Source organism: Mesoplodon bidens (genome assembly GCF_964165515.1).
Source record: "Mesoplodon bidens genome assembly, chromosome: 1".
NCBI lineage: Eukaryota > Metazoa > Chordata > Mammalia > Artiodactyla > Ziphiidae > Mesoplodon > Mesoplodon bidens.
In genome coordinates this window covers 194,100,572-194,172,660 of record NC_138176.1, presented here as the reverse complement: position 1 = coordinate 194,172,660, position 72,089 = coordinate 194,100,572, and positions in this window count along the sequence as shown.

Here is a 72,089-nt window from a genome sequence, read left to right as displayed (position 1 = left end):
TTGAACACTACTATTATGTGCCTGTTCTAGCTGTGGGGATACAATTATGAATGCAGTGGACTAAAGAAATCATTTCTGACTTCATGAGCTTAAGTTATGGTTGAAGGAGATGGACAATAAACCAGAAGAACAAGTAAAATGTGTTGTATATTAGATTGTGGAAATGGTCAAGGAGAATATTAAAGCAGGAAAATGGATTGGAGAGTGTGGTGGAGGGTTACGGTTTTGGATAGGGTGACAAGGGAAGGGCTCCCTGGAGTGTTATTGAACAAAGACTTCTTTTGATATGTCTTCATGAGCATGTGTTTCCCTTCTCTGCATGATTCTACGTTTGTCCCTTTCAAAGCCCTATACTTGATAAAAGTGGAAGCACTTCCTGGATAAGTTCTCTAGTCTTATCTTCCTGGATTATACCCTCTATTCAAGGCTCTGTGGGTGGCCCTAATTGCTTGATAGAACCTCCAAACAAGTTGCTAAGAATCACTTATAGGAGAAAGTAGGGTTGGCAAGTTTAAGTTAAAACATTCAATTCTGCTTAAGACCAGGTCTCAAACAGCTAAGACCAAGTTCTAGAGTTAATCACAGTGGTTTGGCTTTCCCAAAATACACGTATCACTAACATAAAAGAAAACAATTTAAAGCTTTTAAAGTTATCCTCTTCCATGAAACTGATTCTGCCCTTACTTAGAAATTATCTGACATTAATTTATAGAAGTAATTTCATGTTTTAGTTGTTTTCTAAAGGTTATTGTATGGCATTTCTTTGTTCATTTATTATTTGATCTTACACTGATTTCAACATGAATTATGCTTGTCTTTTTATGTTGGAAAATCTTTTGTTTCTAGTTTGATTTCTCCTGACCAATTTCCAACTCAGAGGGCATCTCTGATGTTATACAAGTTGTGTAATGTATTATCCATTGCTGAGAGATAGAGATATAGACAGAGATAGAGAAGAAATAGAGGAAGGAGGAGAGAGTGAGAGAAAAACAGAGCAAGAAGATAAAAAGCAAAATGGTTAAAAAAAGAACAACAACTTTTTTTTAGCCTGTCATTTCTATCTGTAGGAACATTATCTGGTTGTTGCTTGTTACCTTATACTCTAAGGCAGGATCGTTATGGGCAGGTTTAAATTTTAAAAATCATTTCCCATAGTGTTTATATACCAATATCTTTAACATGTTTGATACAAATGGCATTTATCTTTAGTTTCTAAGAGTTTTGTGATCTTTTATTTTTTTATAAATTTATTTATTTTCGGCTGTGTTAGGTCTTTGTTGCTATGCATGGGCTCTCTCTAGTTGCGGCGAGTGGGGGCTGCTCTTCGTTGCGGTGCACAGGCTTCTCATGGTGGTGGCTTCTCTTGTCGCGGAGCATGGGCTCTAGGTGCGTGGGCTTCAGTAGTTGTGGCACGTGGGCTCAGTAGTTGTGGCTCGCCCGCTCTAGTGTGCAGGCTCAGTAGTTGTGGCGCACGGGCTTAGTTGCTCTGCGGCATGTGGGATCTTCCTGGACCAGGGCTCGAACTCGTGTTCCCTGCATTGGCAGGTGGATTCTTAAACACTGCGCCACCAGGGAAGTCCTGTGATCTTTTAATTTGAATAGACTTCTATGCCTAGCATAGTCTAACACATACACCAAATTATTAATATTTGTTGACCAAATCAAAGCATATATCAGGGGTATCCCAGGCATTTTATGAGTTACCTTTCACTGCATCAAAGCTATTGAGATGACATTGGAAGTGCAGGGTTGATGTGTGGAGATGGGCATTGACAGTAAAGTCCTGTAGAGAATCTTAGCAGGTGAGTGCAAGTAGAAAATTAGGCTATCTTCCTTCCTCTTCCCTCCTACATCTTCCTGTTTAGTATTGATGATATCAGTCTTATCACCATATATGTGTATACATACATATATATATATATTTGAATGCCTATTATTCTAGGCACTGAGTGCACAAAATATCACATCCTTGTAAGATCATAGTCTGTTGAGGGACATAGTTCCCTTCACAGCATGTATCACATTTTGTAATTATATAATTCATTTGTATGTTTACTTTAAGCAGTTAAATAAATATGAGAACTATTCCTGTGGGGAGGGCTCCAGTATTTTCTGTGCACGTATTACCAGGATACTGAATGTAGTTTAGGTGTCAGAGAAAGTCTCCTTGAGTAAAGTTGGTTGGGTAGGAATTATCCAGACAAAGGAAGGATGTTGGTGGAATGGGAGAAAGTCTCAGGCTGAGGAAACAGCATCTGTGAGAGTCCAGAGGTGACCAAGATTTGAACAGCTGCACGTTGTGCAAGAGAGAGAAGAATAACAAATGAGGCTTAAGAAATATTCAGGGTCTGGATTCCATCATGAAGGGCCTTGCATGCCGTGTTCGTTATGATGTAGGAGGGTTGTAAGCAAAGGGTTGGAGGCATGATCAGATCTGAGTGTTAGAAGAAGGCTGCCTTTGCTGTATGGAAAATGTTTAGAGAGGGAGAGGGCCAATGGTAAAGAGACAAGGAGGCTGTTGTAGTGGTCCAGAGAGACATGGTAGTGGCCTGGACTTGCTGCTGCAGAGGTAGAAGAGAAGAGGCTGATCGTGTTCAAGGGATATTTAAAAGGGAGATAGAATCTGTAGAACTTGTTTGCATTTGGAAGATGAGGGAATGACAGAGTCAGACATGATTCCTTGTTCCTGGCTTGAATGGCTATGTTGGTGGTGGCTGCAGTTTTAGAGAAAGGGAGCAATGGAGGAGGAATAGGCTTGGGAGAAAGATGAATTCGGCTGTGGACATGTTGGATTTGAGATATCCAGTAGGCAGTTGCATATGTATGTTTAAAGTTTAGGAAATAGGTGTGGGTTGGAGATTACGTTTAGGCTTCATCAGCAAGTAGAAGGACCCTGTAGCTGGCAGAGGGGTAGGTGGGGGAGAGATAATCTAGGAACAAGCCCTGATAAACACTAACAAAGAAGGAGAAACCCAAGAAGTAGGAGGAAAATTATAATAAAAAAACAATAAAAGCTAAAATGTGTATGACAATGACAATTACTATGGCCAGGCACTATTTTATATGCTTTTACATATATTAAATCAATTTAATCATCTCAAAAGTTTGGTGGTACAGTTATCTCTGATTTTACAGATGAAAAATATGTGAGTCCAAAAGAGGTTAAATGACTTAAAGACTGTCACACAGCCTGTATATGTAGAGCTGATTTAAATGTGGGCGTTCTGGCTTCAGAGTTTGTGGGCTCTTTCTCTATGTTCTTCTGAAAGCCGTGAGGTTGTGCTATACAGAAACTCTGGAAAGAGAAGGAGTCTAGAGCCATGTCACTTCCTAGAGGCCAAGGAAGATCAGGGCAGAAAGTTGTCATTAGGTTTAATGACATTTACCAATAACAAGAATTTGTTTGCTCTTGTGGTGGCCCAAGAAGACAGATCACAGTAGGCTGAGAGGTGAGGAAATAAAGACATGTATGGATGGTATTGTCTAGCAGTTTGACAGAGAAGGTGAGGAGAGAGGAGCTGGGAAATTCTAGATGACAGACTGGGATACGAAAAATGTCATGGAAATGACTTGATGTGGGGGTAGAGCAGAGAGGGTTTTTTTTTTTTTTTTGGCTGCGTTGGGTCTTCGTTGCTGTGCAGGCTTTCTCTAGTTGCTGAGAGCAGGGGTTACTCTTTGTTGCAGTGCGTGGGCTTCTCATTGCAGTGGCTTCTCTTGTTGTGGAGCATGGGCTCTAGGCATGCAGGCTTCAGCACGTGGGTTGCGGCACGTGGGTTCTAGAGCTCGCGGGCTCTAGAGTGTAGGCTCTGTAGTTGTGGCGCACGGGCTTAGATGTTCTGAGGCATGTGGGATCTTCCTGGACCAGGGATCAAACGCGTGTCTCCTGCATTGGCAGACAGATTCTTAACCACTGCACCACCAGGGAAGTCCCAGAGAGGGGTTCCTTATGACAGGAATAAATCTGAGAAACATTGCTTTTTCTAGAAGAAGGCAGGTATGGCCTAAAATAATCATAAGACAATCCTTGTTTATAAATTAGAGTTGTTTTTAAAAAATCTTTACAACCATACAGTAATTAGTTGATTGCCGTTATCCATCAGTCAGCAGCATTAAATTTGGATGCAGAACCTATGGCCAGAAACCTACTGATTTGTGATTTCTCTCTTGAAAACCTTGGGAATAAATACATTATAAATTTTACCCAGACATAAATAGAGTGCTCTCACCTAGGACAAGTGACAATTATATTTTAGTGCATTTCACTCCATTTGCTCACTTCCTTCCATTTATTACAGATGGCAAGAATTGCCTTGGGGAAGTTTCCCTAAAAATTGCTTTTCCTTATACCTTCAAATCAGGTTTAATTTTGACCCTAGGCTTTTGTCTTAGAAGGTCAGTTGGACCGTCATCCCTGCTATAACCTCCAGATTATTAAGGACCTCTTGTGAAAGATTTTGTGAAAGTTACAGGATGAACTGGACTATTTCTCTGTGGGAAGGTAAGGCATGGAGAAATGTCACAAATGCCAAAATGGTACAATGCTGCATCAAACCACAATCAGTGCCTTCATAACAAAGGTGGACTGGAACATGTTCTTTAATATTCTGTGGAATTTGATAGGTGGCATTCTTTCCTTTTTCCATGATAGAGAACTAAATTACTAAGAATATATATATATATATATATATATATATATATATATATATATATATATATATATATATATATATATATATATTTTTTTTTACTGAATCTCTAAGATGTATTAATTCCACAAGTTTTTTTTTTCCCTATCTTAAATCCACAGCATGAGTTGGATGACTTTGTGAAACTTTAGAATAATTAAAAAAACCCAAAAACTTCCTGATGGGGGAGAATGATTTATAAAATGATGAACTTAAGTGTAAAGTTGTATTTAATATAAAGTTTTATTTAAAATAAAGTTTATTTAAAGTTTTATTAAATTTATTTAAATATAAAATGTATTTAAGCGTGCTTTTATTATTTTAACACCTTAATTTTGTTGTACTAGCTTGTGATTTTTTAAACATCCATAGTACATTTGCACATTATTTGAAGAAAAAAGTAGTGTGCCATAAAGAGCTTTGCTATATGGGCTTACTATACCTTTTTAGGAAAAAATGTAAGGTTATTGGTTAGTCATTTTCAAGTCCCCATTTGGGGCTAAAATGGGTCCCAAAGGAAAAGGAAAGTAAGATTAATGACAGAAAGACATAGTTAACCATTAAGTGAATTTCAGTTACAAACCCTGTAAAAGCATAGGCAAAACCAGTTAGAGAGTCATTTTTCTTTAGTAGTAGGGTTTTTTTTTTCTTCCAAACAGGCCTTGTAGATAATTATACTTGCTGAATCATTTGTCATATTGTGCATTTCCTCACATTAACTATAAAACATATTTCATGCAGTCCATTTCATGATTGATTTGTTGCTCTTAATAAAAAGTGCTTGAGCCTTCCCCTGTTAAAAGGCTTCAGTGACTATTTGCTTGAGGAAATTCTCAACATATAATCTTTGTTGAATGAAAAACAGGCAATGAAACCAACTGGGAACATTTTTCTTTTCAGTTCAGTGAGATCATGAGAGCGAAGGAACACCTGTGCTCTCAGGGTACGCCTCTTAGTGTCCTTTACTGAGAGTCAGAAACAGAGGTGGCTTTTTTTTTTTTCCTGTTTGGTTTGTTCTGATGAGACTCTACTCTTGAGTTTACAGGCTGATATAAGGGTGTGGAGGGGACTCTGTAATCACATTCAAACTTGAACATGGCTATACATCATGTTTGAGAAATTTCCTATATTCAGAGGAAGTCATGGAGTCTGCATTGTGTTCTGTGTCTTGCCTGTGTGCCATTAAGTGAGAGGATGGATGTTCCTTCCCTGCTTCTGTTGCTGTCTGCCTTGCATGGAATTATTTACACCTTTGGAAAGCCCATTTTTTGCAACTCGTGCTTTGGTGAGAGCTTGAGAAAGGCTATAGAATGTCTTTGATTGTAAGAACTTTCCTGGTGGATTAAGTCAACCTTGAGACAGGAAGGCATTGCTCCTACTGTCTTCACACCTCGCTTTTTAGCTTCCCTGTAAAGATTAGTCATTAGCTCAGGTGTTTAAATATATATAGTGACCTGCACTCTCTGAGTTTATAGATTTATTGTAGGTCATTCACAACATTGATAAACTGCTTGTCAATATTTATGTTTTCTCATTGGTAATTTTTTTCCAACTTTTTTTATTCAACAAACATTTATTGAGTATCTAGACATTATGTTATAATTCTAGGATGAAAATGAATATTATACAATTTCTACACATGATCTATTGGTACCCAGAAGGAACACTGACAAGTATATTTAACATATTTAATTAGCTTAATATTTTGACAAAAATTCAGAATCCTAACCCATCATTATGACTATGTCAAGTTAACATATAGAAATGGAAGCAACCCCCTTAGTAGTGATCCCTATAGCTTAGTCTCTACCAGAGCTTCCCTCAGGTGTGGAAGAGCAGATAGGGAAATGTAATGACAAAGATGAAGTTTATCTTGAAAGCCTGCTGCTTGCATCTGTTTTTGATTCACTCGTGGGTACTTACAAATCCCATTAGGTTGAGGAGTTAAGCTAGCAGGTACCTGAGGTTCTCATGAACTTCTATTTGAACACAAAGAAACTGAAAATAAGTGCCATATTATTATTGTATCAATTCCCATAGAAAGATACTTATTATTCTGAACAACACAAGACAATACACATTTATGTGAATTCTCATACATGTAGATACTCATTTTAAGGGATAAGGACACCTATGTACACATACTCACACACAGCAGGGTACACATATGTTCCTCTGTGTTCTCTCTGGTGACCCCTCATAACTGAACTTTCCTGAGTTAGGGATGTAAAATTCTACTAAATTAAAAGTCTAGAAAATAGTTGCATCTGTCAGTCCTAATCTAAGTAAGCTTTGTTTTACCCCTTCATTGCTTATGAGATTTATCACTTTGGGCATAGCTGCATTTGAAAACAATAGAAGGCATTCTTAAAATATGTTTTCCCCATAATGTTCATTCTTCCTCCCTCCCTTCCCCTTCCTTCCTTCCATCCTTCCTTCCTTCCTTCCTTCCTTCATTTTGGGAAGGTAGAAATGAGGTGACCTCTAGTAAAAACTAGAGAATAAAATTATTCAGCAAAACTAGGGGAAGAAAAGGCAAATCTGTGACTGAGGATCTTTGCATGGGGGTATGGCAGGAGGCGCAGTGGAGAACAAAGTGATAAGAAGAGACGTGGAGGGGAGGAGAAGTCACACTGTTGTGAGCCCCAAACAGGGATCTCTTTTTGCTGACCTTGTCCTTGACCATGGCAACAGGTTGTGGATAGTAAAATGCATCTTCCTCTTTATTACACAGTGCTGGTTTCTTACTTAAATAAAACTGTAATATAACAATGCAGTTTAGTGTCTAGATTAATTGTGTTCTTAAAATCTCTGTAATAGGAATAATGTGAAAAAAGGTAGAACTAAGAGATCAGTGAGTTATGTATAAATTATATACATATAAGTTATATGTAAAAACATATACATTTATCCAGCTGATTAAGATATGTTTAAATATGTTTATATTTGTGGAGAGTGTTTGATTACAAATAGAGTTTATAACATTTAATAAACTCTAAATAAATATTGAGGTTTTAGGAAAAATAGTATTTAAAAATAAATACAGTATTATGCTACTTAATGAAGCATTACGTAGGACGTTGAGATCATGTTGTCCTTCAAAGGACTGTATTCAATGCAGGAGTGAAACTTGTAAATGTTTAAACATTTGCAAAAGAAAGTAGTGCTATAAGTAATTCAGGGAAAAGTGTCAAACATTATAAGGTAGAATTCCTTAAGGTTTTATTGGTTAAAGAAGCATGTTGGCCCTGACTGAAGAAAAAAAATTCATGTTTTTTAAACCTCAGGGTGAGATAATTTTTTAAACCCTGGGGTAAGATAATCTGTGGTAGAAGCCAAAAACAAAAATCAAGGTATTGTGCATTTGGTAAACTTCTTTTGGAATACCCAAGGTTTCCAAGATTTGTAAAATTTAATAAAGTATTTGACTTTCAACTGGATGGATTACATACCATGTGAAATAGAAAGAGGATGAGTCCTTGTACATTACATCTACTCCCACTACACAGTTATGAAAAGGTTCTTAAAAGAGATTTAAGAATGCTGAAAGTAATATAACAAGGAACAAGGTGGTTGAATACTTACACGGTGTAGGTTTAAAATCAAGTAAGTGTGTATATTTCCTGTGCTACTAGGCGTATTTATATAATTGTTAGCATGAACAGTTTACTCCATATTTCATTAGCTATTTTATCTCCATACAGAATGTGGTCTACTTTTAGTTCTGTTATTTGTTATTACTTAATTTCTTTTCCAATGGTGAAAAGAGCTATAGACTTGTACTTGGTAGATTTTCAGCTATTTCATCTTAAAAGTCTAGTGTAAACTGACCCTAGATGACTCCAGAGGTGTACTACTCTAAAAGGAGTTTAGGCTGCTATCCAATGGGACTCCTTTTTCAACGTTTAGGGGGAGTTGCCAGAGGAAGGGAGTAGCTATGGCATGTCACCTCACCATTAAATCTCCTCTCAAGTGCTTCGGCCCAGCTCAGCCCTTACCACTTCTCGGCCAAACCACGGCAGTTACCTCCCTCAGCTCTCTCCACACTTGAATGCATCAGCCACAATGATGTCAGAATGAACTTTTGAAAATAGGCTGGACATGCCTCCTCCCTGCTGACATTTACCCACCGGTTCTCAAAGTCCAACTTTCTTACCGCAGTAACCAAGTCTCTTTACATTCTTGCCAGCCTCATTTCCAGGCCTCTGTGAATCTGAGACTCTGGTTATTCCCTGAACACGCCATGTCCTTTCATGCATTTCCTCTGACAGGAGTATTCTGTGCCTGCTAATTTCAGGCTCTGACTGGGTAAGTCACATTTATTTTGTAGTGTCTCTGACTCTGTGAAGGCCTTTCTGGGCATTTTCACACCCAGCAAAAATAATGCTCCCTTTTCTTGTTCCTCATACCTCTTTTGACTGAGACGTCCTCAAAGATAGGGTTATTTTCTTCTTACCAGTCCTCCGTCACACTGTATGAACATGCTAGGTGCTCAATTAATATTGGTTGACAGGGCTTCCCTGGTGGCGCAGTGGTTGAGAGTCCGCCTGCCGATGCAGGGGACGCGGGTTCATGCCCTGGTCCGGGAAGATCCCACATGCTGCGGAGCGGCTGGGCCCGTGAGCCATGGCTGCTGAGCCTGCGCGTCCGGAGCCTGTGCTCCACAACGGGAGAGGCCACAGCAGTGAGAGGCCCGCGTACCGCAAAGAAAAAAAAAAAAAAAAAATATATATATATGTTGACAAACGAATAAATTCTTCTTAGAGTTTTTGCTTTATAAGTTCTTCATGTATTCTTTTCTCCATGATAATTTACCCATTTGATACTGGTTAAGTATGTATTAGTAATCTAAATCAAATTATTGTTTAAACTAAGGAAACAAGGTGAAATGAATTAAGGTGTAGCATTCTACAATAAATTATTTTTTACTTAAAAGCTTCTTTACATGCAACTATAATAAAAATAACAATGTTCTAATTTGATTTTTTGCAACTTTCAAATAAGCATTACAATATTATTGACTGTAGTTATTATGCTATATGTTATATCCCCTTATCTATTCTATAACTGGAAGTTTGTATCTCTTGACGTCCTTCACCCATTGTGCGCCCTACCCCCATCTTGCACCCCTCTTCCTGCTAGCAACTACCATTCTGTTCTCTGTATCTGTGAGTTTTGTTTTCTACATTCCATACATAGGTGAGATCATATGGTATTTTTCTCTCTGACATTTCACTTAGCATAGTTCCCCAAAATCTAGCCATGTTATTGCAAGTGGCAAGATTTCTTTCTTTTTTTATGGCTAGTAATATTCCATTGTGTGTATATGTATGTATGTGTGTGATGTGTGTGTGTATCACATCTTCTTTATTTATTCATCTATCCGTGGACACTTAAGTTGATTTCATATCTTGGCTGTTGTAAATAATGCTACAATGAACATAGGGGTGTGTATATCTTTTCAAATTAGTGTTTCCACTTTCTTCAGATTAATATCCAGAAGTGGAATTGCTGGATCATATGGTAGTTCTCATTTAATTTTCTGAGGAACCACCATACTATTTTCCATAGTGGCTGCACCAATTTACATTCCCACCAACAGTGAACAAGGGTTCCTTTTTCTCCACATGCTTGCCAAAACTTATTTGTTACCTTTTTGATGATAACCATTCCAACAGGTGTGAGGTGATATCTCATTATGGTTTTCATCTACATTTCCCTGATGATTAGTTATGCTGAGCATCTTTTCATGTGCCTGTTGACCATCTGTATATCTTCTTTGGAAAAATGTCTTTCAGATCCTCTGCCATTTTTTAAATCAGATTGTTTGTGTTTTTTTGCTATTGAGTTGTATGGGTTCTTCATATATTTCGGTTATTAACCTCTTATCTGTTATATGATTTGCCAATATATTTTCCCATTCAGTAGGTTGCCTTTTCATTTTGTTGATGGTTTCCTTTGCAATGCAGAAGGTTTTTAGCTTGATGAAGTCCCACTTGTTTATTTTTGTTTTTTTTGCCTTTGCTTTTGGAGTCAGATCCAAAAAATTATCACCAAGACTAATGTCAAGGAGCATACCACCTATGTTTTCTCCTAGGAAACTTTGTTTTAGTTTTTAGTCCATTTCAAGTTAATTTTTGTGTATGGTGTAAGATAGTAGTCTAGTTTCATTCTTTTGCATGTGACTGTCCCGTTTTCCCAATACCATTTATTAAAGAGATTGTCCTTTCCCCATTTTATATTCTTGCCTCTTTTGTCATAAATTACTTGACCACTTATGTATGGGTTTATTTCTGAGCTCTCTCTTCTGTTCCATTGATCTACGTGGCTGTTTTTATGGCAATACTATACTGTTTTGATTACTATAGCTTTGTAATATAGTTTGAAATCAGAGAGTGTGATGCCTCCTGCTTTGTTCTTCTTTCTCCAGATTGCTTTGGCTATTTGAGGTCTTTTGTGGTTCCATACAATTTTAAGAATTCTTGTTCCAATTCTGTGAAAAATGTCACTGGAATTTTGATAGAGATTGCATTGAATATGTAGATTGCTTTGGGTAATATGAGCCTTTCAACGACATTAATTCTTCCAATCCATGAGCACAGAATATCTTTCCATTTGTTTGTATCTTCTTCAATTTCTTTCACCAGTGTCTTATAATTTCCAGTGTACAGGTCTTTCACCTCCATGGTTAAATTTTTTCTTGGGTATTTTTTTAATGCAATTGTAAATGGGATTGTTTTCTTAATTTCTCTTACTGATAGTTTGCTGGTAGTGTACAGAAACACAGAAGATTTTTGTACATCGATTTTGTATCCTGCAACTTTACTAAATTAGTTTATTAGTTCTAAGAGTTTTTTGGTGGAGTCTAGAGTTTTCTATATATTAAATCATGTTGTCTGCAAATAGTGACAGATTTACTTCTTCCTTTCCAATTTGGGTGCCTTTTATTTCTCTTTTTTGTCTAATTGCTATGGCTGGGACTTCCAATACTATGCTGAATAAAAGTGGCAAGTGTGGGCATCCTTGCCTTGTTCCTGATCTTAGAGAAAAGCTTTCAGCTTTTCACTGTTGAGTATGATGTTAGCTGTGGCCTTGCCATATATGGTCTTTACTACGTTGAGGTATGTTCCTTCTATACCTACTTTGTTGACAGTTTTTATCATGAATGGATGTAGAATTTTTTCAAATGCTTTTCCTACATCTATTGAGAGGTTCATGTGATTTTTATCCTTCTTTTTTTTTTTTTTGTGGTACGCGGGCCTCTCACTGCCGTGGCCTCTCCCATTGTGGAGCACAGGCTCTGGATGCGCAGGCTCAGCGGCCATGGCTCATGGGCCCAGCCGCTCCGCAGCATGTGGGATCTTCCTGGACCAGGGCACGAACCAGTGTCCCCTGCATCGAAAGGTGAACTCTCAACCACTGCACCACCAGGGAAGCCCTATCCTTCATTTTTAATATGGTATATCATGTAGATTGATATGCATATGTTGAACCATCCTTGCATCAGTGGTATAAATCCCACTTGATCATGATGTCTGATCCTTTTAATGTATTGTTGAATTTGACTTGGTCGTATTTTTGCTGGGGAGTTTTGCATGTATGTTCATCAGGGATATTGACCCGTATTTTTCTTTTTTGTTGTGTCTTTGTCTGGTTTTGGTGTCAGCATAATGCTGGCCTTGTAAAATAAGTTTGAAAACATTTATTCCTCTATAATTTTTTTGGGAAATGTTTGAGAAGTATAGGTATTAAATCTTCTTTAAATGTTTGGTGAAGCTGTCTAGAAATGGGCTTTTGCTAATTGGGAGGTTTTTGATTAATGATTCAATATTTTTTCTAGTGATTGGTCTATTCAGATTTTCTATTTCTTCATGATTCAGTCTTTGGAAGGTTGTATGTTTTTAGGAATTTATCCATTTCTTCTAGGTTGTCCAATTTGTTGATGTGTAATTGTTCATAGTAGTCTCTTATTATCCTTTGTATTTCTGTGGTATCTTGTGATCTCTTTAATTTATGATTTTATTTATTTGAGACCTGTCTCTTTTTTTTCTTGATAAGTCTAGCTAAAGGTTTGTCAATTTTTTAAAAAAAACTTTTCAAAGAACTATCTATTAGTTTTGTTGATCTTTTCTATTGTCTTTTAGTCTCTATTTAATTTATTTCCACTCTGATCTTTGTCATTTCCTTCCTTCTACTAACTTTGGACTTTGTTCTTTTTTTTTCTAGTCCCTTTATGTGTAAAGTTATATTGTTTGAGATTTTTCTTATTTCTTGAGGTAGACCTGTATCTATGTGACCTTTTCTCTTAGAACTGCTTTTGCTGCATCCTGTAGATTTTGGTAAGTTGTACTTCCATGTTCATTTGCCTCAATATATATTTTGATTTCTCCTTTGATTTCTTTGTTGACCCATGGGTTGTTTAGTAGCATGTTGCTTAATCTTCAAAAAATTGTGATATTTTTCTATTTTCTTCTTGCAGTTGATTTCAGTTCATACCATTGTGGTTGGAAAAGATGCTTGCTATGATTTTAGTCTTTTAAAATTTATTGATACTTGTTTTGTGGCCTAACATATGCTCTATCCTAGAGAATGCCCCATGTGCACTTGAGAAGAATGTTTATTCTGCTACTTTTGTGTGGAATGTTTTATACATTATGAAGTCTACCTATCCTAACATGTCATTTAATGACAATGCTTCCTTATTGATTTTCTCTGTAGATAATCTATCCATTGATATAATTGGGGTATTAAAATCCCCTACTTTTATTGTATTGCTATCAATTTCTCTCTTTTATGTCTGTTAATATTTGCTTTATATATTTAGGTGCTTCTATGTTGGGTACACAAATATTTACAAATGTTATATCCTTTTGTTAGATTGACCCCTTTATCATTACGTAATGCCCTTCTTTGTTGGTTATTATAGTCTTTGTTTTAATATATATTTTGTTTGATATAGGTATAGCTATACCTATACCTATATAGGTATACCCTAGTTTTTTATGGTTTCCATTTGTGTGCAATATTTTTTTCCATCCTTTCACTTTCAGTCTGTCTTATTCTTATGTCTGCGTCTGAAGTGAGTCTTGTACTCAGCAAAGATGGTTCTTGTTTTTTGTTTTTAGTTTTAATCCATTTAGCCAGTCTATGTCTTTTGATTGGAGGATTCAGTCAACGCACATTTAAAGTAATAATTGATAGGCAACAGTTACTGCCGTTTTGTTAATTGTTTTCTTGCTGATTTGTAGTTCCTCTCTGTTCCTTTCTTCTTCTCTTGCTCTTTTTCCTTGTCGTTTGATGACTTTTATAGTGTTATTAGAGTCCTTTCTTATTATCTTTTGTATATCTACTATAGGAGTTTGCTTTGTATTTACCATGAGGCTTACATATAAGTCTATTTTAAGTTGATAACAACTTAAGTATAAACTCATTCTAAAACTTTGTATTTTTACTCCTCCCCACCTTTTATATTTTTGAAGTCACATTTTACCTCTTTTTATTTTCTGTATCACTTAACTGATTATTTTAGTTATAGTTATTTTTAGTACTTTTTTTTCTGTTAAGCTTCATACTAGCTTTATAAGTGATTAATTCATTACCTTTACTATATATATTTACGATTACCAATGAGATTTATACTTCCTTGTGCTTTCTTGTTACCAATTAATTAATGCTCTTTCTTTTCAGTTTAAAGAAGTCCCTTTAACATTTCTTGTAAAGCTGGTTTAGTGGTGACAAACTCCTTTAGCTTCTGCTTGTCTGGAAAACACTTTATCTTTCTTTCAATTCTGAGTGATAACCTTGCTAGATAGAGTATTTTTGGTTAGAATTTTTTTCTGTTCAGCACTATGAAAATATTGTGCCACTCCCTTTTGGCCTGCAAAGTTTCTGCTGAAAAAATCTGCAGTTAGTCTTATGGGGCTTCCCTTGAAGGGAACAAGTTTTTTTTCTCTTGCTGCTTTTAAGATTCTCTCTTTATCTTTAACTTTTGACATTTTAATTGTAATGTGTCGTTGTGCGAATCTTTTTGGATTCATCTTATTTAGACATTTCTAGGTTTCCTGGAATTGGATGTTTGTTTTGTTCCCCAGGTTAGGGAAGATTTCAGCCATTATTTCTTCAAATAAGTTTTCTGCACCCTTCTCTTTCTTTTCACTTTCTGGAACCCCTATAATGAAAATGTTATTCTTCTTGATATTGTTCCATATGTCCCTTAAGCTATCTTCATTTTTTAAAACTCTTTTTTTCTTTTTTCTCTTCTGTTTGGGTGAGTTCCACTGCTCTGTCTTCTAGATCGCTAATCCTTTCTTCTGCTTCATCTAATATAGTCTACTGTTGAACCCCTCTAGTGTATTTCTCAGTTCAGTTAGAGTATTCTTCAGCTCTGTGACTTCTGTTTGGTACTTCATTATATTTTCTATCTCCTTATTGAATTTCTCACTATGTTCATCTATTCTCCTGAGTTCAGTGAGCACCTTTATGACTATTACTCTGAACTCTCTTTATCAGGTAAGTTACTTACCTCGGTTTCATTAAGGTTTTATTCCCTGAGGTTTTATTTTTTCTTTATTTGGAATATATTCCTCTGTTTCATTATTTTGCTTGACTTTCTGTGTTTGTTTCTATGTGTTAGGTGAAAGAGCTGCCTCTCCCAGTCTTGACAGAGTGACCATGTATAGGAGATGAACCTTATATTTCAACCTTGCACTAGCTGTTGGTTGTCTCTAGAAATTTTGTGATTGTCTAGCAGCTTGATTTATTTTTGAGAGATCTCAGGTTTTGAGGGTGGTGTGCCAAGGCCTATCGGTATTCCAAAGTTAGGGATCCCAGCACCTAGTTTCAGGCTGTTTGGAAGCTTGGCTCTCAGGAAGCTGCTTTTAAAGTGTGGAAATATATACAATCTCATGGGATCATGGTTGTAAACCCTGTTTGCCTCCAGACTAGGTGATCTGGAAGTAACCCCTGGGCAACAGTTGCAGAACTTTGGATTTCAGATGAGTGTGTCAACTCCTTTCTGAGAGATACTGGAGAGTTCCAGTGAAGCTGAGGGAGAGTGCAAATATGGTGTTCCCTGGCCTATATTCCCCAAGAGCCCTTCTGTACCCTCTACATGTGTGGTATACCTGAAGTCTGCCCCATAAGCTGAAGCTTCTAGACAAGTATATAGGCTTTTTTCACAGAAAGACTGGGAGTGTGTTTCAGTCTGCTGTTTGTATAGTGCCCTGGGAGTGGTAGCCTGCCAAGAACTGTCTCTCCAATTATTACAGTCCCATGGGACCCAGGAGCAGAAGCTCCCCAGTCACCAGAGTCAGATGATCAAGGAGCCTCCCCTATGTGGACTGTGTGTGCCTACCAGCTTTAGCAAGGCAGCAGGAGAGCACAGGACAAGGGCACACCTCCAGGATGTTGTGGGGTGATGGGAGAGTACAGGGCCAGGGAGTGCCCACTGGTTCTTGCCAGGCCATGGGAAGGTACAGGTCTGAGATGTGCCTGCCAGCAATATCAACATAGAGGGAGAGTGCAAAAATGGTCTGTTCAAGTGCCTCTGTCCCTGGAGGAGTTCCCAGGAGGCCCCCAGCCTTCTGGCAGACATAAAGATCAGCAAATAAATCTCCTTCACATATAGTCTGGATGCTTTTCAAACTTCTGCTTCTGCACTGGTCCCTGGGGTGAGTGAGTTTATGTGCAAGCCCTTTAAGAGAAGCAGCTCAGTTCCCTCCATCCCTTTGGGTCCACTGGACATAAGCCTTGTTGGTCTTCAAAACCAGATGTTTTGAGGGCTTGTCTCTCTGTTGCAGGCCTCCAGGATTAGTGTTCCTGATGTGGAGCACAAACCCCTTGCTCTTCAGGGAGAACTCTGGATTTGTGAGATCCCTTCCAATCCTGAGTCACTGTGCTGGAGGTGGGGTTTTTGGTGAGAGACCATGTCTCTGCCTCCCTTACTCATCTCAATGTGGTCCTTTTACTAATTGTGAAGAAACTGTTCATCTAGTTTTCAGGTCTTTTTCAGAGGAAATTTTTCCATATGTAGCTGTAGGTTCGGTGTGTCCGTGAGCAGATAAGTTCAGGATCTTCCTATGTCAACAGGTTGAACCTCCACCAAATTTTTATTTAAAAATTCGGATACAGTCAAATCTTTTTGAAATCTATTTGAATTCCTAGATCTAAGCACGTACATTTTTAAAAATAATAAACACTCATAAGCAATTAGGGCTGTGTCTTGATAAAATTTAAGAAGTTTCTAACACCACACAAGTATCTAAGATTATTTAGTAGTACTATTTGTAGATAACATTAATTCAGTAAATGAAATGTGAAAGGCAGCATAGTATAGTGGTTAACAAACTGATTTTAGAGCCAAACTGTCAAAATATTGGCTCCACTAATTACTACTTGAATAACTTTGAGAAGTTACTGTACCTCAGTTTCTTTTTATTTTAAATGGAGACAATCGTGGTAACCTTCCTTATAAGATGGTTTTATGAATTAAGTGAGTTATTTCATTTAAAAGTGCCTAAGCTTCCAGTACAGTCAATAAGTATTAGTGGTTATCATTGTTAATATTCCTAAATTACATCACCACCTGCTCTTCCTCTGTGTTCTGTGAGACCCCACTTATTTAATTATTGGTATAGGGTGTATTTAGGAGTATTTTCCAGTTCAAATTGCAGCATTAGTTGGAAGCTCACAGGTACAGAAGGATGAATTAAAAGGACAATGAAGGGAAATTTGGAAATTAGAAACAAAGTCGAACTCCTCATTTCCTTTGTATAAAAGTCCTTGTCCAAAACAATATGCAATTTAGAAGACAATATGCACAACACAGAGTGCAATGGCTAAAGTATGAGAGCTTATTCAGGCTATAAACTAAAAAAGAATTTTAAAAAGCACAGTTTTTGCTATGAATAGCAAATTTTATAGAGACACAGTGTGTGTGAGTGTGTGTGTGTGTGTGTGTGTGCAAATAAAGATATGTGTTTTACAGGGTGCTCAGATTTACAAGTAGGTGGAAGAAATTCATAGATGAGAATTCCTGAAAAAGGGGAGTGACTAAGAAATGGGGGGAAAACAGGCTCATTAATGACACTCTTTATGATAGAATTTTTGCAATAATTTTATGGATAATGTGAGTTTCTTATGTTTATGGAGATAGAATATATCCTTCTATCCATAACAATTTGTTTGGTTATTACATGCACAAAATGAACAGAAGATAATTCCTAAGAGGAAGAAGGGATAAACCCAAATAAATGGCAATCTTAATATTTTACCAGCTCTAATCATACCTCTGCCTAAACATCATTTTCTTTAGTGAACATCTCTTTTTAGTAACTATCAGAAGTTGAGTCCAAATATTAAATATTATGAAGGCAATATGGTGTAAGGAATCTGAAAACAAACTGCTACTTGTGTTCAAATCTTGATTCTGCCTTTTACGAGTTTTGTGATTTGGGTATTGTTTGACCACATTAAACCTCCATTTCCTCTTTGAAATGGAGATAATAATAGTACATAAGAGGTAGATGTGTTGTATGGACTGAGATAATGAATGTATGGTTCTAGTATCTGGCATACAATAAGTGATCAATAAATATTGGTTATTATCTCTATATCTTGTCAGTTCTGCCATTAAATTATGTCCTCTAATGCATAATATGGCCCTTCTCTTAGGCTCAGATATAGATAATGCTTCTCCAAAACCTTTGCTGTGAACTTTCCAATCAAACAAAGAGAAGCTGTACAACATTTTCAGTTTTACCATTTAGAATTGGTTGATAACAGATGAAGTAATAGTTCAGTCCTGCAATCTAGTTATGGCAAAGAAATACCCCTGTAACATCATTTGAATTTCTTAGAAAGGAGATCATTTCTCTTAAGATAGGTATTATTTTCATGCAGATGTTTTTCAGTGTATATTGTCTTTGGTGGTCTGACTCTCTTGATTATCCCCAAATCAACTTACATGTTCTATAAATAATAAACAATATAGTACTATTGAATGTGATAGTAAAATAATTTTTGATAATTCTATTGTATAGAATCTTCTGACCAGGCGCTGATGCCACAGAGACTATGACAGGGAACTTTGATGTCATTAGTAGAATTTCTTTCTATTAAGATTATCTTCTCCCTCAAATTTTCAGTTTTTGTTTAGTCTGTTATAGGAGAGATTATGATTGTAAAATCTGATAGATCTGGTTTAGTACTTGATTCTGACGCTTGCTTATTGTATAATCTTGGACAAGTTAGTTTTCCAAGGTACTCAGGATGATTTGGTGAGGTTTATATGTGATTACGTACATAAAACACTTAGTTTAATGTCTGGCACAGAGTTGTCAAACACTATTTCTAATTTATTTCAGACTTGTGCCTTGTCTGGCCTGCCCTGAATTTATAATAAAAATGAAATGTGAGACCACATTGAGAGATTCAGAGATCACACAGATTTTCTCCTGAGGGACCATTAAGAAGAGAGCAGAGAGAAAGTTTACATTTCATTACCAGCATTTCCTTTCCAACACGTGTGTAGTGGATTTCTGCTATATCTCCTGCTATAATAAATGTTACTTTTCAAAATGAACTCATTTTTTCTCTGAAATTTGAAAAGTAATACCTCCCTCTTTCCTGACCTGAATATTTCAAATTTTGAATGACTTTGGTGAGCATCTAAGCCATAATTATTGACCTCAGGAAAGAGAACGGGGTTTCTCTGGGTCCAAGGGCAGGTATGTAAATAAGATGCTGTGGTAGCATAAGGGTAATTCTTGTCTGATATGAGCCTTCTGTAACAAGCAACAAACCTCTGCTAGAGCTGCTGACATCTCAGAACAAGGTAGTCAGTCATACGAAGTGTGGACTTGAGTTCTGCCATAGGAGGGCCTCCCAGTTACTGACTCTTCTTCTCCTTTAAGCTCTACAAGGAGGTCAAACTTAAGTGGAAGGCTCTTAGACTTCTGTATAGGCATTATCCAGGTTGGTTTGCCTCCTCCCTGCCAATTAATTTATGTTAGAATTCATAACTTCCATTGTTTTTTGGCGCTGCCTTGTTCTCTGAGTTCCATAAATAGAAGCTCTGCAGAATGTGTGGTAGCTGTCTAGATTCTGTTCTAAAATCTTTCGCATATAAGGGATGTATTCTCCTGAGAAGTGAGAAACTGATGCAGAAAGGAAATTTCAAGGACAAGAAAGTGCAAATTTTTTTGCTATTTTTCTGATCAGTAAACAAAATTGTCAGAAACTGTTCCTTAAATAGTTTCTCATGACTCAAAACATGCTATAGTGCTGTTGAAACACGTGCATTAATTTGGGAGTATATTTTAGTTATTATAGGTCAAGACAGATAATTTTATGGAATTATGAACAGTTGATATACAGAGGCATTTAAAATTTATCTGATAATTCTTTACAGAGCTTCATTTGAAAAGGAGATATATTACAAATGAGACAGTACATACCTGTCTTAGAATTACAGAATAAGTTTACAATTAGGATGTTTAGTAAGTCAACCCATATAGGTTCTTTATTATCCAAAACTCTATGGCACTGAGTTCTTATTCTTTCTGGCAATAAATGTAGATATTCTACTTGATTTGGTATTAGACCATTTGGGAACTTGGAAGGGAAATAAACATTAGCCCAGAAAATGTGAATCAATTTAAATCACTGTGGGTTCTCATTAAAGTCTTGAAATATAATAGACTGTGGAGGAATTACATTTCAACAAACAAGGTATAGAGGATCTTACCTGTTTGGTCTCATTATTTCTGAACTATGGATTGATAGATACATTTTCAAATTAAAGACTATATTAATTGGAATATCATAAGATGTCTACTTTGACACTCGCATGGAAACCATAGGTAGGACAGGTTAACTGACTTGTTCAAGGTCATACAGCCACTTGGTAACAGAGCTAGACTCCATGCCTCTTCTAACCACTGTTGTTCTTTAGATTTGACTACTGAAAATTTAGATTTGACTACTGAAAAATTACTTTCAAGAATTTTCTTGAAAGAGACAAATAATTTCCAAAAACTCTGAGTCTGCAGCAGATATGAGTGGAGGGAGAGGTACAGGGCACCAGTGGGGCCTCCTACATCTGCGTCCAGGTTTCTCATAGTAGTGTGTCATTGCATTGCTTTGCATCTTTCACATGGGAAGATTGAGGACTGTCTATCCTTTAGTCAAGAGTATTTATTCTGTTGTTTTGCATGAATTTCCTAAAATGGAGGGCTCACCTATGTGTGAGGAACACATTGTCTCTGAAACCCTGAAACTGTTTTTCAATATCTTCTCTGTATAATTCCCATTCTTTTCTTTTTCATTTCTGCGCCTTTCCCTGCTTCTCCCTTTTACCCTTTTCAGCTAATTTGTCGTGGCTACTTCCCACTTACCTCCACCCCCAATGCCCCGTAGCTTACACTTACTTTCTTCTGCCTATCTGTTTCCTGGTTCTCATCTCCCAGGTCTATCTCACCTGCCTTCCTCTAACAATACATTTCCCATTTCCTAACCCCAAATTTTCTTGCTTTCAATGCATGAATTGAAGTGATGTTTTGAAATACATCTAGTATGCTATTCTTTTGAAACTTTGAACTACAGAGTGAGTGTTGACAGTCTCTTCCTCTATATAACTTCTGAAACACTCTCTAATGCATACGTTCAATAAATGTAGACATTCCCTCTTTCCACTTAGAATTGGAAGGAACTTTAGAGATAATCTAGGCTGTCCCATTTCACTTTTCAAGTGAAGAAATGATATATAGAGAGGGTAAGCAACCTGCTCAGGTCCTACAACTAATAATGGCAGAGCTGTGGGATCCCAACACTCAGGGGACTTTTCTGTCTATCAGAGGGCAAGCCTAATATTAGTTGTTAATTAATGTGAATGTTGCAAATTGCAAGCTTCTGATGGTTGGGGAATAGATCTGTTTACTTGATTTATGTAATGCTTAACAATGGGCACAGTAATAGATAACTTAATAACTACAGTTGGAGATCAAGGAAGCCCCTCAACTAATGCAAGGAAATGAGAGAGGAGGCCATTGTATCATTGATTCCTCCTCCCCATTTATTCTGCCTGATTACTTAGCTTCTTATGGATTATTGAAACATTAAAATCTACTGATAATTTGAGATACATGGGGCAAGACAAGCTTAAAATCCGTCAAATTTTTATAGTTATGTATTTTCTCTGATTTTTCAGTTGTAATATTAGTGGGTGTCTCCTTATACCCAGCATTACATATAATATTTGAAAACAATGTAAGAAATATGTACATTCATTTGATTTATTTTAGAATCTTGTTTATTCTGTAGTGATTACTGATATTTCAGAATCTTCATAAAATCAATCCTGAATAGATTAGATGCTATATTAGGTTGAATGGTGTCACCTTGGAATCTGTGGATGTAACTTTGTTAGCGTCTTTGCAGATGTAATTGAATTAAGATGAGGTCATCCTGGTTTTGGGTGGGGCTTAAATCCATTATAACTGGTGCCCTTTAAAGAAGAGGGTGATTTGGACACAGAGAACAGACACACAGGAGAGCAGGCCATGGAAAGACTGAGGCAGATGTTGGAATGATGCATCTGTAAGACAAGGAAAGCTAAGGATTGCTGGCAACCATTGGAAGCTAGAAGAGGCAAGGACGGATCCTTCCTTAGTGCCTTCAGAGACGGCATGTTCTGGCCCCAACTTGACTTCTGACGTGTAGCCTCCAGTACTCTGAGAGAATACATTTCTCTTGTTTTAAGCTGAGCTTGTGGTACTTCATAGCTCCTCTGGGCATTTGAACTTGCAGCCCCTGAACCAAATGATCTCTGCCTGCTCCTGCCTGCTTTCTAAGTGAATGGCTATTTTCTTGACTGTGATGGAAATCACATCACCTAATAATTTTTTGGTGCCTGTGTGAGAGAGAGGGAGACGGAGACAGACAGACACAGAGAGGAACACACACACAGATTGTATCTTACTGAACTTACTGTGAGATTTCACTGAAAATGATAATTCTTATGTAGACATGTGCATATTGGCCATATGATAAATTCAGATTTATATTTATATGTCAACTTTCTTTCTATCTGTCCTTGATAAAAAGTTGGTTTTAAGGTATTTGGTTAAGTTTAATTTGAAATAGACAAAAATATATAAATGTCCAGGTTTCAACTGACTGCAATTTTTTTTTCAGATTTAAATGTTATTTTTGGTGCATGTGGTAGTAAAGCCATCTATTTATGTGTGTGTTGCTAAGGGTCAACTATGACAATGTGCTTCCTCTTGTAAGCTCCCTGTTTTTCTTTGTTGTTCAGTGTGGTGTTGCTTTTATATGATTTGTGTTGCTACCTAAAGCCTCAGTGTAAAGGCAACTTTAGATAAGGAGAAGCACCAGTCTTTGGTTACAGAAGTGTTTCTTTTTCTTTTTTTCCCCTAGTTTTATTGAGATACAGAATCACTTCTTAAGAAGATATCACTCCAGCAATGGAGTCTTTTTAAGGAAAATTTATGAGCAAATCTCATTTAAAAATAGGTGCAGACAGAAATTAACACAACATTGTAAATCAACTATACTTCAATTAAAAAAAAGAAAATAATAGATGTAGAGATTTACCTGCACAGAAGTCTTAAGTATGCAATTTTTATTGCTTTGGGGAAGAAACTGATATTTAATTTTGTTTATCTGCATATATCAGAAGTTATTAAAATTGTTTTTTCAAAAGTCTAGGTGAAGAAATTTTAATGCAAATCTGCATTTGAGGCTGAGTGATCTCTGTACACTTAATTTTGCTTGTTTGATATATCTGTCTCAGCATCGAAAATGTATAACTTTACCAAAGTTAGACACTTCCACTTACTTACCTTAGAAAGCAACTTTATACATACATATAAGTAAAATGAACAGGCAGAAACTTTTCTAGTACAACATTCTTGGAAGGTAATTTGACAGTGCAGTATTTAACAAGGGAACAGCAAAATGTTTACACTGTTGAGTTTAGAAATTCCACTTCTAGAATGTGTATGTGTAATCAAAAATTATATAAGGATATTTATTCAGTGTAATTTATAACAACAAAAGTTATGAGCAGCCTATCTAGGAAGTAAAGGGCCTCAGTGTGTCTACTGTTATGTGTGTGTCAGAAACTAAACTATATGGTCTCTCTGCAAAGGGGGAGAATAGAAGTTGGCATCATTAGTCCCAGTCTTTTAAAGTCTCATTTTCTCTTGGCAAGTTAAAAACGTTTTTCTTAGGGGCAATGTTGGGGATGGAGGTCCTCAAACTCCATGCAGGAGTTATCTCGAAGGTGTCCCATAATGTAAGGGCAGTGACATTTAAAAAATGTGTGCAGCCATGATCATAGAAAAGATAGAGATTCACCTGGAATTATCTACAAAAACTAATGAAAATTAAGAGCCTAATACTTCCATTTTATAACTTTTTTCTGCATAATATTATTTTATCCCTAAGCTTCATTATTAATGTTTAGTCATTTTTGTTGTTGTTAACACATTTATACTATTCAGGGAATATAAATATGTTATTTTTATTCTCATGTTCGCAGAGATGTTGTTTTTGAGGACAAACATGTGCAATGCTCACAATTGTGTGTGTGTGTGTGTGTGTGTGTGTGTAACTTAAAACTATATCATCTAAACTATATGATATAGTGCTTGGGAATTTGGCTTCCTCCTACTTTGTGTCTCTGGGCCTGCTCCTGACTTGGGCTCTTACAAGAAACCTACATAACAGCCCATCTTAAAAGTAATGTGACCTGTGCCACAGTAGGAGGTATGGAGTAAATAATTCAAGGCTGCTTTCATGAAAAGCATTCCATAGCAGGAAAGGAATAAAGAATCTTCCTTGAGAAGAAAAACCACTAAATCACACAGTGAGAAATTAGGAAAAAAATAACAAGGGAGAGTAAGCCATCATAAATAGTGCCTCAAGGAAGTGAACGATATTTTAAAAACAGGACTCAAGCTTATGAAGGCGAAAACATTTCAGTGAATTTTCAGCTTGCCAGCAATTTTAGAATCAACTTCTCCTTTGACGTTCTATTGGTATCATATTTATGTTGCTTGTAAGGAAATTACTAATAGAGGAGCCAAACTATACATGTTTATCAGAAAGCTTCACACTTTATCAAGTCTCTTAGCCATATATTACTTGGTATATAAAGGGAGACCCATATTTAAGAAATATATGCCCTGTACTTTTGAATAGAAGCCAAAACAAAGGGTATAATGGATTTGCTGAGGGTGTCACTAACACACTCTAACAGTTCAGAAGAGAGAGATGCAGCCCTGAATCCTGAGGCCTGCAAATGGCCTGGCACATAGCATTGCTAGCTTAGGTTGCATTTAGTAAGCACATAGTGTGTGACAGGCACTGCTCTAATCTCTCCACATACCTTAACTCATTGGCTCTTAACAGTTCAATGAAGAAGATTCTATCACTATTCCTATTTTATGACATGGTCACTGGAGAAGAGAGGGGTTAGCAACTTGCCCAAGGTCACAAGCTTGGAAGTTACTGGGATTTGAATGAAGACCAACTATCTCTGGGTCCAGTTTTAACCACTACAAATGATTTCCAGGTTATGGCCAGGAAAGGGAAGGTCCCAGTTGTTGATTTTATATGTACCTTAGTATCGCTAGAAGCATCTCCTTTACAAAGTTGTCCAGCAGATTGTTGAATGCAGGTGACAGGTGTCTGAAGGCAGTTTGGCCCTTGGTCTTTACTTCTGAGCATAAGCCCCCTTCACTTATTACATTGATGCATTATGTGTGCATAGAGGTGTCAAGAAATCCACGAGCCAGAGTTCATCTGATCATAATTTGCCTGTGGCAGTGGTGGAGATGTGGGCATTGAATAGCATCAGTGGAGAATGTGGGACTGCACTTGAGCCTCAATTATTTTTCATCTTAGTTATAGAGTTTTTAAATAGGGAAGAAAGTTACAAAATAAATAACAAAAAACTAAAATAGAGGTCAGGTTCCAGTGCCAACAAATAATACTCACCTATAAGGTTTTGAATTTGAAATGATTTCTTTTCTTTTCACTTTAATGTGAGGATTATAGGAATATTTTTTTCAATTTTATAAATGGAAGGAATTTTAATGTTTTCAGCTATTGATGAGCATGATGTGGCTGCTGCGGCTGCTAATGATGATGGCGATGATGATACCAGTACTTAAATAACAACTGACTATGTGCCAGGCAATGTTCTAAGGACTTTACATATGTTAACTCATTCATCATCATACTGAGTGCTTCTAATGTCATGAAATGAAGTTCACTGAATAAAATTTAAATATTATTTAATTGAATGGCAGTTATTTTAGCAAAATTAGCAGAAAAAGTAGGTGGTTTTTCACTTCTTAAATGATGTGTTTTCTTTCCAATCCCAGAGAGCTTTGAAAAATCTCCTTTTTCCTTGGTCAACAGAGTAGGTGCATGATTTGCCCAGTCTATTCTAAACTAAGCTAGAGCCTTGACCACTCATCAGGTAAGTAGCTTGTGGGTATTATTTTTGGATAGATGAGCATAAATAGGCTATTTATAATTTAACTAAATCATGCCATGAGATATATGTTCACTTACAAAAAGGGGGATGACCTATAGGAATTCATGTAAGAATAGAGGCACTGAGGTATTACATTACCATGTCCTCTTACAAGTTTCTTTCCCCACCTTTTTTTCCTTTTCTCTCTGTAATCTTCAAGTCAAGATAACAATTCAGCAAAGAAAGATTTTACTCATTTTAAGCTCTATGCAGAAATATAGGATAATACTGCCAGATATTTCATCTTTTTGGAATAAAATGTAATAATAAAATCAATCTGTTTTTCTCCATAAGAAACTCATTCTTATCTTTTATCCCCTTGAGGTTTAAGGTATTAAAGAGATGTCTAAAGATCACAATAGATGAGACTTATACCTTATTCTAATGCTTACTTGACCTCCAATCTGAAATTCACCATGTTGAACAATTATTTTCTTTCTTCCAAATCAATACATTTCTTTCTTGGACTTTCCTATTAATATTAATAATATCACCATTTCCCTAATGGACGAGGGGCAGAATCTGAATCATTTTTGAGAGATCTTTCTCTCTTAATCATTATATTCACCTGTTGGCACATCATATAGATTCTACCTGGAAGATGACTCTTGCCTCTATAACACCAGTTCAGGACTCATTCATTCATTGCTTCTTGCCTCAACTGGGATAATAGATAGTTATTGGTGTCCTACCTCTCTTCTGCAATCCACCTCATGCAAGACTCTCAGATTACTACTTAAAAATCTTTAATTATTCCCTCTTGCCTCAGAATGAACTATAAACTCTTAGACCAGGAATTCAAGGACCTTTACAATGTGGCAGCATCATTCTACTGTTCCTGTTTAACTTGCCCTATTTGCCCAAGTCTATCCTCCAACCAAACTAGACTCTTCACCATTTTCTGAACATGAATCATGTTTCTATTTCCTGTCTTTGCACTCTTTTTTTTTTTTTTGTTTGTTTGTTTGCAGTATGAGGGCTTCTCACTGTTGTGGCCTCTCCCGTTGCGGAGCACAGGCTCCGGACGCACAGGCTCAGCGGCCATGGCTCACGGGCCCAGTCGCTCTGTGGCATGTGGGATCCTCCTGGACCGGGGCACGAACCTGTGTCCCCTGCATCGGCAGGCAGACTCTCAACCACTGCGCCACCAGGGAAGCCCCTAGATTTTCTTTAATAAATACAGTACTATAGGATCTGTGGTTGAATCCATAGATGCAGAACCATGGGTATGGAGGGCCGACTGTGAAGTTATAAGTGGATTTTCCCCACTGTGTGGAGGGTGACCGACTCTAATCCTGTGTTGTTCAAGGGTCAACTATATTTTAAATTGTGATATTAGGCATGAAAATTGACTTCATTTCCTTGATTTTTTAAAAGTAATGAGTATTAATAGAGACTCCTGTTTGTCTTAAAAAGAAATGACAGTGTCAGTTTTGATTTTAATTTTTATTGAAATGTGAAATAATCAACAATGTACTCATGTATCTGTTCTCCTGCTTTACCACCATGTTTCAGAATTACCTTTTCTTTGATTCTTAATCATTTTAATTTTAGTATATGAGTAACTATCATTTAGTTACTGACAATGATTTTTATATTCTTACATAATGGAAACATAAGCTTTCTCAAGGGAGTAATCTTAAAAACAATCCAGTGACAGTTGCTTGAGTTCCAGTATCTACATGGCTTTTTCCTAGGGTAACACTTATGGATAGAAATATGGAGAGAAATGGAGACATTTTTAAAGGTTAGAAAACAAACAGGAAAAAAATAAATATTGGATTAAGAACAAGCCATATATGTGGAAATTGCAGATTTGAATAAATTCAGAATTAGGAGTGAGGAAACAGAAAACATCTTTTAGCTTGATACTTTAAGGATCAAAATCCTTCAATGGCTTCCCACTGTTTTGGGGCAAAGTCTAAACTCTTAGCACAGCATATGAGATCCTCCACAATTTGACCCCTAGCCCACAATTCCAGTGTAATCTTAACCTCTTTCCATGACCGCATTGACGTCTTTGTCCTCCCAATGCCTCATCTTCAGTCATATCCAAGTACTTACTTTTCTATATCTCTTTGTTTTTAACATATTTCCCCCCAAATTTGGAATGCCTCCACTGTCAGAAAAAATTGTAAAAGACTTGGAAATGGGCTTATTGGATTTTATCTAGAGGATCCTCTGGAGATTTTTGATTCTATAGGCGTGTGCAGGGTTGATTGATTTTTCTATTGACTAGACTATTTTACACTCCTTTAGTGGTAGAAGTTAAGTGTAGAAAACTGATAACAGTGTAAATGATTCTTATTCATAGCAATACAAGCAATTCCTGTTTATGACAATGAAAATGAATTTTGTCTAGCAGAGGATATAAATCTCTGTAAGTCAAAAAAATATTTGACACATGCTCATTTTATATATGAATGAGAGTAATGTTTTTAACTTTTTGGAAAGTATATTTTAGTATCTGCCTCTTCAACTACCATGTATAAACTCCTATTTATTCGTTAAGATATGATGAAAATACCACCTTCTCAGTGAGACCTTTTCTATTTTCAGTAGCAAAAGTAGCTTTTTTGCGTCATAATGCTCCCATTGCACTTTTAATCTATTACTTCTACTGCAGCTCTTAGAAAATTGTAGTATATGTATCTGTTTTCCCCACTAAACTAGCTCTTCAAAAGCAGAAAACATGTTTTATTCATCTTTGTATCATCTACTCTTTTGCCAAGCATATAGATCATGACATACAGACATTTGCTTGGTAAATATTTATTGATGAATGAAAGTAGAAATCACAGAAGAGGGTGATGGGCATATTTTAGCATTTGGTGATGAGGGGGAGTAGGCTTCTCACAGAAAAACCCCAGAATAACTCTTATACTTGTAGACTTTATGGGAAAATATAATTTAGCATGAAATTGAAAAATAGTTGAAAGAAGACACTTAATGAAGCCAGAATGACCTAGAAGAGATACGGATTAAGAGAGCTGAGACTTAGAGGCTTGCATTATAGCCTTTTCCCTGAATTGCTGTAGTCAGGACATTTTTCTTCTGTCATACTTTATATATCTGTAAACTAGGGCTAATAATTATTGTAATTATCAAGAGAGAGGAATTCCCATAAGGGGACGTTTGAGTTAAAAGTGGGCAGGAGGCCCATCCACCTCACTACAAATAACTCAGCTCGGTGCTTTGTGACCACCTAGAGGGGTGGGATAGGGAGGATGGAAGGGAGACTCAAGAGGGAGGAGATATGGGGATATATGTAGACATATAGCTGATTCAATTGTTATAAAGCAGAAACTAACATAACATTGTTTACCATGTAAAGCAATTATACTCCAATAAAGATGTTAAAAAAAAAAGTAGGCAGGAGACAGTCTTACTTAGCTCATTTGGCTGTAAGTGAGAATGAGAGATTTAAAATAAATACAGCTTTTTTACAATTTGAAATATACAACTATGGCTTGAATAAAATTAAAAAGTGACTTGACTTGTTATCCTGAATTTGGAAAGGTCATTAGGATTATCCTCACATCCTTACCATTTAAATTTTTATTTTATTTGTGTATTTTTAGGAACTAGTTTTTTTGCAAAATAAACAACCATTAGAATGAAGAGATAGACTTTTTTTTGTCAGGTATTCTGCACAATTTAATTTTGTTTGGAAACCTTAAGATTCAGATTTTCTTATGAATGTCTGGGTATTTCTTATGAAACAAAGAGTGATTTCTAGTATTTACTTCATAAATAGGTCACTTACAAATGGTAGACTTAAAAATCAGCAGTAAATTCTGAATTTACATCCTGGCAGGTGAGAGAACCCAAACTATTTACTAACACAGCTCACTGCTGTTTCCATGGCAAGAGAGGCCAGTTACTGTCAGCCTGGTCTCTTTGACGGTTGACTTCCACAGTGAACTCTGTGTGATGCTGCCAAATGCCTGGCTTATGTGCTTCCTGTTCCAAGCAGTTGCTTCTTATTCTGAATACCAATGACTAGTCTATAAAGGCTGTGCCGTTCAATTCCCCTGAAGACGGGCCTGGGAGTCATATATGGAAAAGCAGTGAGCTTTTTGCCTGTAATGAATTCAAAACTATATGTAATTGGATTGTATGTTCCCTAACTAGCTATGCCAGTAATTTATTAATAATGTTACCTTGTTATTATTAGGCAGCTGGGCCTAAATGAGAAATGACAGCACATCGGTCATTACTGTGTCAAATGCATTTTCAGGAAGGCTCACTGACTTTGGCTAGCCAGCATCGTCATGTAAATCCAAGTGATCGTGCACATGGTTGCCAGCAGAAAAATACATTTGCAACTGAAGTGCTTTTTTGTTATTTAAAATGTTCATATATTGATTGCTCTGAAATGGAGAAAAGGCATCTGCCTGAAATGCCAGTGAAATGGCTGAGAAATTTAAAATGAGAGGGGGAATAAATAAAAGCATTTGAATAGAGAAACAAGCTAAGCAGTTTTTGCTCTTTAATAATGAAGAGTACTATGATTTTGAAGTTTTAGTTATGTGGTGTTTATCAGTGTAGAGAACTGGGATCCTCTCTGACTGGGTCACACCCTATACCAGGAATCTGAAGACCAGATTTGTTGTAATTATATTTCTCTCTAGAGCATAAGTTCCTTGAGGGTACACTGTTTTCATGACTGCATTCCTGATAGCCAGCACAGGGCCTGACACACACTGAGTGCTCAATAAATATTTAATGAGTTAAATGAAACTCAGTGAATCCCCTGCAAGAAGTTTTTGGTATTTAAGCCCATCAGGTTTCCTGGAAGAAGCTATTAGACTCTTCCTTTCATTAAAGAGCATATAACTGACTACCATGACCCTCACTGCTATGTATCTGCTGTGGAGCTTCTACAGGCAGGTACTTATGGCAGGAGACGCCACTCAAAGGCAACTATTACCATCAGCATTTTTTCCCCAGCTAGTGGATACAATTAATCATAGCTTTTGGTGGCATCATTTGCCAGTTCTGACTCTTTGATTGGCCATCCCCTCTACGTTGTCACAGTCAAAGCTCCCAAGGGTTGTTTTATGTAGGCACGTCCGATGATGCTCTTCTCCTTGTGCCAGATTCTGTCCCTGGTTCTCAACTGGAGACTATTTTGTCTGCCTCCTTTCCCCTAGCTGCCCCTGCCCCACTGCCCTTTGTACATTTGGCAATATCTGCAGTCATTTTTGATTGTCACAACCTGGCAGGGGGGTGGGGTGGGATGGGGAGTGCTCCCAGCATTTAGTAAGTGGAGGCCAAGGATACTGCTAAACATCCTACAGTGCACAGGATAGTCCTCATGACAAAGACTTTTTTGGCACAAAACGTCAACAGTGCCAAAGTTGAGGAAACCTGCTCTGGGGCTTCACGCTCTTTCATGGAACTTGTTCAGAACCTTTCAGAATTACACTCTATGCCTTCCTCATTTCCACTCCCTTCCCCCACTTTTTTCCCCTTAGGTTTGGCTTATTTTCTTATACTTTTAAAATTTGCTATCTTTACCTCAAGATGTTGTCACAGAGAGAGAGCCTGTCACTCGAGACTCTCACTTGTTGCTACCAGAGTCTGAACTCAGATACATAGTTATCTTGCCAGTAGCCTCAAATTCCAGAGGGTTGAAAGGCAAATATGCAAAATGAGTGCCAGGAATAATCAATCCTAAATATCCCATTGCTTTTAAGAGAGACATAAAAAAAACCCTCTACAAATATACCACATGGAGTTTTGAAGCTGCTCTATAAATAATAAATATTTTGTATTGTTCTAAATCTTTTCTCATTGTAGAGAAATTTTAAATCGGGTATTCATGTATTACATCAAATTCTGGAAAGTGGATGTGGTTCAGTAATCTCAATAATATCATTCTTAGGATGGGCATTTTTTGTCTTTGAAAACTCCAAATTGATCTGAACAATATTATAGGTATTTTTTTAAAAAAGAACTGAACATTTTTATTCATGGATATGGGGCTCAAATTTTGGTTCTGACATGGAAAAGTTAGATAATTGCACAGCAAACATTAAGAAGGGAGTATTGATTGTCACTTGTTTAGTGATTTCAGTGACATTTGAAGGGAGGGAGAGAAGCATTTCATCTTAAAATTCTTTACATACATTAACTAATTAATCCTCATAACCTTCTTATAATAAGAAATGTATAATATCTCTTTTGAAAGATTTGAACAGTGTTTACCATATAATATTCCAGTTTAGCAAATTCATGAACAGTGATTAAGGGTAGTGTTTCTGCTCTCAAATACTATAATTAAATCCTCTTCCCAGATCCTTTCTTTGTAAGTAGTATAACAGTAATTTTTAGTTTTTGCCTTTAACCAGCTAGTCTTGATAGTTTAAGAGAAAGGAAATTTGGATAATAAATTTACAAAGTACTTAGATAAATTAATATTAATATTATATTGCCATATCTATATGCTGCCAAAATCAAGTCTGTAATCTCTTTTCCTTTCAGTTTTTATTTAAAATACTTAAAAAAAATCCCTTTCATGAATATTCACATATTTAAAGTTGCAAAATGAATAAGATATTATTATTACTACTTTTATTCTGAAAAACTAATTTATTATTTTAGGCTAGTTCTTATTTATTGCACTAACAAATTGCTTCAAATTGTAGACACATAACAAGGAGGTCATATCTCACAAGTAATCAAATAATTGGTAGGCCCTTCAGGTTTCTTTTTTTATAAGTAGAAATTTAGAGGTTACATTAGCACTGACTGTTAATATTGGCTTGATGGGGGTGGGGGAAAGCTGAAAATGTCTTTCTAGTTTTCCTATCCTCATTTCTCCAAATCCATTTCTCATCTTTCCTACGTCTTCTCTCTATAAAGAAAAACAAAGAACTAAATCAAAACCACTCTGCCCATCATCTGCCTTAAGTTTTTGGAAGTTGGGTACAAAGGAAGTAGAAAACAAAAACAGAAGGGAAGGTGATGGGGAGTAAAAGTATATTTGGGTGAGTCACTGAGAGTTCAGGAACCAACATCCAGTTGGCCGTCTGAATTAAATTTGACCGTGCACTAATGGCCAGAAATAAGGCTTGTCAGTAACCATAATTAGGTTACAATAAGCAACCAATGTTTACTAAGCATCTACCATTTGCTTGGCACTGAGATGCAGTGGAATACAGTTGCTACCCTAATGGAGCTCCCAGGGCAGGAGACAGTGGAGTAGTTCTTAGTTCAAGCACTTGGGTATTTAGTGTCTGCAAGGAGTAAAGGCATCATCGGGGAAGGGCTTCAGGTATTTACTCAGCACTCCAAACTTCCTCGTGGCTAGAGGAGGGTCTCAGTGGTGGTTAATGTGACAGCGGCTCGATTTATTTAAAATTTATAGAAAATTCATGGGACTTCCCTGGTGGTGCATTGGTTAAGACTCCACATTTCCACTGCAGGAGGTGTGGTTTCAATCCCTGGTCTGGGAACTGAGATCCTGCATGCCGTGCAGTACAGCCAAAAAAAAAAAAAAAAAAAAAAAATTATAGAAAATTCAGACCTATTTATTCTATCATTGAGTTTTATTCTTATATTTTAAAAAGTTTGCTTAGTGTATGTATGCCAAGATTTTGGGAGGAATTCAATAATGTTAATATTGATAGAGCTCCTGCTCTAGAAATGTCCACAAACTTTTGGGGAACACAAACAAGAAAACAGAACATAATAACTGAGTGTGATGAATATTGTTATGGATAATCTAGAGTGCTGTGGAGGGGATCAGCAAAAACTTAGAGAGGAATTGACATCCAGGCTGAGTCTTACGAACAACATGGAGTTAAGCAAGTCCAGTGAGATTATGGGACTAGTATTCTGGGCAGATGGAACAGCTCAAACACAGGCTTTGTACAAAAGAGAACAAACATAGTGAATCACTAGTGGTCCAAGTAACTACGGGTGGAGGTGAGGAGATGTCAGCCATGAGTATAGAGAGATAAGAAGGGGCCAGGCCATGAAGGATGTTCTATGTCATCTTAGGGAACTTAGAATTTACCCAGACAAAAAGAGGGAGCCATTGAAAAGTGTATCAGAGGAAGGGGCTATTATAAGATTTATATTTTATATCTATCACGCTGGCTGCATATTCCTTCAAGGTAGGAAAAGGAATAGAGGCAAGATTAGAGATAGGAAAGATGGCTAAGACAATGATAACATTGGATAATGACTATGGAACTAATTACAGGGTCAATATTCTCATCAGTAAACATTTTTTTAAATAAAATTATTTAAATATGTACACATATAAAACACTATATAAGGTCTTTGTGTTTATAGTTTTCATATAATTACAAAGCCAACAGATTTACAAATTAAATACCAATCAAAATAATAAAGTTCAAATGAACATTAAATTAATGTAATAGATGGTGTGCTTTTGCTGAAAATAATTCCCTGGTACTCAGTTTTAGGGTAGAAAGGGTTTTTACATTTTTGTTTCACTTGTTTACTTGATTCTTTGGGTATGATGCACCATCATTTGAGTCATCAGTATAGTTACTGGTTTCTTTTTCCTTTTTTAGAAACAAATTAGTTTCAAGTGACAGTCTCTTTTGTTGATAACCCCAAAATGTAATTGTATATCACATAATATAATACTAAAAAATTAAAAATATTATTTAATAAAATACTATTCTTTACTGCATGTTGTTACTGTTAACCAGCTACTGCATACAAATATGGCATCTGTGCAAAAAACTTAGCTTATGACAAGTATATGGTGATGATCCAGCCCAGGTTTTTTTGTTTTCAATACTTTCTATATTGCTGTATATGATGTGATGCCTCAAGTATTTGCACCCTCCCTTCCTTTCTTTGTTTCTCAACTACTGTGAAACTTGGGTTGGTACTGCAAACAGTGATGTCATTTAGTCTTTCGTTGACTTGGTTAATGATTTATTTATCAGTTCAACTTTCCCATTAGCTCAGGATAATTAAAGAAGGTATTTTAACACCTATTTTTTATGGCATAAAATAAAATTCTCAACTTATTAAATAACACAGAAAACTAAGCCTTATTCTATAAATGTCTTTTTCATTTACAAAGTATGTTCATGTTGTAGAAGTTCTATCTTTATAACGGGTAAAAAATTCAATATGGATGTAATGATATCTGATTGTTTTTGTATGATTTTGGGAACAAGCGTATCTCATTCATTCAAGAAATATTTACTGAGAGCCCACCCTGTGCCAGCAACTAAGGATACAAGTTGTATAAGAGAGACAAAAGCAGCTAATTGAAGCCAAAGATGCTTATAACTCTTTAAAAATGAAATACCATACTTCAGTCAGTGGTTCTTAAAGTGTGGTACCTGGACCAGCAGCACTGGTATCACCTAGGAGTTTGTTAGAAATGCAAATTCTCAGGCCTTAACTCAAGCCTATGAATCAGAATCTCTGAGAGTGGGGCCCACCTTCAGTCTGTTTAACAAGCCCTCTGGGGGATTACCACTGCTTTGGCAGGTTGAGATTGATCTCTTCCAATACTAAGGATATAAGAAGACAATTTTTTCTAAAGGCAGAGGTCCTAGGAATAGAATTTACAAAAAAATGTTTTAAGGAATAATCAGAAATGCACATTCAATGTCATCAAATGACTAAGATATAAGAAGTTCTTGTTATTGAAGAAGAAATGATAGTAGGAATTATTAAAAATTCTAACTTTAATGAGAATTTGACTGTGCCTTTCTCCTTAGAGTGGATTAGGTCCCTTGTCTTATCCAAGTCTTTGGCATGAGATTCCTTGTGCCATTAAATAGTTTATAGGCAAAGAAAATTAAGTTTGCATTCCAGTTCTATGCTCACCAGTCAGTACTGCTCTTTAATTTTTCTCGTTTAAAAAAAATCTCATCTATTAGGGAAATTCCTATGTAGTTCTGTTCGGTTCCATTTTATCAGAAACGTGAAACTTTTCTTCATGTCCTACCTCACAAAAAGGGTCCATCTCTCCGTTTAGGGCAAAGTGTGCAGTGTAAGGCCACCCAGGGTTGGCTCCTTTTAGCTTCTTGGTGCTCCTTCAGATGGTCCTGTTCTTCCCTCCTACTTCTGAGGCCTCAGCCCTTCCTTCTTTTTTAGTTAGTCACTACTGAACTTTCTTCTCACCTTCCCACAAATATGGCCTTAACTAATCTTTAGGAGCGGGAAGAAAAAAAGTGTGCATGGAAACCGAATTTTCTGTTTTGCATTTCTGTTAGATACTTTGAGTCTTTGTTTTGGTTTCTGTGTTGATCAGGGGAGGGCAAAAATAGTCTTTGTGTTATTAGTAAGAGAGAAAAGGAGGAAGGAAATGCTGAGAACATACAACTACTAATAGGAAGATATATATTGATGCCAGAAGGTATAATACAAAGAGATACATTATATCATATCTTTTCTATTTCTTTTATGTCATAATAGACAAATAATATACATTGGAGCCAGAGTTATTTTTCTAAACTATTCATTTGACAAATATTCTTTGAGCACCTACTATGTGCCAGAAACTGCAGTAGATTTTAGGGAGACAGCAATGAACACAGGGAAAAAAATTTTTGCCCTCATATAGGTTATAGTGTAGTGAGCAAAACTGACCAACTACCTCCCCCCAAAACACATACATTAAAACTAGAGCAAGTTAGATGGTGAAAAATTTTATGGTGAAAAATAAAGCTGCAAAGGAGGTTAAGTTGGTCAGAGAATATGGGCTTATATGGGATAGACAAGGAGGCTCTCCGTGAGAAGGGGACATTTGAGCACAGACTTGAGGGAGTGAGGGAGCAAGTCAGACAGAATCTGGACAGTGTGCTCCAGGCAGAGGGAGCAGTCAGCACAAAGTCCCTGAGGCCTGGGGCAAGAGGGGAAAGTAGTAGGTGAAATCCCATGGGCCTCACAGGTCAGTGAAGTTTTCGACTTTTTTTTTTTTAATTTAACTTAATTTATTTTTTATACAGCAGGTTCTTATTAGTCATATACTTTATACACATCAGTGTATACATGTCAATCCCAATCTCCCAATTCATCACACCCCCCACCCCACCGCTTTCCCTGCTTGGTGTCCATACATTTGTTCTCTACATCTGTGTCTCAATTTCTGCCCTGCAAACCGGTTCATCTGTACCATTTTTCTAGAATCCACATATATGTGTTAATATACGATATTTGTTTTTCTCTTTATGACTTCCTTCACTGTGTATGATAGTCTCTAGATCCATCCACGTCTCTACAAATGACCCAATTTTGTTCCTTTTTATGGCTGAGTAATATTCCATTATATATATGTACGACATCTTTATCCATTCATCTGTCGATGGAGTTTTTGACATTCATTCTTTGGAATTTCTCATTTCAAACGTTCAATTTTTCATAATCAGAAGTTTCATTCATATATTTTTTAAAGGCTAGGGACATGTGTTCACTTTATTTGTTTATTTATTTATTTAAATTGGCTGCACTGCTTGCAGGATCTTAGCTCCACAACCAGGGATCAAACTCAGGCCCCAGACAGTGGAATCACAGAGTCCTAACCACTGGACTGACAGGGAATTCCCCAGGTTGTTTTCTTTTTCTTTTTTTTTAACATCTTTATTGGAGCATAATTGCTTTACATTGCTGTGTTAGTTGCTGTTGTATAACAAAGTGAATCAGCTTTACATATACATATGACCCCATATCTCCTCCCTCTTGCATGTCCCTCCCACCCTCCCTATCCCACCCCTCTAGGTGGTCACAAAGCACCAAGCTGATCTCACTTTGCTATGTGGCTGCTTCCCACTAGCTATCTATTTTACATTTGGTAGTGTATATATGTCCATGCCACTCTCTAACTTCATCCCAGCTTACCCTTCCCCTCCCCATGACCTCAAATTCATTCCCTACGTCTGTGTCTTTATTCCTGAACTGCCCCTATGTTTTTTAGAACCTTTTTCTTTTTTTTAATTCCATATGTATATGTTAGCATACAGTATTTGTTTTTCTCTTTCTGACTTACTTCACTCTGTATGACAGGCTCCAAGTCCATCCACCTCATACAAATACTCAATTTCGTTTCTTTTTATGGCTGAGTAATATTCCATTGTATATATGTACCACATCTTCTTTATCCATTCATCTGTCAATGGACATTTGGGTGGCTTTCATGTCCTGGCTATTGTAAATAGAGCTGCAACGAATATTGTGGTACATGACTCTTTTCGAATTATGGTTTTCTCAGGGTATATGCCCAGTAGTGGGATTGCTGGATTGTATGGTAGTTCTATTTTTAGTTTTTTAAGGAACCTCCATACTGTTCTCCACAGTGACTGTATCAATTTACATTCCCACCAACAGTGCAAGAGGATTCCCTTTCCTCCACACCCTCTCCAGCATTTATTGTTGGTAGATACTTTGATGATGGCCATTCTGACCAGTGTGAGGTGATACCTCATTGTAGTTTTGATTTGCATTTCTCTAATGATTAGTGATGTTGAGCATCCTTTCAGTCTGTATATCTTCTTTGGAGAAATGTCTATTTAGGTCTTCTGCCCATTTTTGGTTTGGGTTGTTTGTTTTTTTGATATTGAGCTGCATGAGCTGCTTATAAATTTTGGAGATTAATCCTTTGTCAGTTACTTCATTTGTAAATATTTTCTTCCATTCTGAGGGTTGTCTTTTCCTCTTGTTTATTGTCTCCTTTTCTGTGCAAAAGCTTTTAAGTTTCATTAGGTCTCATCTGTTTATTTTTGTTTTTATTTCCATTTCTCTAGGAGGTGGGTCAAAAAGGATCTTGCTGTGATTTATGTCATAGAGTTTTCTGCCTATATTTTCCTCTAAGAATTTTATAGTTTCTGGCCTTACATTTAGGTCTTTAATCCATTTTGAGCTTATTTTAGTGTATGGTGTTAGGGAGTGTTCTAATTTCATTCTTTTACACGTGGCTGCCCAGTTTTCCCAGCACCACTTACTGAAGAGGCTGTCTTTTCTCCATTGTATATTCTTGCATCCTTTATCAAAAATAAGGTGACCATATGTGCATGGGTTTCTCTCTGGGATCTCTATCCTGTTCTATTGATCTATATTTCTGTTTTTGTGCCAGTACCATACTGTCTTGATTACTGTAGCTTTGTAGTATAGTCTGAAGTCAGGGAGCCTGATTCCTCCAGCTCAGTTTTTCTTTCCCAAATATTGCTTTGGCTATTCAGGGTCTTTTGTGTTACCATACACAATGTGAAACTTTTTGTTCTACTTCTGTGAAAAATGCCATTGGTAATATGATAGGGATTGCATTGAATCTGTAGATTGCTTTGAGTAGTATAGTCATTTTAACAATGTTGATTCTTCCAATCCAAGAACATGGTATTTCTCTCCATCTGTTTGTATCATCTTTCACTTCTTTCATCAGTGTCTTATAGTTTTCTTCATACAGGTCTTTTGTCTCCTTAGGTAGGTTTATTCCTAGGTATTTTATTCTTTCTGTTGCAGTGGTAAGTAGGAGTGTCTCCTTAATTCCTCCTTCAGATTTTTCATCATTAGTGTATAGAATGCAAGAGATTTCTGTGCATTAATTTTGTATCCTGTTACTTTACCAAATTCATTGATTAGCTGTAGTAGTTTTCTGGTAGCGTCTTTAGGATTCTCTATGTATAGTATCATGTCATCTGCAAACAGTGACAGCTTTACTTCTTCTTTTCCAATTTGGATTCTTTAAATTTCTTTCTCTTCTCTGATTGCTGTGGCTAAAACTTCCAAAACTATGTTGAATTATAGCAGTGAGAGTGGGCAACCTTGTCTTGTTCCTGATTTTAGAGAAAATGGTTTCAGTTTTTCACTATTGAGAATGCTGTTGGCAGTGCGTTTGTGATATATGGTCATTTTATGCTGAGGTAAGTTCCCTTATGCCTAATTTCTGGAGAGATTTTATCATAAATGGGTGTTGAATTTTGTTGAAAGATTTTTCTGCATCTATTGAGATGATCATATGGTTTTTATCCTTCACTTTGTTAATACGGTGTATCACATAGATTGATTTGCATATATTGAAGAATCCTTGCATTCCTGGGATAAACCCCACTTAATCATGGTGTATGAACCTTTTAATGTGCTGCTGGATTCTGTTTGCTAGTATCATGTTGAGGATTTTTGCATCTATGTTCATCAGTGTTATTGGCCTGTAGTTTTGTTTTTTTGTGACATCTTTGTCTGGTTTTGGTATCAGGGTGATGGTGGCCTCATAGAATGAATTTGGGAGTGTTCCTCTCTCCTCTATATTTTGGAAGAGTTTGAGAAGAATAGCTGTTGTCTCTTCTCTAAATGTTTGATAGAATTCGCCTGTGAAGCCATCTGGTCCCGGGCTTTTGTTTGTTGGAAGATTCTTAATCACAGTTTCAATTTCAGTGCTTGTGATTTGTCTGTTTATATTTTCTATTTCTTCCTGGTTCAGTCTCAGAAGGTTGTGCTTTTCTAAGAATTTGTTCATTTCTTCCCGGTTGTCCATTTTATTGGCATATAATTGCTTGTAGTAATCCATCATGATTCTTTGTATTTCTGCAGTGTTAGTCGTTACTTCTCCATTTTCATTTCTAATTCTATTGATTTGAGTATATTCCCTTTTTTTCTTGATATGTCTGGCTAATGGTTTATCAATTTTTTTTATCTTCTCAAAGAACCAGCTTTTAGTTTTATTGATCTTTACCATTGTTTCCTTCATTTCTTTTCCATTTATTTCTGATCTGGTATTTATGATTTCTTCTGCTAACTTTGTGGTTTTTTTGTTCTTCTCTCTCCAGTTGCTTTAGGTGTAAGTTTAGGTTGTTTCTTTGAGATTTTTCTTGTTTCTTGAGACAGGATTGTATTTGTTATAAACTTCCCTCTTAGAACTGCTTTTTCTGCATCCCATAGGTTTTGGGTCATCCTGTCATCATTGTCATTTGTTTCTAGGTATTTTTTGATTTCCTCTTTGATTTCTTCAGTGATCTCTTGGTTATTAAGTAGTGTATAGTTTAGACTCCATGTGTTTTTTTTTTTTTACAGATATTTTTCCTGTAATTTATATCTAGTCTCATAGCATTGTGGTCAGAAAAGATACTTGATACAATTTCAATTTTCTTAAATTTACCACAGCTTGATTTGTAACTCAAATTATGATCTATCCTGGGGAATGTTCCATGAGCACTTGAGAAGAAAGTGTATTCTGTTGTTTTGGGATGGAATGTCTTATAAATATCAATTAAATCTATCTTGTTTAATGTAGCATTTAAAGCTTGTGTTTCCTTATTTATTTTCATTTTGGTTGATCTGTCCATTGGTGAAAGTGGGTTTAAAGACCCCTACTATTATTGTGTTACTGTCAATTTCCCCTTTTATGGCTTTTAGCATTTGCCTTATGTATTGAGGTGCTCCTATGTTGCGTGGCTAAATATTTAGAATTGTTATATCTCCTCTTGGGTTGATCCCTTGATCATTATGTAGCGTCCTTCTTTATCTCTTGTAATAGTGTTTATTTTAAAGTCTATTTTGTCTGATATGAGACTTACTACTCCAGTTTTCATTTGATTTCCATTTGCATGGACTATCTTTTTCCATCCCCTCACTTTCTGTCTGTATGTGTTCCTAGGTCTGAAGTGGGTCTCTTGTAGAAGCATATATACAGGTCTTGTGTTTGTATCCACTCAGCCAGTCTATGTCTTTTGGTTGGAGCATTTAATCTGTTTACATTTAAGGTAATTATCAGTATGTATGTTCCTATTACCATTTTCTTAATTGTTTTGTGTTTGTTATTGTAGGTCTTTTCCTTCTCTTGTGTTTCCTGCCTAGAGAAGTTCCTTTAGCATTTGTTGTAAAGCTGGTTTGGTGGTGCTAATTCTCTTAGCTTTTGCTTGTCTGTGAAAGTTTTAATTTCCCTGTCAAATCTGAATGAGATCGTTGCTGGGTTGAGTAATCTTGGTTGTAGGTTTTCCCCTGTCATCACTTTAAGTATGTCTTACCGCTCCCTTCTGGCTTGCAGAGTTTGTGCTGAAAGATCAGCTGTTAACCTTTTGGTGATTCCCTTATGTGTTATTTGTTGCTTTTCCCTTGCTGCTTTTAATATTTTTTTTTGTATTTTATTTTTGATAGTTTTATTGATATGTGTCTTAGTGTGTTTCTCCTTGGATTTATCCTGCATGGGACTCTCTGCGATTCCTTGACTTGATTTACTATTTCCTTTCCCATAGTAGGGAACTTTTCAACTGTAATCTCTTCAAATATTTTCTCATTCCCTTTCTTTTTCTCTTCTTCTTCTGGGACCCCATATAATTAGAATGTTTGTGTGTTTAATGTTGTCCCAGAGGTCTCTGAGACTGTCCTCAATTCTTTTCATCCTTTTTTCTTTATTCTGCTCTGTGGTAGTTATTTCCACTATTTTATCTTCTAGGTCACTTCTCCATTCTTCTGCCTCAGGTATTCTGCTATTGTTTCCTTCTAGAGAATTTAGAATTTCATTCATTGTGTTGTTCATCATTGTTTGTTTGCTCTTTAGTTCTTCTAGGTCCTTGTTATACGTTTCTTGTATTTCCTCCATTCTATTTTGAAGATTTTGGATCATCTTTACTATCATTACTCTGAATTCTTTTCAGGTAGACTTCCTATTTCCTCTTCATTTGTTTGGTCTGGTGGGTTTTTGCCTTGTTCCTTCATCTGCTGCATTTTTCTCTGTCTTCTTATTTTGCTTAAGTTACTGTGTTTGGGGTCTCCTTTTTGCAGACTGCAGGTTCATAGTTCCCATTGTTTTTGGTGTCTGCTCGCAGTGGGTGACATTGTTTCATTGGGTTGTGTACGCTTCCTTGTGGAGTGGACTGGTGCCTGTGTTCTGGTAGATGAGGCTGGGTCTTGTCTTTTTGGTGGGCAGGACCGTGTCCAGTGGTGTTTTGGGCTGTTTGTGAAGTTAGTATGATTTTAAGCAGCCTGTCTGTTAATGGGTGGGGTTGTGTTCCTGTCTTCGTAGTTGTTTGCCATAGGGTGTCCCGCACTGGAACTTGATGGTCCACTACCTCAACTTTGGGATGATTCATTATTTAGTCAGGTATTCCATAGATGCAGTGTACATCAAGTTGATTGTGGAGAGTTATCCGCTGCTCTGAGTCTGCATGGGGAAATTTCCTTTTCTCGTCTTTGTTTGCACAGCTCCTGGGGTTTGGCTTTGGATCTGGCCCAGCATCTGGTTTAGGTCACCTGACAGCATCTGTTCTTTACTCAGACAGGACGGGGTTAAAGGAGCAGCTGATTATGGAGTTCTGGCTCACTCAAGCTGGTGGGAGGGAGTGGTACGGAATGTAGGGTGCGCCTGCAGTGGCAGAGGCTGGCGTGATGTTGCACCAGCCTGAGGCGCACCGTGTGTTCTCCCGGGGAAGTTGTCCCTGGATCACGGGACCCTGGCAGTGGCAGGCTGCACAGGCTGCCAGGAGGGGAGGTGTGGATAGTGACCTGTGCTTGCACACAGGCTTTTTGGTGGCTGCAGAAGCAGCCTTAGCATTTCAGGCCCGTCTCTGGTGTCCGTGCTGGTAGCTGTGGCTTGTGCCAGTCTCTGGACCTTATTAGGTGGTGCTCTGAAACCCCTCTTCTCGTGCACCCCGAAACAATGGTCTCTTGCCTCTTAGGCAGTTCCACACTTTTCCTGGAGTCCCTCCAGGCTAGCTGTGGTACACTAGCCCCCTTCAGGCTATGTTCACGCAGCCAACCCCAGTCATCTCCCTGGGATCTGACCTCTGAAGCTGGAACCTCAGGTCCCAACCCCCACCCGCCCCGGCGGGTGAGCAGACAAAACTCTCGGGCTGGTGAGTGCTGATCCACACTGATCCTCGGTGCAGAAATCTCTCCACTTTGCCCTCTGCACCCCTGCTGCTGTGCTCTCCTCTGTGGCTCCGCAGCTTCCCCCGCCCCCCCCCCCCGTCTCCGCCACTGAAGTGGCTTCCTAGTGTATGGAAATTTTTCCTCATTCACAGCTCCCTCTCAGAGGGGCAGTTCCCGTCCCTATTCTTTTGCTTCTGTTTTTTCTTTTTTCTTTTACCCTACCCAGGTACGTGGGGGAGTTTCTTGCCTTTTGGGAAGTCTGAGGTCCTCTACCAGCGTTCAGTAGGTGTTCTGTAGGAGTTGTTCCACATGTAGATGTATTTGTGGGGAGGAAGTTGATCTCCATGTCTTACTCTGCCACCATCTTGAAGGTCCTCCCCCAGGTCTTTTTATGTCTTCCATTTCTCTCGCCATTATGTACATACCTTTTCTATGTACTGGAGCACATTTATAAAATTCATAAAATCTGCCTTAAGGTCTTTACCTACTAATTCCACCTTTTCTGCCATTCTTGTGCCTGTTTCTATTGATTGATTTTTCTTCTCCTGCTTAGGAGTCAGAGTTTTCTGTTGCTCTCCATATCTGGTAATTTTTATTGGATACAGAATATTTTGAACATTGTGTTGTTTTATTCTTTGTTAATGTAGACATGAAAGCCAGGGGGATAGAAGTGTTGGGCCTGGTTTTAGCACGTGATTAGGTTACTTTGGATCACACTGACATTTTCAAATATTGCTTTTATGTTTATTTTGGTGCGTCCACAGCAACCTTTAATTTAGGGCTAATTTAACTGACTACACAGGTGATACCCTTCTGAGGATTCTATCCAAGTTCCATGGATTATCAACATTTCCTTTCTGGCCCATGAAAAGCAAACTATTCCCAGCCTGGCTTGAGTTCTAATAATTTTTTCAGGTGGGTCTTTCCACAGTTGTGTGGAGTGTTAACCCAGATGTTTGGTGATCAGCACCTGGCAAAGCCTCAAAGGGCTTTCTCTTCAGATTCCAGGAGCTCTTTCTCTGCAGCTCCCCCTTCCTGCTACCCTGTCCCAGGAATTCTAGCTGCCTCAGCCTCCCTGAACTCTCTTCTTCTCCCCTGCAAGAGACTGGGAGACCCTGAGCTTCGTTAGGTTTTTCCTTCCCTGTGGCTCTAAAGCTGCCTCCAATAATTTGGCAATAATTTGCAGAAAGTGAAAAGATCACTTCATTTGTTTTTCTTCTCTCATGGGTCACAGTCTTGCTCTGGCTATTGTCCAATGTCAGAAAATACTTATTTTCACATATAGATCTTTTTTTTTTTTTTAATTTTTAAGCAGGAGAGCAGTCCTCTTGGCTGTTAATCCCTCATGGGGAGAAACAGAAGTGCTAGTATAACTTCTGACTGCCAAACACATGGGCTAATTAAAAGCTTCTCAGACCCTAACCTGTTTATATTTATATGTGAACTCTGGCCCACACTTAAAAACCTATATACAGTGGAAGCATAAATTCTACCATGGGTTTTGGGCTGGGTTATCACAGAGTAAACCCAGAGACAGTGATTTAGGTGCAGAGTAATTCATTTGGGAGGCGATCCAAGGAACACAAATGGAGGAGAGGGGGAAGGGAAAGACAACGCTAAACGGTGTGTTATCAATTCACTCACCAGATATAGCAAAGGGCTCAGTCCTGCAGAGGAACTCGGGGAGATAGAATAGATTTAGCATACCTCAGAGCTATCACAACGGGGGAGTAAGGAAGCTGGCTATATATCTCTCAGCTCCTCATCCATCATTTGTTGAGAGGTGCTTCTGTGAGTGTTGATTCTCTGCACTCCTGGTTTGTTCTCCATGCAGATTGAGCACATTCCCTGTGGCCAGAGAAAAGCCCTCAGGCAGAGAGCTTCAGGTGTTCACAAGCTTCATGATGTGAAGGTGAAAGCTAAGGGGATGTAAGTGGGTACCAGTAATGTTACTGGCACCAGAAAAAGATGTAAATTAAACTCATAAAGCAGAAGTGCTCTTCTTTCAACCTAGCAAACTAAAAAGAGCTGACCTAATAGATGCAGGCTTCTGTCAATCGTCTCTTCCTTTCGTAATAATAGAGAATATTCTCTAAGCTTTTACTTCTCAAAAGTGCAGTAAACTCACAAGGAATGAATAATTCTGCATATTTGATATTTCCATATATTTGAAAATTTGACCTTCTAGGTAATGACATTTTGCTGTATTAATTTTTTATAGAAATACATCCATACTTTATAAATAGAGGACATGAAATAGATTTGAGAGTTTTTTTAAATTTATTTTTATTTTTATTTTTTTAATTTATTTTTTTTGCTTTATAAAAAATTTAATCAGTTATACATATACATATGTTCCCATATCCCCTCCCTTTTGCGTCTCCCTCCCACCCTCCCTATCCCACCCCTCCAGGCGGTCACAAAGCACCGAGCTGATCTCCCTGTGCTATGCGGCTGCTTCCCACTAGCTATCTACCTTACGTTTGGTAGTGTATGTATGTCCATGCCGCTCTTTCACTTTGTCACAGCTTACCCTTCTCCCTCCCCATACCCTCAAGTCCATTCTCTAGTAGGTCTGTGTCTTTATTCCTGTCTTACCCCTATGTTCTTCATGACTTTTTTTTCCCTTAAATTCCATATATATGTGTCAGCATACAGTATGTTTGTTGGGGACTCTAATTTTATTTAATATTGTGTATTGAAACCATAAACATAGTTGCCTTTGTAGATGTGGAGGGAAGGAAATTTGGGTTAGATCGGTACCTTGGTAGTAGCTTTCTTGACAAAACATCTCATGCCAACTTAGTTTTATGCATTTGTACCTTTCTCATAACAGGAGGAATGTAGTGTGACAGTCTGAGCAGGGAAAAAATACTAGTGAGTTATGCAAAGAATAGTCATGAGATCACAGATACCACAGCCCTCTCTGAAGTGGTTTCACTGCCCCTCTCACCCCCGAATTATCTCCTTTGCTAAAGCTGTCCCCACCCTCTGACTTGTCAGTGCTGTTCAGAACACAACTATTATTACTGCTATACCACAAACACACTTCATCCCAAGAATCACTTCATTCATTTACTCAGATACTTTTTCCTCCAATATCTTGTTGACAGAATTAAATGAGGATTATGCTTTGACATTTTAAGAATGGTGCTAGAGATTCAGAAGGATTATATTTTCTTAATACTCATGGAAGTCAATATCATATTACCCTTTTTTGGTCCTCACTCAGTTGCACACATTTCTGTATATTCCTCTAAACTTTTGATTAGAAATAGAATACTGGACACAATTTAAAAAAGATAATTCTAACTTTAATCATTAGAAGATATTGAAAACTTTGCAAAGTTCCTGATTAATTGGTCAACTTGCTTATAAATATTCTTCAGAATCAGCAACCCTGTTAAATCTGAGAAGTAAGTTTTTCTTTCCATGGTCTCCATTAGTGAAAGGACATTGTGGCTTAGGAAGATTTGAAAAAAGGTCTGATGTAATGGCGGTCTTCCCTGAAGGAAGCATGATTGCCTACAGATTTTTTTCACTGTAAGCATAAAAATTTATAAAATCATTAAGAAAAAAAGTATATGGCTATCCATATATTTATTTACATTTGACTCCCAATTATTTTATTTTATAAGAATTTGTAACATTAACCCTTGAAAATTAATTTGTTTTTCCTTCTCCTGCTTTAACCCAAGGACATTTGGGTCCTTGGAATCCTTTCAGTTTGGAAGCCGGCAAGTACCAGTGCAATGGAATGTCATACAGAAGAGAGCCAGTACTTAGAAATGAATTATCTGAAAAACTAAAATTTACACTGAAATGTTATAATTTACAAGTTTTTCATCCCTACATCTAGCCTTCCCATGCCACGTCTCAGTTTGAAATGTCAAAGCTAAATGCATTTCTTAAAAAAAAATGTGTAAAGCTCAGTTGACTGCCTTTGCTCAAATAAAAACTTGTACTTTTTCTGTAGCTATTGGGCCAACGATGAGGGGTGCTTGGACGTTTTAACTAAGAACCATTCATCAGAACATTGCATTCTGCTTCTTCAGTATAGGGCGGTGAGATGTGTAATGTGGCTACCTAGAATTGGCTGACTAAGGACCTTTAAAGCATTTCGACAGCTGCTTTTTTGAAGTACTGCTTTTACACAGATAGATCATAGCCCTTGCTAGATTGAACTCTATACGGGAAGTGACTGTGTTTCTTTTGCTTGTTATATCGCCAGGACCTAATATGGTGCTGAGATGTCAATAAATATTCAGTGAACAAATGATTTAAGTCACTTCATTTTTTTTGAATTTAATTTTATTTATTTTTTTATACAGCAGGTTCTTATTAGTCATCGATTTTATACACATCAGTGTATACATGTCAATCCTAATCTCCCAATTCATCCCACCACCACCACTCCACCGCCCACCACTTTACCCCCTTGGTGTCCACACGTTTGTTCTCTACATCTGTGTCTCAATTTCTGTCGTGCAAACCGGTTCATCCATACCATTTTTCAAGGTTCCACATATATATGCGTTAATATATGATATTTGTTTTTCTCTTTTGGACTTACTTCACTCTGTATGACAGTCTCTAGATCCATTCACTTCTCTACAAATGACCCAATTTCGTTCCTTTTTATGGCTGAGTAATATTCCATTGTATATATGTACCACATCTTCTTTATCCATTCCTCTGTCCAAGGACATTTAGGTTGTTTCTATGACCTGACTAATGTAAATAATGCTGCAATGAACATTGGGATGCATGTGTCTTTTTGAATTATGGTTTTCTCTAGGTATATGCCCAGTAGTGGGATTGCTGGGTCATATGGTAATTCTTTTTTTAGGTTTTTAAGGAAACTCCATACTGTTCTCCATAGTGGCTGTATCAATTTACATTCCCACCAACAGGGCAAGAGGGTTCCTTTCTTTCTCCACACCCTCTCCAGCATTTGTTGCTTGTAGATTTTCTGATGATGCCCATTGTAACTGGTGTGAGGTGATACCTCACTGTAGTTTTGATTTGCATTTCTCTAATAATTAGTGATGTTGAGCAGCTTTTCATGTGCTTCTTGGCCATCTGTATGTCTGTTTTGGAGAAATGTCTGTTTTAGGTCTTCTGCACATTTTTGGATTGGGTTGTTTGTTTCTTTAATATTGCGCTGCATGAGCTGTTTATATATTTTGGAGATTAATCCTTTGTCTGTTGATTTGTGTGCAAATATTTTCTCCCATTTTGAGGGTTGTCTTTTCATCTTGTTTATGGTTTCCTTTGCTGTGCAAAGCATTGAAGTTTCATTATGTCCCATTTGTTTATTTTTCTTTTTATTTCCATTACTCTAGGAGGTGGATCAAAACAGATCTTGCTGTGATTTATGTCAAAGAGTGTTCTTCCTAGGTTTTCCTCTAAGAGATTTGTAGTGTCCAGGCTTACATTGAGGTCTCGAATCCATTTTGAGTTTGTTTTTGTGTATGGTGTTAGGGAGTGTTCTAATTTCATTCTTTTACATGGAGCTGTCCAGTTTTCCCAGCAACACTTATTGAAGAGACTGTCTTTTCTCCATTGTATACCCTTGCCTCCTTTGTCATAGATTAGTTGACCATAGGTGTGTGGGTTTATCTCTGGGTTTTCTATCTTGTTCCATTGATCTATGTTTCTGTTGTTTGTTCCAGTACCATATTGTATTGATTACTGTAGCTTTGTAATATAGTCTGAAGTCAGGGAGTCTGATTCCTCCAGCTCCGTTTTTTTTCCCTCAAGACTGCTTTAGCTATTCGGGGTCTTTTGTGTCTCTATACAAATTTTAAGATTTTTTTGTTCTAGTTCCATAACATATGCCATTGGTAATTTGATATGTATTGCATTGAATCTGTAGATTGCTTTGGGTAATATAGTCATTTTCACAATATTGATTCTTCCAATCCAAGAGCATTGTATATCTCTCCATTTCTTTGTATCATCTTTAATTTCTTTCATCACTGTCTTATAGTTTTTTGCATACAGGTCTTTTGTCTCCCTAGGTAGGTTTATTCCTAGGTATGTTATTCTTTTTGTTACAATGGTAAATGGGAGTGTTTCCTTAATTTCTCTTTCAGATTTTTCATCATTAGTGTATAGGAATGCAAGAGATTTCTGTGCATTCATTTTGTCTCCTGCAACTTTACCAAATTCATTAATTAGCTCTAGTAGTTTTGTGGTGGCATCTTTAGGATTCTCTATGTATAGTATCATGTCATCTACAAAAAGTGACAGCTTTACTTCTTCTTTTCCAATTTGTATTCCTTTTATTTCTTTTTCTTCTCTGATTGCCATGGCTAGGACTTCCAAATCTATGTTGAATAATAGTGGTGAGAGTGGTCTTCCTTGTCTTGTTCCTGATCTTAGAGGAAATGCTTTCAGTTTTTCACCATTGAGAATGATGTTTGCTGTGTGTTTGTTGTATATGACCTTTATTATGTTGAGGTAGGTTCCCTCTATGTCCACTTTCTGGGGAGTTTTTATCATAAATGGGTGTTGAATTTTGTCAAAAGCTTTTTCTGCTTCTATTGAGATGATCATATGGTTTTTATTCTTCAATTTTTTAATATGGTGTATCACATTGATTAATTTGCGTATATTGAAGAATCCTTGCATCAGTGGGATAAATCCAAGTTGATCATGGTGTATGATCCTTTTAATGTGTTGTTGGATTTTGTTGGCTAGTATTTTGGTGAGGATATTTGCATTCATATTCTTCAGTGATTTTGGTCTGCAATTTTCCTTTTTTGTAGTATCTTTGTATGGTTTTGATATCAGGGTGATGGTGGCCTCATAGAATGAGTTTGGGAGTATTCCTTCCTCTGCAATTTTATGGAAGAGATTAAGAAAGATGGGAGTTAGCTCATCTCTAAATATTTGATAGAATTCACCTGTGAAGCCACCTGGTCCTGGACTTTTGTTTGTTGGAAGATTTTTAATCACAGGTTCAATTTCATTATTTGTGATTGGTCTGTTCATATTTTCTATTTCTTCCTGGTTCAGTATTGGGAGGTTATACCTTTCTAATAATTTGTCCAATTCTTCCAGGTTGTCCATTTTATTGGCATAGAGTTGCTTGTAGTAGTCTCTTAGGATGCTTTGTATTTCTGCAGTGTCTGTTGTAACTGCTCCTTTTTCATTTCCAATTTTATTGATTTGAGTCCTCTCCCTTTTTTTCTTGATGAGTCTGGCTAATGGTTTATCAATTTTGTTTATCTTCTCAAAGAACCAGCTTTTAGTCTTATTGATCTTTGGTATTGTTTTCTTTTTTTCTATTTTTTTTGATTTTTATGATTTTTATGATTTCTGATCTTTATGATTTCTTTCCTTCTGCTAACTTTGGTTTTTTTTTTTTCTCTAGTTCCTTTAGGTGTAAGGTTAGGTTGTTTATTTTAGATTTTTCTTGTTTCTTGAGGTAGGCCTGTATAGCTATAAACTTCCCTCTTACAACTGCTTTTGCTGCATCCCATAGGTTTTGGATCATTTTGTTTTCATTGACATTTGTCTCTAGGTATGTTTTAATTTCCTCTTTGATATTTTAAGTGATCTCTTGGTTATTAAGTAGTGTATTGTTTAGCCTCCATGTGTTTTTTTTTTACCTTTTATTCCCGTGTAATTGATTTCTTATCTTATAGCACTGTAGTCAGAAAAGATGCTTGATATGATTTCAATTCTCTTAAATTTACTGAGGCTTGATTTGTGACCCAAAATGTGATCTATCCTGGAGAATGTTCCATGCACACTTGAGAATAAAGTATAATCTGCTGTTTTTGGATGGAATGTTCTAGAGATATCAGTTAGATCTATCTGGTCTATTGAGTCATTTGAAGCTTGTGTTTCCTTATTAATTTTCTGTTTGGATGATCTGTCCATTGGTGTAAATGAGGTGTTAAAGTCCCCCACTATTGCTGTGTCACTATTGATTTCCTCTTTTATAGCTGTAAGCACTTGCCTTATGTATTGAGGTGTTCCTCTGTTGGGTGTGTGTATGTATATATATGTATATATATATATATATATATATATATATATATATATATATATATATATATATATATATATATATATAATTGTTATATCTTCTTATTGGATTGATCTCTTGATCATTATGTAGTGTCCTTCCTTGTCTCTTGTAACATTCTTTATTTTAAAGTCTATTTTATCTGATATGAGTATTGCTACTCCAGCTTTCTTTTGATTTCCATTTGCATGGAATATCTTTTTCCATCCCCGCACTTTCAGTCTGTATGTGTCCCTAGGTCTGAAGTGGGTCTCTTGTAGACAGCATATATATGGGTCTTGTTTTTGTATCCATTCAGCAAGCCTGTGTCTTTTGGTTGGAGCATTTAATCCATTCATATTTAAGGTACTTATTGAAAAATTATGGTCCTATTACCAGTTTCTTAATCGTTTTAGGTTTGTTTTTGTAGGTCCTTTTCTTCACTTGTGTTTTCCACTTAGAGAATTTCCTTTAGCATTTGTTGTAGAGCTGGTTTGGTGGTGCTGAATTCTCTTACCTCTTGCTTGTCTGTAAAGCTTTTGATTTCTCCATTGAACCTGAATGAGATCCTTGCTGGGTAGAGTAATCTTGGTTGTAGTTTTCCCCTTTCATCACTTTAAGTATATCATGCCACTCCCTTCTGGATTGTAGAGTTTCTGCTGATAAATCAGCTGTTAACCCTATGGGAGTTCCCTTGTGTGTTATTTGTCATTTTTCTCTTGCTGCTTTCAATAATTTTTCTTTGTCTTTAATTTTTTCCTATTTGATTACCATGTGTCTTGGCATGTTTCTCCTTGGGTTTATCCTGTAGGGGACTCTCTGTGCTTCCTGGACTTGGGTGGCTATTTCCTTTCCCATGTTAGGGAAGTTTTTGACTATAATGTCTTCAAATATTTTCTCAGGTTCTTCCTCCCCTCTTCTCCTTCTGGGACCCCTATAATGCGAAAGTTGTTGCATTTAATGTTGTCCCAGAGGTCTCTTAGGATGTCTTCTTTTCATTCTTTTTTATTTATTCTGTTCTGCAGCAGTGAGTTCCACCATTCTGTCTTCCAGGTCACTTATCTGTTCTGCTGCTTAAGTTATTCTGCTATTGATTCCCTCTAATGTATTTTTCATTTGAATTATTGTATTGTTCATCTCTGCTTGTTCGTTCTTTAATTCTTCTAGGTCTTTGTTAAACATTTCTTGCATCTTCTTGATCTTTGCCTCCATTCTTTTTCCGAGGTCCTGGATCATCTTCACTATCACTATTCTGAATTCTTTTTCTGGAAGGTTGCCTGCCTCCACTTCATTTACTTGTTTTTCTGGGGTGTTATCTTGTTCCTTCATCTGGTACATAGGCTTCTTCCTTTTCATCTTGTTTATTTTTCTATGAATGTGGTTTTTGTTCCACTGGGTGTAAGATTCTAATTCTTCTTGCTTCTGCTGTCTGCTCTCTGGTGGATGAGGCTCTCTAAGAAGCTTGTTCAAGTTTCCTGATGGGAGCGAATGGTGATGGGTAGAGCTGGCTGTTTCTCTGGTGGGCAGAGCTCAGTTAAACTCTAATCTGCTTTCCTGCTGATGGGTGGGGCTGAGTCCCCTCCCTGTTGGTTGTTTGGCCTGAGGCGACCCAACAGTGGAGCCTACCCGGGCTCTTTGCTGGGGCTAATTTTGGACTCTGGGAGGGCTCACCCCAAGGAGTACTTCCCAGAAGTTCTGCTGCCAGTGTCCTTGTCCTCACGGTGAGACAGAGCCAACCCCCTCCTCTGCAGGAGACACCTAACACCAGCAGGTAGGTCTGGTTCAGTCTCCAGTGGGTTCACTGCTCCTTCCCCTGGGTCCCAATGCACACACTACTTTGTGTGTGTCCTCCAAGAGTGGAGTCTCTGTTTCCCGCAGTCCTGTCAAAGTCCTGCAATCAAATCTCACCAGCCTTCAAAGCCTGATTCTCCAGGAATTCCTCCTCCCATTGCCGGACTCCCAGGCTTGGAAGCCTGATGTGGGGCTCAGATCCTTCACTCCAGTGGGTGGACTTCTGTGGTATATGTTCTCCAGTTTGTGGGTCACCCACCCAGCAGTTATGGTATTTGATTTTATCGTGATTGCGCCCCTTTTGCCTTCTCATTGAGGCTTCTCCTATGTCTTTGGAGGTGGGGTATGTTTTTTGCTGAGTTCCAGTGTCTTCCTGTCGATGATTGTTCAGCAGTTAGTTGTGATTCCAGTGTTCTCACAAGAGGGAGTGAGAGCACGTCCTTCTACTCTGCCATCTTGAACCAATCTCTCAAGTCCCAGACTTTTTCTGATGTTGTGTTCCCCATGATGCACAGGTGAAGTCTGACCCAATTCTCCAGCTGTCTGAGACCCCACTTTGTTTTGATTAGTCCTCCATTGGTTTTAACCTATGGTTGTACTTACTGCAATATTGTTCATAGTTTTCCTGTTTACAAGTCTTCATTCACAACCAGACTGAATGTTCCTGGAAAATGGCCACCCTGCCTTATATATCCTTCCATCATCGAAGTCTACACAATTGTTTACATAATATCTGGTAAACTTTTAGCAAGCTGGTCTTTCAACATTTTCAAGAAATATGCAAATATCTCTTCCTTTTATATATTTGCTTTTCACTAAAAGAAGATAGGTCTATGCCCAAAGGTAAGCTTTGATTTAAAAAGAAAGAAAAAAGGCCAACTTTGTAGAGCTCCTACAAAGGATTGATGGATTTGTTCATTCAATCAGTATTTATTAAGTGCTGAGTGCCAACTGGGTGCCAGGCACTGTTCTATGTGCTAAGGAAGCAGCAATGAATAAAACAGACCCAAATCCCTGTCTTTATGGATTTATTCTTGTTGAATGATAAACTGAGGCATTAAAAAATTTTAAGCAAAAATCGATTCTATTTGGGCAGCATCCAATCTAGCAGATAGAAAGGAGCTCCGAGGAGCTGTACAAAATGAAAGATTTTATAGGCAGAAGGGAATGGGAACAAGGCACAAAAGTGGGTTGGTTATTACAAGGTTACTTTCCTTTAGGGGATGGCAGGGGTTTACCCAGCAGATTACCTCAGATTAGTGCTGATCAGGCTGTTCCTGATTGACTGGTTTGAGATTTTATTTCTGGGAGAGCTGAAACTGTAATTAAGTCAAGTCTCAGTTTGGTGACTTGGGGCTTGGCATAAGTGACTTTATTTGGGGTTTGTTGCTTGTTTTTTTAAATTCTAATGAAGGAAATAGACCACAAGTAAAACATCTAGTCTATTGCATAGTGGTAAAGTGCTAAGGAAAATAAATAAAGCTGGGAAAGGGGATACAGGTAACTGGGAGAATGGGTTGACATTTTTGATAGGGTAGGCATTGCCAGCATCATCAAGAAGGTAACTTTTGGGTAAAGGCCTGAAGAGATTGCCAGCGATATGGACATCTAGAATAGCATTCCAGGAAGAAGGAACAGCATGTTAAATCCAACAGGCAGTTCTTTAGTTCTCATGTGACTTCTCCTCCTTAGCAGCTCTCGATGCAGTAGATCACTCTGCTACCACGGTGCTGCTCTCCAGGTTTCCTCTTCTCTTAACCGATGCCTCCTTTGCTGGTTCTTCTCATGATTTTGAAATGTTGGAGTACTCTGTAGCTCAATCATCATAATTCTTTTCTTCTCTCTCCACTTCCTGTATCACCTCATCCACTCCTGTGGCTTACTACACACAAATACACCTAAATTTGTATTTCCAACCCTGACTTCTCTGACCACTTTACTGAGACCTGCATATATCGTTGCTTACTTGACAACTCATCTACATTCATCCCAAGTTTAGTATGTCCAAAATCAATCTTTTGTTTCTCAGCCCCACTTCCAAAATCTTCTTCACCTTTTCTTTGCCATCTCAGTAAATGGCATCATTATTCATATGGTTTTTCAAGCTAAAACTTAGGGGTCTTCCACAAGCCCTTTTTTCTCTCACCTCTCACAGAAAATCAATGGGCAGGTCCTGTTGTATCTAACTCTGTATTAAAATATATAAAATATATTTGAATTAATTATACTCTTGGAATGTAAGAATGTTTTATTTATATTATTATAAAGTAATATATTATGGTATATATGTGATTTATATAACTATTATAACTATGGAAATATAATTTATGTCATTATATATAATATAACCCGATATAATGATATAAGTACACATACATGTATATAATAACACAAATATAAAAATTATCTTCTAAGTTTTTCTCTCTGCTTCAACTCTTGTTCTCTGCCTCTGCCTCTTCATAGTTGATTCTCCATACAGCATCTAGAATCATCATTTAAAACTAAAAATGTGATTGTGTCATTCCTTGGCTCAAAAACCTTTAGTGACTTTCCATCTTCCAGAAGCAAATCCAGCCTCCTTATCATATCTAGCAGGCCCTACATAATCTAGTCCTTAGCTGCATTTCTTCTCTATAACCTTCCCTGTCACTTTCCACTCCCACACCAAGCAGGGTCCTGCCTCAGGATCTTTTCTGTGGATGTTCCCTTTGCTGGAACATTCACTTGAATATCCTCAGTGCGCCTTCACTTCATTCATGTCTGCCTAAATGTCATGTCAACACAGAGGCTATCCCTGAGTACTCTATCTAAAAATGGAATCCTCCACCAGTCTATATTCCCATGTCATTTTTTTTCTTAATAGCCTTCATCACCATGTGGCAATATAGTACATATTTATTTGAATTTTGAATTTATTTTGAATTTTGGCTTCTGTAGCCCCCTATATACAGCCCCATCATAGCAGTTAATAAAGTGTATCTTAATTGGAAGTAATTTTTCTCATTCATTGGACTGTATGCCCCTGGAAGGAAATGACATTAACATTCATTTCTGATTTTCCAATGTTCAGAAAAGGCCTGTGCACATAGGGGTGCTTCATAGAAGTGTATTGAGGTGAATTAATGATTACTTGGTATCATTGTTTCCTAAAGAAGCAATTCCGAGAATCTCTGGTGTTTCCCCAAAGCATTAGGCCAGTAGCATTGTTATGATCAACCGTCTTCCACTGGGTAAAATGCAGCCAATTTCTGGTTTAGAAAATGGATAAATGATGTTCTGAAATCATGTGAAATTTTAGATTATAATTTTTAAAAGCATGCAGTTTTTCACATGACAAAATGCAGAGTTTGACAATATTAAGACAGCAAATGCAGAGATTAGAATCTTAGATTTTGTAGAATTTGACATTGGTGATCATCTAGTCCAATGCCTTGTTTTATACATGATGAAGCTGAGGACCAGGACTCGGGAGGTGACAAAAAGCTAAAGGAAGAGTTGGGATATCTGGATCACAGTCCAGTATTTTTCCTCACTGTGCCATTCTTCCATCCTTACTCAATTTCCTTGATCTTGGTGATCAAATCTCCAGTGGTAAACTCAGAAGCCTGTATATATCCAACCTCTTCATTCTATTGTGTTTTATCATATTAGATTTTCATTTGCATATATAGGAGTCCCAGTGATCCAATTCAGTGAGTCATACTTTTCATCAAGAATACAATGGAGAAAAATGCAGACACAGATCTGATTTTTAGATAAATTCTAAGCTGTAGCTTGATTCTAGATATCATCATTATTATGGAAGACCATTCTTTTTTTTTAAAAATAATTAATTTTTGGCTGCATTTGCTTCTTTGTTGCTGTGTGTGGCTTTTCCTAGTTGCGGCGAGTGGGGACTACTCTTCTTTGCGGTGTGTGGTGTCTTCTCATTGCGGAGCAGAGGCTTTAGGCACGCAGGCTTCAGTAGTTGTGCTCATGGGCTCAATAGTTATGGCTCGTGGGCTCTAGAGTGCAGGCTCAGTAGTTGTGGCACATGGGCTTAGGTGCTCCACGGCATGTGGGATCTTCCCGGACCAGGGCATGAACCCGTGTCCTCTGCATTGACAGGTGGATTCTTAACCACTGCACCACCAGTGAAGCCCCTTGAAGACGATTCTTCTTTTAAAATTTAATTTAATGTATTTTTTTTATACAGCAGGTTCTTATTAGTTATCCATTTTATACCTATTAGTGTATATATATCAATCCCAATCTCCCAATTCATCACACTACCACCCCCTCCCACCACTTTCCCCCCTTGGTGTCCACACGTTTGTCCTCTACATCTGTGTCTCTATTTCTGCCCTGAAAACCAGTTCATCTGTACCATTTTTCTAGGTTCCACATATATGCATTAATATACGATATTTGTTTTTCTCTTTCTGACTTACTTCACTCTGTATGACAGTCTCTAGATTCATCCATGTCTCTACAAATGACCTAATTTCGTTCCTTTTTATGGCTGAGTAATATTCTATTGTATATATATACCGCATCTTCTTTATACATTCATCTGTTGATGGGCATTTAGGTTGCTTCCATGAGCAGGCTATTGTAAATAGTGCTGCAATGAACATTGGGATGCATGTGTCTTTTTGAATTATGGTTTTCTCTGGGTATATGCCCAGTAGTAAGATTGCTGAGTCATATGGTAATTTTATTTTTAGTTTTTTAAGGAAACGCCATACTGTTCTCCATAGTGGCTGTATCAATTTACATTCCCACCAACAGGGCAAGAGGGTTCCTGTCTTTCTCCACACCCTCTCCAGCATTTGTTGCTTGTAGATTTTCTAATGATGCCCATTCTAACTGGTGTGAGGTGATACCTCACTGTAGTTTTGATTTACATTTCTCTAATAATTAGTGATGTTGAGCAGCTTTTCATGTGCTTCTTGGTCATCTGTATGTCTGTTTTGGAGAAATGTCTATTTTAGGTCTTCTGCACACTTTTGGATTAGGTTGTTTGTTACTTTAAAAATGAGCTGCGGGCTTCCCTGGTGGCGCAGTGGTTGAGAGTCCGCCTGCCGATGCAGGGGACACGGGTTCGTGCCCCTATCCCGGAAGATCCCACATGCCGCGGAGCGGCTGGGCCCGCGAGCCATGGCCGCGGAGCCTGTGTGTCCGGAGCCTGTGCTCCGCAACGGGAGAGGCCACAGCAGTGAGAGGCCCGCGTACAGCAAAAAAAAAAAAAAAAAAAAAAAAAAATGAGCTGCATGAGCAGTTTATATATTTTGGAGATTAATCCTTTGTCTGTTGATTTGTTTGCAAATATTTTCTCCCATTTTGAGGGTTGCCTTATGGCCTTGTTTATGGTTTGCTTTCCTGTGCAAAAGCTTTTAAGTTTTATTAGGTCCCATTTGTTTATTTAGTTTTTTTAAATTTCCATTACTCTAGGAGGTGGATCAAAAAAGATCTTGCTGTGATTTATGTCAAAGAGTGTTCTTCCTAGGTTTTCCTCTAAGAGATTTATAGTGTCTGGTCTCACATTTAGGTCTCGAATCCATTTTGAGTTTATTTTTGTGTATGGTGTTAGGGAGTGTTCTAATTTCATTCTTTTACATGGAGCTGTCCAGTTTTCCCTACACCACTTATTGAAGAGGCTGTCTTTCTCCATTGTATACCCCTGTCTCCTTTGTGATAGATTAGTTGACCATAGGTGTGTGGGTTTATCTCTGGGCTTTCTATCTTGTTCCATTGATCTATGTTTCTGTTTTTGTGCCAGTACCATATTGTCTTGATTACTGTAGCTTTATAGTATAGTCTGAAGCCAGGGTGTCTGATTCTTCCCGCTCCATTTTTTCCCCCCTCAAGACTGCTTTGGCTGTTTGGGGTCCTTTGTGTCTCCATACAAATTTTAAGATTTTTTGTTCTAGTTCCATAAAATATGCCATTGGTAATTTGATATGTATTGCATTGAATCTGTAGATTGCTTTGGGTAATATAGTCATTTTCACGCTATTGATTCTTCCATTCCAAGACCATGGTATATGTCTCCATCTGTTGGTATCATCTTTAATTTCTTTCATCACTGTCTTATAGTTTTCTGCATACAGGTCTTTTGTCTCCGTAGGTAGGTTTATTCCTAGGTATTTTATTCTTTTTGTTGCAATGGTAATTGAGAGTGTTTCCTTAATTTCTCTTTCAGATTTTTCATCATTAGTGTATAGGAATGCAAGAGATTTCTGTGCATTCATTTTGTCTCCTGCAACTTTACAAAATTCTTTGATTAGCTCTAGTAGTTTTCTGGTAACCTCTTTAGGATGTTTTACTTACAGTTTTACTTCTTCTTTTCTAATTTGTATCCCTTTTATTTCTTTTTCTTCTCTGATTGCCGTGGCTAGGACTTCCAAAGCTATTTTGAATAATAGTGGTGAGAGTGGCCATCCTTGTCTTGTTCCTGATCTTAGTGGAAATGCTTTCAGTTTTTCACCATTGAGAATGATGTTTGCTGTGTGTTTTTTGTATATGGCCCTTATTATATTGAGGTAGGTTCCCTCTGTGCTCACTTTCTGGAGAGTTTTTATCATAAACGGGTGTTGAATTTTGTCAAAAGCTTTTTCTGCTTCTATTGAGATGATCATATGGTTTTTATTCTTCAATTTGTTAATATGGTGTATCACATTCATTGATTTGCATATATTGAAGAATCCTTGCATCCCTGGGATAAATCCAAGTTGATCATGGTGTATGATCCTTTTAATGTGTTGTTGGATTCTGTTTGCTAGTAATTTGTTGAGGATGTTTGCATCTATATTCATCAGTGATACTGATCTGTAATTTTCTTGTTTTTTCGTGTTTTTTTCTGATTTTGGTATCAGGGTGATGGTGGCCTCATAGAATGAGTTTGGGAGTGTTCCCTCTTCTGCAATTTTTTGGAAGAGTTTGAGAAGCATGGGTATTAGCTCCTCTCTAAATATTTGATAGAATTCACTGGTGAAGCATCTGGTCCTGGACTTTTGTGTTTTAGAAGATTTTAATCACAGTTTCAATTTCATTACTTTTGATTGGTCTGTTCATATTTTCTGTTTCATACTGGTTCAGTCTTGGGAGGTTATACCTTTCTAAGGATTTGTCCATTTCTTCCTGGTTGTCCATTTTATTGGCATAGCGTTGCTTGTAGTAGTCTCTTAGGATGCTTTGTATTTCTGCAGTGTCTGTTGTAACGGCTCCTTTTTCATTTCTAATTTTATTGATTTGAGTCCTCTCCCTCTTTTTCTTGGTGAGTCTGGCTAATGATTTATTAATTTTGTTTATCTCTCAAAGAACCAGCTTTTAGTTTTATTGAGCTTTACTATTGTTTTCTTTGTTTCTATTTCATTTATTTCTGCTCTGATCTTTATGATTTCTTTCCTTCTGCTAACTTTGGATTTTGTTTGTTCTTCTTTCTCTAGTTCCTTTAAGTATAAGGTTAGATTGTTTATTTGAGATTTTTCTTGTTTCTTGAGGTAGGTTTGTATTTCTATAAACTTCCCTCTTAGAACTGCTTTTACCGCCTCCCATAGGTTTTGGATCATCGTGTTTTCATTGTCATTTGTTTGTATATATTTTTTGATTTCCTCTTTGACTTTTTCAGTGACCTCTTGGTTATTCATTAACGTATTGTTTAGCCTCCATGTCTTTGTATTTTTTACATTGTTTTCCCTGTAATTGATTTCTTATCTCATAGTGTTGTGGTCAGAAAAGATGCTTAATATGATTTCAGTTTTCTTAAGTTTACTGAGGCTTGATTTGTGACCCAAGATCTGATCTATGCTGGAGAATGTTCTGTGCACACTTGAGAAGAAAGTGGAATCTGCTGCTTTTGGTTGGAATGTCCTATAAATATCAATTAAATCTATCAGGTCAATTGTGTCATTTAAAGCTTGTGTTTCCTGGGCTTCTCTAGTGGTGCAGTGGTTGAGAGTCCACCTGCCAATGCAGGGGACAAGGGTTCGTGTCCCCATGTGGGAAGATCCCATATGCTGTGGAGCAGCTGGGCTTGTGAGCCATGGCCACTGAGCCTGAGTGTCTGGAGCCTGTGCTTCGCAACGTGAGAGGCCACAACAGTGAGAGGCCTGCGTACTGCAAAAATAAATATATAAATAAAAAAAATAAAGCTTGTGTTTCCTTATTAAATTTTTGTCTGGATGATCTGTCTGTTGGTGTAAGTGAGGTGTTAATTTCCCCCACTATTATTGTGTTACTCTTGGTTTCCTCTTTTATAGCTGTTAGCAGTTGCCTTATGTATTGAGGTGCTCCTATGTTGGGTGCATATATATTTATAATTATTTATCTTCTTCTTGGATTGATCCCTTGTTCATTATATAGTGTCCTTCCTTGTCTCTTGTAACATTCTTTATTTTAAAGTCTATTTTATCTGATATGAATATTGCTACTCCAGCTTTCTTTTGATTTCCATTTGCATAGAATATCTTTTTCCATCCCCTCACTTTCAGTCTGTATGTGTCCCTAGGTTTGAAATGGGTCTCTTGTAGACAGCATATAGATGGGTCTTGTTTTTGTATCCATTTGGTTGGAGCATTTAATCCATTCACGTTTAAGGTAATTATCGATATGTATGTTCCTATTACCATTTTCTTAATTGTTTTGGGTGTGTTTTTGTAGGTCCTTTTGTTCTCTTGTGTTTCCCACTTAGAGAAGTTCCTTTAGCATTTGTTGTAGAGCTGGTTTGGTGGTGCTGAATTCTCTTACCTCTTGCCTGTCTGTAAAGCTTTTGATTTCTCCATGGAATTTGAATGAGATCCTTGCCAGGTAGTGAATCTTGGCTGTAGGTTCTTCCCTTTCATCACTTTAAGTATGTCATGCCACTCCCTTCTGGATTGTAGAGTTTCTGCTGATAAATCAGCTGTTAACTTTATGGGAGTTCCCTTGTATATTATTTGTTGTTTTTCTCCTGCTGCTTCGATAATTTTTCTTTGTCTTTAATTTTTTCCCATTGATTACGATGTGTTTAGGCGTGTTTCTCCTTGGGTTTATCCTGTATGTGACTCTCTGTGCTTCCTGGACTTGGGTGGCTATTTCCTTTCCTATGTTAGGGAAGTTTTCAACTATAATCTCTTCAAATATTTTCTCGGGTCCTTCCTCTCTCTCTTCTACTTCTGTGACCTCTGTAATGTGAATGCTGTTGTGTTTAATGTTGTCCCAGAGGTCCCTTAGGCTGTCTTCATTTGTTTTCATTCTTTTTTTGTTATTCTGTTCTAGAGCAGTGAATTCCACCATTCTTTCTTTCAGGTCACTTATCTGTTCTTCTGTCTCAGTTATTCTGCTATTGATTCCTTCTAGTGTACTTTTCATTTCAGTTATTGTATTTTTCATCTCTGTTTTTTCTTTAATTCTTCTAGGTCTTTGTTAAATATTGCTTGCATGTTTTTGATCTTTGCCTCCATTCTTTTTCCAAGGTCCTGGATCATCTTCACTATCATAATTCTGAATTCCTTTTTGGAAGGTTGCCTATCTCCACTTCATTTAGTTGTTTTTCTGGGGTTTTATCTTCTTCCTTCATCTGGTACATAGCCCTCTGCCTTTTCATCTTGTCTACCTTCCTGTGAATGTGACCATTCTTAACTTTGTTTTTGGTAGTGATTGATTCATTTTTCTTTTAAAACGGAGCTAGGTAGATTTATTTAGTAGTGTGCAATTTATGGATTAATGGGGCATAATTTTAATGTAAGCATTTAAACAATGAAAATTGCATTATGCCTAGAGCATTTAGGGACAATAAAAATAAGTTGACTCTCTTAAGATTTTTAGAAGACCTAATGTTTAGAAATGTAGAATGAACCATTACTTATGACTCTTTTCTGAAAGGATGGCGGCTGTGTTTCCTATTTGGTGATGAATATTCTTAAGATTACTATATGCAAAAGGGTAAGAATGTATTTAGACAGGATGTAGAGTTCATATGGCCCATTTGTGGTAAGAAAAAAACCCCCAAAACCCCAAACACACAAAACAACAAAAAGCAAAAACCAAAAAGTTTTTGGGGTCCAGAACAACTTCTGAGCAAGGGCTGCTGAGCTGAGGTGTCTGTGCAGGCTTTCCGCACGAGGAACGAGGAACTCTGGTCTGAAGTGAAGCGTACAAGGCCTCTGCATGCCACCCGCTGTGAGCAAGTGATGCTAGACTCAGCGTAAAGGAAAAGAAAAAAAAAGTTCAGGACTTCCGGGTAAGATGGCGGAAGAGTAAGACGCGGAGATCACCTTCCTCCCCACAGATACATCAGAAATTCATCTACACGTGGAACAACTCCTACAGAACACCTACTGAATGCTGGCAGAAGACCCCAGACCTCCCAAAAGGCAAGAAACTCCCCACATACCTGGGTAGGGCAAAGAGGAGAGATTCCCGCACAGAGGAGCGGTGCCGAGCAGCACTCACCAGCCAGAGAGGCTTGTCTGCTCGCCCGCCGGGACGGGTGGCGCCGGAAGCTGAGGCTCGGGCTTCGGTCAGAGCGCAGGGAGAGGACTGGGGCTGGTGGAGAGAACTCAGCCTGAAGGGGGGTAATGCGCCACAGCTAGCCGGGAGGGAGTCCGGGAAAACTCTGGAGCTGCCGAAGAGGCAAGAGACTTTTTCTTCCCTCTTGGTTTCCTGGTGCACGAGGAGAGGGGATTAAGAGCGCTGCTTAAAGGAGCCCCACAGACGGGTGCGAGTGACGGCTGAAAGCGTGGAGCCCAGTGATGGGCGTGGGACATTGGGGCTGCTGCTGCCGCCGCCAAGAAGCCTGAGTGTGAGCGCAGGTCACTGTCCACACTGCCCTTCCGGGAGCCTGTGCAGCCCGCCACTGCCGGGGTCCTGGGATCCAGGGGCGGCTTCCCTGGGAGAATGCGAGGTGTGCCTCGGGCTGGTGCAACGTCACGCTGGCCTCTGCCGCTGCAGGCTCGCCCTGCACTCCGTGCCCCTACCTCCCGCCCGGCCTGAGTGAGCCAGAGTCCCCAAAGAGGCTGCTCCTTTAACCCTGTCCTGTCTGAGCGAAGAACAGACGCCCTCCGGCGACCTACACGCAGAGGCGGGGCCAAATCCAAAGCTGAGACCCAGGAGCTGTGAGAACAAAGAAGAGAAAGGGAAACCTCTCCCAGCAGCCTCAGAAGCAGCGGATTAAAGCTCCACAATCAACTTGATGTACCCTGCATCTGTGGAATACATGAATAGACAACAAATCATCCCAAATTGAGGAGCCAGGAGTCAGTGCTGTGCCTCTGAGGTGGGAGAGGCACCTTCAGGACACTGGTCCACAAGAGACCTCCCAGTTCCACATAATATCAAACGGTGAAAATCTCCCAGAGATCTCCATCTCAACACCAGCACCCAGCTTCACTCAACGACCAGCAAGCTACAGTGCTGGACACCCTATGCCAAACAACTAGCAAGACAGGAACACAACGCCACCCATTAGCAGAGAGGTGGCCTAAAATCATAAAAAGTCCGCAGACACCCCAAAACACACCACGAGACGTGGACCTGCCCACCAGAAAGACAAGATGCAGCCTCACCCACCAGAACACAGGCACTAGTCCCCTCCACCAGGAAGCCTACACAACCCACTAAACCAAACTTAGCCACTGGGGACAGACACCAAAAACAACGGGAACTACGAACCTGCAGCCTGCAAAAAGGAAACCCCAAACACAGTAACCTAAGAAAAATGAGAAGACAGAAAAACACACAGCAGGAGAAGGAGCAAGATAAAAACCCACCAGACCTAACAAATGAAGAGGTAATAGGCAGTCTACCTGAAAAAGAATTCAGAATAATGATGGTAAAGATGATCCAAGATTCTATTTCCAAGATCCAAAATCTTGGAAATAGAATAGACAACTTGCAAGAAACAGTTAACAAGGACCTAGAAGAACTAAAGATGAATCAAGCATCAATTAAAAACACAATACATGAAATAAAAAATACTCTAGATGGGATCAATAGCAGAATAACTGAGGCAGAAGAACGGATAAGTGAGGTGGAAGATAAAATAGTGGAAATAACTGCTGCAGAGCAAAATAAAGAAAAAAGAATGAAAAGAACAGAGGACAGTCTCAGAGACCTCTGGGACAACATTAAACGCAACAACATTCGAATTATAGGGGTTCCAGAAGAAGAAGAGAAAAAGAAAGGGACTGAGAAAATATTTGAAGAGATTATAGTTGAAAACTTCCCTAATATGGGAAAGGAAATAGTTGTTCAAGCCCAGGAGGCACAGAGAGTCCCATACAGAATAAATCCAAGGAGAAATACGCCAAGACACATATTAATCAAACTGTCAAATATGAAACACAAAGAAATCATACTAAAAGCAGCAAGGGAAAAACAACAAATAACACACAAGGGAATCCCCATCGGGATAACAGCTGATCTCTCAGCAGAAACTCTACAAGCCAGAAGGGAGTGGCAGGACATAATTAAAGTGATGAAGGAGAAAAACCTGCAACCAAGATTACTCTACCCAGCAAGGATCTCATTCAGATTTGATGGAGAAATTAAAACGTTTACAGAAAAGCAAAAGCTGAGAGAGTTCAGCACCACCAAACCACCTTTACAACAAATGCTAAAGGAATTTCTCTAGGCAAGAAACACAACAGAAGGAAAAGACCTACAATAACGAACCCAAAACAATTAAGAAAATGGGAATAGGAACATACATATCGATAATTACCTTAAATGTAAATGGACTAAATGCTCCCACCAAAAGACACAGAGTGGCTGAATGGATACAAAAACAAGACCCTTATATATGCTGTCTACAAGAGACCCACTTCAGACTTAGAGACACATACAGACTGAAAGTAAGGGGATGGAAAAAGATATTCCATGCAAATGGAAACCAAAAGAAAGCTGGAGTAGCAATTCTCATATCAGACAAAATAGACTTTAAAATAAAGACTACTAGAAGAGACAAAGAAGGACACTACATAAGGATCAAGGGATCAATTCAAGAAGAAGATATAACAATTGTAAATATTTATGCACCCAACATAGGAGCACCTCAATACATAAGGCAAATACTAACAGCCATAAAAGGGAAAATCGACAGTAACACAATCATAGTAGGGGACTTTAACACCCCACTTTCACCAATGCACAGATCATCCAAAATGAAAATAAATAAGGAAACATAAGCTTTAAATGATACATTAAACAAGATGGACTTAATTGATATTTATAGGACATTCCATCCAAAAACAACAGAATACACATTTTTCTCAAGTGCTCATGGAACATTCTTCAGGATAGATCATATCTTGGTTCACAAATCAAGCCTTGGTAAATTTAAGAAAATTGAAATTGTATCAAGTATCTTTTCCGACCACAATGCTATGACACTAGATATCAATTACAGGAATATATCTGTAAAAAATATAAACACATGGAGGCTAAACAATACACTACTTAATAACGAAGTGATCACTGTAGAAATCAAAGAGGAAATTAAAAAATACCTAGAAACAAATGACAATGGAGACACGACGACCCAAAACCTATGGGATGCAGCAAAAGCAGTTCTAAGAGGGAAGTTTACGGCAATACAATCCCACCTTAAGAAACAGGAAACATCTCTAATAAACAACCTAACCTTGCAACTAAAGCAATTAGAGAAAGAAGAACAAAAACATCCCAAAGTTAGCAGAAGGAAAGAAATCATAAAAATCAGATCAGAAATAAATGAAAAAGAAATGAAGGAAATGATAGCAAAGATCAATAAAACTAAAAGCTTGTTCTTTGAGAAGATAATCAAAATTGATAAACCATTAGCCAGACTCATCAAGAAAAGAAGGGAGAAGACTCAAATCAATAGAATTAGAAATGAAAAAGGAGAAGTAACAACTGACACTGCAGAAATACAAAAGATCATGAGAGATTACTACAAGAAACTCTATGCCAATAAAATGGACAACCTGGAAGAAATGGACAAATTTTTAGAAATGCACAACCTGCCAAGACTGAATCAGGAAGAAACAGAAAATATGAACAGACCAATCACAAGCACTGAAATCGAAACTGTGATAAAAAATCTTCCAACAAAAAAAAGCCCAGGACCAGATGGCTTCACAGGCGAATTATATGAAGCATTTAGAGAAGAGCTAACACCTATCCTTCTCAAACTCTTCCAAAATATAGCAGAGGGAGGAGCACTCCCAAACTCATTCTACGAGGCCACCATCACCTTGATACCAAAACCAGACAAGGATGTCACAAAGAAAGGAAACTACAGGCCAATATCACTGATGAACATAGATGCAAAAATCCTCAACAAAATACTAGCAAACAGAATCCAACAGCACATTAAAAGGATCATACACCATGATCAAGTGGGGTTTATTCCAGGAATGCAAGGATTCTTCAATATATGCAAAGCAATCAACGTGATACACCATATCAACAAATTGAGGGAGAAAAACCATATGATCATCTCAATAGATGCAGAGAAAGCTTTCGACAAAATTCAACACCCACTTATGATAAAAACCCTGCAGAAAGTAGGCATAGAGGGAACTTTCCTCAACATAATAAAGGCCATATATGACAAACCCACAGCCAGCATCATCCTCAATGGTGAAAAACTGAAACCATTTCCACTAAGATCAGGAACAAGACAAGGCTGCCCACTCTCACCACTCTTATTCAACATAGTTTTGGAAGTTTTAGCCACAGCAATCAGAGAAGAAAAGGAAATAAAAGGAATCCAAATCGGAAAAGAAGAAGTAAAGCTGTCACTGTTTGCAGATGTCATGATACTATACATAGAGAATCCTAAAGATGCTACCAGAAAACTACTAGAGCTAATCAATGAATTTGGTAAAGTTGCAGGATACAAAATTAATGCACAGAAATCTCTGGCATTCCTATATACTAATGATGAAAAATCTGAAAGTGAAATCAAGGAAACACTCCCATTTACCATTGCAACAAAAAGAATAAAATATCTAGGAATAAACCTACCTAAGGAGACAAAAGACCTGTATGCAGAAAATTATAAGACAGTGATGAAAGAAATTAAAGATGATACAAATAGATAGAGAGATGTACCATGTTCTTGGATTGGAAGAATCAACATTGTGAAAATGACTCTACTACCCAAAGCAATCTACAGATTCAATGCAATCCCTATCAAACTACCACTGGCATTTTTCACAGAACAAGAACAAAAAATTTCACAATTTGTATGGAAACACAAAAGACCCCGAATAGCCAAAGCAATCTTGAGAACGAAAAATGGAGCTGGAGGAATCAGGCTCCCTGACTTCAGACTATACTACAAAGCTACAGTAATCAAGACAGTGTGGTACTGGCACAAATACAGAAAGATAGATCAATGGAACAGGATAGAAAGCCCAGAGATAAACCCACGGACATATGGTCACCTTGTCTTTGATAATGGAGGCAGGAATATACAGTGGAGAAAGGACTGTCTCTTCAATAAGTGGTGCTGCAAAAACTGGACAGGGACATGTAAAAGTATGAGATTAGATCAGTCCCTAACACCATACACAAAAATAAGCTCAAAATGGATTAAAGACCTAAATGTAAGGCCAGACACTATCAAACTCTTAGAGGAAAACATAGGCAGAACACTCTATGACATAAGTCACAGCAAGATCCTTTTTGACCCACCTCCTAGAGTAATGGAAATAAAGACAAAAATAAACACATGGGACCTAATGAAACTTAAAAGCTTTTGTACAGCAAAGGAAACCACAAACAAGACCAAAAGACAACACTCAGAATGGGAGAAAATATTTGCAAATGAAACAACTGACAAAGGATTAATCTCCAAAATTTATAAGCAGCTCATGCAGCTCAATAACAAAAAAACAAACAACCCAATCCAAAAATGGGCAGAAGACCTAAATAGACATTTCTCCACAGAAGATATACAGACTGCCAACAAACACATGAAAGGATGCTCAACATCTTTACTCATTAGAGAAATGCAAATCAAAACTACAATGAGATATCATCTCACACCAGTCAGAATGGCCATCATCAAAAAATCTAGAAACAATAAATGCTGGAGAGGGTGTGGAAAAAAGGGAACCCTCTTGCACTGCTTTTGGGAATGTGAATTGGTACAGCCACTATGGAGAACGGTATGGAGGTTCCTTAAAAAACTACAAATAGAACTACCATATGACCCAGCAATCCCAGTACTAGGCATATACCCTGAGAAAACCATAATTCAAAAAGAGACATGTACCAAAATGTTCATAGCAGCCCTATTTACAATAACCCGGAGATGGAAACAACCTAAGTGTCCATCATCGGATGAATGGGTAAAGAAGATGTGGCACATATATACAATGGCATATTACTCATCCACAAAAAGAAATGAAATTGAGCTATTTGTAATGAGGTGGATGGACCTAGAGTCTGTCATACAGAGTGAAGTAAGTCAGAAAGAGAAAGACAAATACTGTATGCTGACACATATATATGGAATTTTAAAAAAAATGTCATGAAGAACATAGGGGTAAGACTGGAATAAAGACACAGACCTACTAGAGAATGGACTTGAGGATATGGGGAGGGGGAATGTTAAGCTGTGACAAAGCGAAAGAGCGGCATGGACATATATACACTACCAAACGTAAGGTAGATAGCTAGTGGGAAGCAGCCGCATAGCACAGGGAGATCAGCTCGGTGCTTTGTGACCGCCTGGAGGGGTGGGATGGGGAGGGTGGGAGGGAGGGAGATGCATGCGGGAAGGTGTGTGGGAACAGATGTATATGTATGACTGATTCACTTTGTTATAAAGCAGAAACTAATTAAAAAAAATAAAGAGTAATAAATTTAAAATAAATAAATAAATAAATAAATAAAAAATTCAAAAAAATAAAAAAATTAAAAAAAATTAAGTTCAGTTAAAAAAAAAGTTTTTGGATAAGACATTGGAACGAAATAGGTAATGATTAATAGATGCTTAGAAGACTGTAAACTAGAATCACTCTAATACAATTCACAGTGTTTGTATTTAACTATGATAAGCTTATACAACATTTAAAAATGTTTTTGTTGATTGATTATAAAGGGGAAATACTGGACTTACTGGTCTATGGTCCTAGAAAATGGATTTGACTATTTCGAGCTTTGCTTGATTATCCTTTTTCCTCACCCAGCTGGGTAAGTGCTTGTCCTTTGTCTTTCTACAAAGCTTGGAGCAAATCATACTACTTTCCTCATTGAATGATGGGGTGTGTTTATTCTCTGGTCTTTCATGAATGCAACTGAAGGTCCCTGAAGGCAGATCTGATTCTCTATTTCTGTTAACAGTGCATTCTGTCAAACAGGCTCTAACTGGCTCTGCATCCATCAGTTTCCAAGTCCTGTTGGTTCAGCCTTTAAATTTGTTTCCCATCAGTCTTCTCTGACATTGAAAAGTATCAACAAACCAACAGAGTTACCTTGCCTAAGGCTACTCTTAGGTCGGTAGCTGGAAGGTGGAGCAGACTCTAGAGATGACATCCTTCCTCCCCACCCCATCTCTTATGTACCTAAGGATTTCCACACCACCCTCATTCAGCACAGCCTTGAGATCAAAACAAGAACTCTGGAGTCAGGCTGCCTGGATATGAATCTCTGTTGTGTCATTTACTATCTCTGCCACTTATCAGCTGTGTGACTTTGGGGAAATTTCTTTCTCTGCACCTCAGTTTCCTCATCTGTAAAATGAGGATAATAATAGATCCTAACTCATCTGATTGCTATGAGAATGAAATTAAATAAGTTTATATATATACATATATATGTAAAAAGAAAAAATATATATATATGAAATGTTTAGAACAGTGCCTGGTACAGAGTAAGTACTACAAGTGTTAGTTGTTGTAATTGTTATTATTTATTACTTTTCAGTAATATTGCCTCTCTAGGTAGTGATGGGAGAGAGCAATAACAGAATCTCTGTTAAAATGAGGTGGTAAGACCATGTGGCCAAAGCCCTTTGAGAAACACTGGTCTAGGCTGGAAGGCCAATGCTGCCCAGGCACTGAGCAAGTCAGCTTCATATCTAAAGAGTGGGGAGCAATCCAGTTGCCATCTACTACTATATGGGTCAAGGGATGCACACTAATTTGATTCTCTGATTTCATCCGGTGGCCCACGCAGTTCTTTAAAAGTTCATGTAACTATACAAATATTAGGTTTCTCTGAAAGTCATGAATGGAGCAACACTGAACTTATATAACCACTCTTT